The sequence below is a fragment of the Triticum aestivum genome, chromosome 7B, assembly GCF_018294505.1.
Source record: "Triticum aestivum cultivar Chinese Spring chromosome 7B, IWGSC CS RefSeq v2.1, whole genome shotgun sequence".
NCBI classification, from domain to species: domain Eukaryota; kingdom Viridiplantae; phylum Streptophyta; class Magnoliopsida; order Poales; family Poaceae; genus Triticum; species Triticum aestivum.
In genome coordinates this window covers 495,314,013-495,386,101 of record NC_057813.1, presented here as the reverse complement: position 1 = coordinate 495,386,101, position 72,089 = coordinate 495,314,013, and the positions used below count along the sequence as shown (strand labels likewise).

At 46.4% G+C, this 72,089-nt stretch overlaps 2 protein-coding genes across 5 annotated transcripts; one reads left to right on the top strand and one right to left on the bottom strand.

Moving 5' to 3' along the window:
* Positions 1-45,254: 45,254 nt before the first annotated feature.
* LOC123156566 (putative pentatricopeptide repeat-containing protein At2g02150) lies at positions 45,255-53,339 on the top strand. 4 transcript variants are annotated; one of them, XM_044574728.1, is made up of 5 exons: positions 45,255-47,446; positions 47,524-47,703; positions 52,018-52,369; positions 52,458-52,730; positions 52,904-53,339. In XM_044574728.1, exon 1 carries the CDS (start codon positions 45,329-45,331, stop codon positions 47,420-47,422), a length of 2,094 nt encoding a protein of 697 aa, XP_044430663.1. In that variant the 5' UTR covers positions 45,255-45,328; the 3' UTR covers positions 47,423-47,446; positions 47,524-47,703; positions 52,018-52,369; positions 52,458-52,730; positions 52,904-53,339. The 4 variants fall into 4 exon arrangements, with proteins under 4 accessions (XP_044430663.1, XP_044430662.1, XP_044430660.1 ...); XM_044574727.1 differs by having other exon boundaries at positions 47,524-47,698; positions 52,018-52,730; XM_044574725.1 differs by having other exon boundaries at positions 52,018-52,730.
* An 84-nt stretch (positions 53,340-53,423) lies between these two features.
* Positions 53,424-55,582, bottom strand: LOC123156568 (cytochrome P450 711A1-like). The gene has a single exon (XM_044574729.1). It carries the CDS (start codon positions 55,399-55,401, stop codon positions 53,845-53,847), a length of 1,557 nt encoding a protein of 518 aa, XP_044430664.1. The 5' UTR covers positions 55,402-55,582; the 3' UTR covers positions 53,424-53,844.
* Positions 55,583-72,089: the final 16,507 nt, after the last annotated feature.

The following is a 72,089-nucleotide window of genomic DNA, read 5'->3' as shown; positions in this document are numbered from 1 at the left end:
TCGATCGTCGGTATCTAATACCTAGTTCAATCACGTTACCGACAAGTCTCTTTACTCGTTACGTAATACATCATCTCGTAACTAACTCATTAGCTACATTGCTTGCAAGGCTTATAGTGATGTGCATTACCGAGAGGGCCCAGAGATACCTCTCCGACAATCGAAGTCACAAAACCTAATCTCAAAATACGCCAACCCAACATGTACCTTCGGAGACACCTATAGTACTCTTTTATAATCACCCAGTTACGTTGTGACGTTTGGTAGCACCCAAAGTGTTCCTCCGGTAAATGGGAGTTGCATAATCTCATAGTTACAGGAACATGTATAAGTCATGAAGAAAGCAATAGCAACATACTAAACGATCAAGTGCTAAGCTAACGGAATGGGTCAAGTCAATCACATCATTCTCCTAATGATGTGATCCCGTCAATTAAATGACAACTCATGTCTATGGTTAGGAAACATAACCATCTTCGATTAACGAGCTAGTCAAGTAGAGGCATACTAGTGACACTCTGTTTGTCTATGTATTCACACATGTATTATGTTTCCGGTTAATACAATTCTAGCATGAATAATAATCATTTATCATGATATAAGGAAATAAATAATAACTTTATTATTGCCTCTAGGGCATATTTCCTTCAGATTCCCCCTCCGGCAGAGTGCCGGCGAAGGCTCCAAGATGAGATCTCGCGGATACAGAAGGTTACGGCAGTGAAAATTGTGTTTCGTGGTGCTCCTGGATGTTTTCGGGGTACGTAGGTATATATAGGAGGAAGAAGAACGTCGGTGGCCGCCCGAGGGGCCCACGAGACAGGGGGCGCGCCCTATAGGGGGGGCGCGGCCTCCTATCTCGTGGCTGCCTCGTCTGCTTCTTGACTTGCACTCCAAGTCCTCTGGATCACGTTCGTTCCAAAAATCACGCTCCCGGAGGTTTCATTCTGTTTGGACTCCGTTTGATATTCCTTTTCTTCGAAATACTGAAATAGGCAAAAAAATAGCAATATGGGCTGGGCCTCCATTTAGTAGGTTAGTCCCAAAAATGATATAAATGTGTAAAATAAAGCCCATAAACATCCAAAAAGGGGTAATATAATACTCCCTCCGTCCGGAAATACTTGTCATCAAAATGAATAAAAGGAGATGTATCAAGACTTCTTTTAGTTTTAGATACATCCCTTTTTGTCCATTTTGATGACGAGTATTTTCGGACGGAGGGAGTAGCATGGAACAATAAAAAATTATAGATACGTTGGAGACGTATCATAATCCAGCAGCCCGGAGAGTCTGCCCGGCAACTCTAGAACCAGTTTTTGACCAAGAAAAACCAGATTGTTGATTGTCCAGACGCCGAAGCCATAGCCGCCTTCAAGCATAGTATTCGGGATGAATGGCTAGCACGATAGCTCGGCCAGGACAAGCCGAGAACGATGGCATCACTTACTTCCTTGATGACCCGATTCTGTGTTGGAGAGGATAGTTGGCTGGCTCGTAGAAGCACCAACCTAGAAGCCCCCGACACAACTGAAGTCCGGGACGGGAATGGAAAGCCACGGCACAACAAGAACAAGATTCGCCACAATGACGGTGAGGTCGATGAGATGGCAGTGAATGCCGGATTCCGTAATCCGAAGTCCGGACCGCGGAAAAAGCCTTCTAAAGGCAACCAGGACGGACCCCAAATTGGATGCAATCCTGGATATGCCTTGCCAGATTCATGGCACCCCTGAGAAGCCCACCAACCACACCAACCATAACTAATGGGTGATACAACAAGCTGGCAAGCTCACAGCCGAGGACCCTGGCAAAAGCCCTCGGAGCGAGGACGATGAGGAGCCCCGCAGGCCAAGAAATGGAGGCCCAAAACCCTTCCCTCCTGAGGTCAAGACGGTGAACATGATCTACGCCACCCATATACCAAGAAAGGAGAGGAAGCGCGCGCTACGAGATGTTTACGCCGTTGAGCCCGTGGTGCCAAAATTTAACCCGTGGTTGGCTTGCCCAATCACTTTCGACTATAGGGACCATCCAACCAGTATTCATCATGGAGGATCGGCGGCCCTGGTACTCGACCCCATTGTCGATGGGTACCACCTCACAAGAGTCCTTATGGGTGGAAGCAGTAGCCTCAATCTGATCTATGCAGACACAGGGAGGAAAATGGGGATCGATCTGTCAAGGATCAAACCCAATAACACCACCTTGAAGGGGGTTATTCCAGGCGTAGAGGCCCGCTGCTCAGGCATGGTGACTCTGGAATTAGTATTTGGCTCACCAGACAACTTCCGCATCGAAGACTTGATCTTTGATATTGCCCCTTTCCGCAGTGGCAACCATGCCCTCCTTGGTCGAATGACGTTTGCTAAATTCAACGTCGTCCCGCATTATGCATGCCTCAAGCTGAAAATGACTGGCCCTTCGGGCGTCATCATGATCAACGGCAACATGGAGCGCTCACTCCAGACCAAGGAGCATATAGTGGCCTTGGCAGCCGAATACCAAGTCGGCGCCAACGCGCCTAGGTATCAGCCCGCCGTAAAGGCTAGAGACACAAGTAAACGGGTACAAACCCGGTCCCCATCATGGGAGCCTGCCTATGTTCATCGCAAATAGGGACACTGCCCCATGGCACACCCACCATAGTCGCGCTCCACGTGCCTCGTAAGCACAACTTCACGCGCAAGATACCATGAGTGGTCTGTTGGGGAACGTAGTATTCAAAAAAAAATCCTATGCACACGCAAGATCATGGTGATGCATATCAACGAGAGGGGAGAGTGTATCTTCATACCCTTGAAGATCGCTAAGCGGAAGCGTTTATCAACGCGGTTGATGCAGTCGTACACCTTCACGATCCGCCCCGATCAAGTACCAAACATACGACACCTCCGGGTTCAGCACACGTTCAGCTCGATGACGTCCTCGCCTTCTTGATCCAGCAAGACGGGCGAAGTAGTGATGAGTTCCGGCAGCACGACGGTGTGGTGACGGTGTTGGTGAAGAAAAATATCTGCAGGGCTTCGCCTAAAGCACTACAGAAACTATGACAGGGGATAAAGTAGAGGGGACGGGGTTGCCGGCACATGGCTTGGTGTTTCTTGATGTGTCTTTGGTGCTAGCCTGCGCCTCTATTTATATGTTGAGCCTTGGGGTCGAAACTTGGAGTAAAAACCTCCACAAAGTCGGTTTAACCCGAAAGGCGTCCTTCTCGGACTCCAAGGCCACATGCCAGGGTTCCCGGCGTCTGGACCCAGACACTAGGGACCCTGGCGTCTGGCCCCTGGACTCCACAAAACTTTATTTTGCGCTTTCCAAAAACCTTGTGGGCTTTCCCCTTTGGCCCAAATAAAGTGTTCTCGTACCCAAACATTTCGGGAAACATCCGGAACCCCTTCCGGTGAATTCCGGAACCCTTCCAGAGACAAAACACTATTATCCCATATATCAATCTTTATCTCCGGACCATTCCGGAGTTCCTCGTCATGTCTGTGATCATATCCGGGACTCCGAACAACATTCGGTCACCAACATACATAACTCATATAATACTATATCATCAACGAACGTTAAGCGTGCGGACCCTACAGGTTCGAGAACTATGTAGACATGACCGAGACATCTCTCTGGTCAATAACCAATAGCGGAACCTGGATGCCTATATTGGCTCCTACATATTCTATGAAGATCTTTATCGGTCGAACCGCATAACAACATACATTGGTCCCTTTGTCATCGGTATGTTACTTGCCCGAGATTTGATCGTCGGTATCTCAATACCTAGTTCAATCTCGTTACCGGCAAGTCTCTTTACACGTTATGTAATGCATCATCCCGCAACTAACTCATTAGTCACATTGCTTGCAAGGCTTATAGTGATGTGCATTACCGAGAGGGCCTAGAGATACCTCTCCGACAATCGGAGTGACAAATCCTAATCTCAAAATACGTTAACTCAACAAGTACCTTTGGAGACACCTGTAGAGCACCTTTATAATCACCCATTTATGTTGTGATGTTTGGTAGCACACAAAGTGTTCCTATGGTAAGCAGGAGTTACTTAATCTCATCGTCATAGGAACATGTATAAGTCATGAAGAAAGCAATAGCAACATACTAAACGATCAAGTGCTAAGCTAACGGAATGGGTCAAGTCAATCACATCCTTCTCCTAATGATGTGACCCCGTTAATCAAATGACAACTCATGTCTATGGTTAGGAAACTTAATAACCATCTTTGATTAATGAGCTAGTCAAGTAGAGGCATACTAGTGACACTATGTTTGTCTATGTATTCACACATGTACTAAGTTTCCGGTTAATACAATTCTAGCATGAATAATAAACATTTATCATGATATAAGGAAAATATAAATAACAACTTTATTATTGCCTCTAGGGCATATTTCCTTCAGTCTCCCACTTGCACTAGAGTCAATAATCTAGTTCGCATCACCATGTGACTTAACACTAATATTCACATCTGCATGTGATTAACACCCATAGTTCACATCGTCATGTGTCCAACGCCCAAAGGGTTTACTAGTGTCAATAATCTAGTTCACATGGATATGTGATTAGTACCCAAAGAGTACTAAGGTGTGATCATGTTTTGCTCGTGAGAGAAGTTTAGTCAACGGGTCTGTCACATTCAGAGCCGTATGTATTTTGCAAATATTCTATGTCTACAATGCTCTGCACGGAGCTACTCTAGCTAATTGCTCCCACTTTCAATATGTATCCAGATTGAGACTTAGAGTCATCTGGATTGGTGTAAAAGCTTGCACCGATGTAACTCTTTACGATGAACTCTTTTATCACCTTCATAATTGATACGTCTCCAACGTATCTATAGTTTTTGATTGCTCCATGCTACTTTATCTACTCTTTTGGACTATACTGGGCTTTATTTTCCACTTTTATATTACTTTTGGGACTAACCTATTAACCGGAGGCCCAACCCAGAATTGTTCTTTTTTGCCCTTTTTAGTATTTCGAAGAAACAGAATATCAAACGGAGTCCAAACGGAATGAAACCTTCGGGATCGTGATTTTCCAACCGAACGTGATCCAGGAGACTTGGACCCTACTCCAAGCAGTGCCCGAGGAGGTCACGAGGGTGGAGGGCGCCCCCTGGGCGCCCCCCTACCTCGTGGCCCCCTCGGAGCTCCACCGACGTACTCCTTCCTCCTATATATACCTATGTATCCCCGAACGATCAGAACAGGAGCCAAAAACCTAATTCCACCGCCGCAACTTTATGTATCCACGAGATCCCATCTTGGGGCCTGTTCCGGAGCTCCGCCGGAGGGGGCATCCACCACGGAGGGCTTCTACATCAACACCATAGCCCCTCCGATGAAGTGTGAGTAGTTTACTTCAGACCTTCGGGTCCATAGCTAGTAGCTAGATGGCTTCTTCTCTCTTTTTGGATCTCAATACAATGTTCTCCCCCTCTCTCGTGGAGATCTATTCGATGTAATCTTCTTTTTGCGGTGTGTTTGTTGAGACCGATGAATTGTGGGTTTATGATCCAGTATTATCTATGGAAAATATTTGATTCTTCTCTGAATTCTTTTATGTATGATTGAGTTATCTTTGCAAGTCTCTTCGAATTATCCTTTTTGGTTTGGCCAACTAGATTGGTAGTTCTTGCAATGGGAGAAGTGCTTAGCTTTGGGTTCAATCTTGCGGTGTCCTTACTCAGTGACAGAAAGGGTTGCAAGGCACGTATTGTATTGTTGCCATCGAGGATAACAAGATGGGGTTTTTTATCATATTGCATGAATTTATCCCTCTACATCATGTCATCTTGCTTACGACGTTACTCTGTTTTTACTTAATACTCTAGATGCATGTTGGATAGCGGTCGATGAGTGGAGTAATAGTAGTAGATGCAGAATCGTTTCGATCTACTTGTTTTGGACGTGATGCCTATATACATGATCATTGCCTAGATATACTCATAACTATGCTCAATTCTGTCAATTGCTCAACAGTAATTTGTTCACCCACCGTAGAATACTTATGCTCTTGAGAGAAGCCACTAGTGAAACCTATGGCCCCCGGGTCTATTCTCATCATATCAATCTATATCACTTTATTTACTTGCTTTGTTTTTACTTTGCTTTTACTTTTTACTTTGCATCTATCTATAAAAAATACCAAAAATATTATCTCTATCAGATCTCACTCTCGTAAGTGACCATGAAGGTATTGACAACCCCTAAGTGTTGGTTGCGAGTTGCTATCGTTTTGTGTAGGTACGAGGGACTTGTGCGTGGTCTCCTACTGGATTGATACCTTGGTTCTCAAAAACTGAGGGAAATACTTACGCTACTTTGCTGCATCATCCTCTCCTCTTCGGGGAAATCCAACACAGTGCTCAAGAGGTAGCAAGAAGAATTTTTGGCGCCGTTGCCGGGGAGGCTCACGCAAGCAAGTCAACCATACCAAGTACCCATCGCAATCCCTATCTCTCGCATTACAATTATTTGCCATTTGCCTCTCATTTTCCTCTCCCCCACTTCTCCCTTGCCATTTTATTTGCCCTCTCTTTCCCAATCTCCTCCTCTCTTTCCCGTTTGCCTTTTTCCCTTTGCCTTTATGCTTGCTCGTGTGTTAGTTTGCCTATTTGTTGCGATAGCTCTACCTAGATTTGGTGACCTTCACCTTAAAAGGCTGGAGGAGATCGAAAGCAATGTTAGAAAGTTTATGGTTTTGCAATTTGAGCACAATAATTTCTTTAGAAACGAACATAAGGAACAAAAAAGTTTTATGGGCTTTATGAATAAAGAACTCGATGATATGTCTAAAGAATTTGATGGTATAAGGGCCCAAATTGCTCGTCTTGAAAAGATGACCGCTGAAATTTCGGATATGCAAGCTACCTTAGTCAATAAGATGGCCGCTAAACCGAATTCCTATGAAAATCAAGATGAAGATCTAAAAGTTATTGATGTGTCCCCCATTAAATCTTTGTTTTGCAATATGAATCTTGATGAATCTGAAGATTATCTTCCTTTACCTAGAAGGCGTTCTAAGAATTCGGAGTTTCTAGATCTTGATGATGAAATTGATGAAAGTGGATTGAAATAAATAAAAATCGTGATGTTGCTAAACCCACTATTTTGGATCTCAAGGAATTTAATTATGAAAATTGCTCTTTGATTGGTTGTATTTCCTTGTTGCAATCCGTGCTAGATTCTCCTCATGCTTATAGTCAAAATAAGGCCTTTACCGAACATATTGTTGATGCTTTGATGCAATCTTATGAAGAAAAACTTGAGCTGAAAGTTTCTATCCCTAGAAAACTCTATGATGAATGGGAACCTACTATTAAAATTAAAATTAAAGATTTTGAGTTTCATGCTTTATGTGATTTGGGTGCTAGTGTCTCTACTATTCCCAAAACTTTATGTGATTTGCTAGATTTCCGTGATTTTGATGATTGCTCTCTAAACTTGCATCTTGCGGATTCCACTATTAAAAAACCTATGGGAAGAATTAATGATGTTCTTATTGTTGCAAATAGGAATTATGTGCGCATAGATTTTATCGTTCTTGATATAGATTGCAATCCTTCATGTCCTATTATTCTTGGTAGACCTTTTCTTAGAACGATTGGTGCAATTATTGATATGAAGGAAGGGAATATTAGATTCCAATTTCCGTTAAAGAAGGGTATGGAACACTTCCCTAGAAAGAAAATAAAATTACCATATGAATCTATCATGGGAGCCACTTATGGATTGCCTACCAAAGATGGCAATACCTAGATCTATTCTTGCTTTTATGCCTAGTTAGGGGCGTTAAACGATAACGCTTGTTGGGAGGCGTTTTTTTGTTTTTGCTTCTATTTAGGAATAAATAATCCATCTACCTTCTGTTTGGATGTGGTTTTATGTTTTAATTAGTGTTTGTGCCAAGTAGGACCTATAGGATAACCTACGATGATAGTTGATTTGATTCTGCTGAAAAACAGAAACTTTGCGCGCACGAATTTAGTTATGATAAATCACAGGAACGTGCTTTTGCGTTGATTATTTTTGCTTCTGATCAATAAACAAATTGTCCAGGACTTCCTATTTTGGTAGAATTTCTAGAGTTCCAGAAGTTTGCGTTAGTTACAGATTGCTACAGACTATTCTATTTTTGACAGATTCTGTTCTTCGTGTGTTGTTTGCTTATTTTGATGAATCTATGTCTAGTAAATTAGTTTATAAACCATAGAGAAGTTGGAATACAGTAGGTTTAACACCAAAATGAATAAAGAATGAGTTCATTACAGTACCTTGAAGTAGTCTTTTGTTTTCTTTCTCTAACGGAGCTCACGAGATTTCTGTTGAGTTTTGTGTTGTGAAGTTTTCAAGTTTTGGGTGGATTCTTTTGATGGATTATGGAAGAAGGAGTGGCAAGAGCCTAAGCTTGGGGATGCCCATGGCACCCCCAAGATAATCCAAGGACACCAAAAAGTCAAAGCTTGGGGAAGGCATCCCCTCTTTCGTCCACTTCCATCGGTAATTTACTTGGAGCTATATTTTTATTCACCAACATGATATGTGTTTTGCTTGGAGCGTCTTGTATTATTTGTGTCTTTGCTTGTTAGTCTACCACAATCATCCTTGCTGTACACATCTTTTGAGAGAGCCATACATGAATTGGAATTTGTTAGAATACTCTATGTGCTTCACTTATATCTTTTGAGCTTGATAGTTTTGCTCATAGTGCTTCACTTATATCTTTTGAGCGTGATAATTTTTGCTCTAGTACTTCACTTAGATCTTTTAGAGCACGGTGGTGGATTTGTTTTAAAGAAACTATTGATCTCTCATGCTTCACTTAGATTATTTTGAGAGTCTTTAATAGCATGGTAATTTGCTTAATGTTAATATACTTGGTGTTCAAGATATGTGAAACTTTCTTTTGAGTGAATTGAATACTAAGATAAGTTTGATGCTTGATAATTGTTTTGAGATATGGAGGTGATAATATCAAAGTCGTGCTAGTTGGGTGATTATGAATTTGAGAAATACTTGTGTTGAAGTTTGCAAGTCCCGTAGCATGCACGTATGGTTAAAGTTGTGTAACAAATTTGAAACATGAAGTGTACCTGGCTTGTGCATCCTTATGAGTGGCGGTCGGGGACGAGCGATGGTCTTTTCCTACCAATCTATCCCCCTAGGAGCATGCGCGTAGTACTTGAATTTTTGATGACTTCTAAATTTTTGCAATAAGTATATGAGTTCTTTTGACTAATGTTGAGTCCATGGATTATACGCACTCTCACCTTTCCGCCTTTGCTAGCCTCTTCGGTACCGTGCATTGCCCTTTCTCACCTTGAGAGTTGGCGCAAACTTCGCCGGTGCATCCAAACCCCGTGATACGATACGCTCTATCACACATAAACCTCCTTATATCTTCCTCAAAACAGCCACCATACCTACCTATCATGGCATTTCCATAGCCATTCCAAGATATATTGCCATGCAACTTCCACCATCATCATCATGACATACATTACTTTTGGCATATTGCCATTGCATGATCTTGTAGTTGACATCGTATTTGTGGCAAAGCCACCATGCATTATTTTCCATACATGTCACTCTTGATTCATTGCACCATCCCGGTACACCGCCGGAGGCATTCATATAGAGTCATATCTTGTTCTAAGTTTCGAGTTGTAATCCTTGTGTTGTAATCAATAGAAGTGTGATGATCATCATTATTAGAGCATTGCCCAAATAAAAAAAGAAAGGCAAAAAAAGGCCCAAAAAAGAAAAAAAAAGGGCAATGCTACTATCTATTTTTCCACACTTGTGCTTCAAAGTAGCACCTTGTTCTTCATGTAGTGAGTCTCATATATTGTGCTTCAAAGTAGCACCTTGTTCCTCATGTAGTGAGTCTCATAAGTTGTCTTTTTATACTAGTGGGAATTTTTCATTATAGAACTTGGCTTGTATATTCCTACGATGGGCTTCCTCAAATGCCCTAGGTCTTCGTGAGCAAGCGAGTTGGATGCACACCCACTAGTTTTCTTTTGTTGAGCATTCATAGCTCTAGTGCATCCGTTGCATGGCAATCCCTACTCCTCATGTTGACATCAATTGATGGGCATCTCCATAGCCCGTTGATTAGCCTCGTCAATGTGAGACTTTCTCCTTTTTTGTCTTCTCCACACAATCCCCATCATCATATTCTATTCCACCCATAAGTGCTATATCCATGGCTCACGCTCATGTATTGCGTGAAGGTTGAAAAAGTTTGAGATTATTTAAGTATGAAACAATTGCTTGGCTTGTCATCGGGGGTATAGAAGTTGGGAACATCTTTGTGTGACGAAAATGAAGCATAGCCTAACTATATGATTTTGTAGGGATGAACTTTCTTTTGCCATGTTATTTTGAGAAGACATGATTGCTTTGATTAGTATGCTTGAAGTATTATTATTTTTGTGTCAATATGAACTTTTGTCTTGAATCTTTCGGATCTGAATATTCATATCACAATTAAGAAGATTTACATTGAAATTATGCCAAAGTATCACTCCACATCATTTTTTTTATCATTTACCTACTCGAGGACGAGCATGAATTAAGCTTGGGGATGCCTGATACGTCTCCAACGTATCTATATATTTTGATTGCTCCATGCTACTTTATCTACTGTTTTGGACTATATTAGGCTTTATTTTCCACTTTTATATTACTTTTGGGACTAACCTATTAACCGGAGGCCCAGCCCAGAATTGTTGTTTTTTGCCTTCTTTAGTATTTCAAAGAAACAGAATATCAAACAGAGTCCAAACGGAATGAAACCTTCGGGATCGTGATTTTCCAACCGAATGTGATCCAGGAGACTTGGACCCTACTCCAAGCAGTGCCCGAGGAGGTCACGAGGGTGGAGGGCGCGCCCCCCTGGGCGCGCCCCCTACCTCGTGGGCCCCTCGGAGCTCCACCAACGTACTCCTTCCTCCTATATATACCTATGTATCCCCGAACGATCAGAACATGAGCCAAAAACCTTCCACCGCCGCAACCTTCTGTATCCACGAGATCCCATCTTGGGGCCTGTTCCAGAGCTCCGCCGGAGGGGGCATCCACCACGGAGGGCTTCTACATCAACACCATAGCCCCTCCGATGAAGTGTGAGTAGTTTACTTCAGACCTTCGGGTCCATAGCTAGTAGCTAGATGGCTTCTTCTCTCTTTTTGGATCTCAATACAATGTTCTCCCCCTCTCTCGTGGAGATCTATTCGATGTAATCTTCTTTTTGCGGTGTGTTTGTTGAGACCGATGAATTGTGGGTTTATGATCCAGTATTATCTATGGAAAATATTTGATTCTTCTCTGAATTCTTTTATGTATGATTGAGTTATCTTTGCAAGTCTCTTCGAATTATCCTTTTTGGTTTGGCCAACTAGATTGGTAGTTCTTGCAATGGGAGAAGTGCTTAGCTTTGGGTTCAATCTTGCGGTGTCCTTACCCAGTGACAGAAAGGGTTGCAAGGCACGTATTGTATTGTTGCCATCGAGGATAACAAGATGGTTTTTTTATCATATTGCATGAATTTATCCCTCTACATCATGTCATCTTGCTTACGGCGTTACTCTGTTTTTAACTTAATACTCTAGATGCATGCTGGATAGCGGTCGATGAGTGGAGTAATAGTAGTAGATGCAGAATCGTTTCGATCTACTTGTTTTGGACGTGATGCCTATATACATGATCATTGCCTAGATATACTCATAACTATGCTCAATTCTGTCAATTGCTCAACAGTAATTTGTTCACCCACCGTAGAATATCTATGCTCTTGAGAGAAGCCACTAGTGAAACCTATGGCTCCCGGGTCTATTCTCATCATATCAATCTATATCACTTTATTTACTTGCTTTGTTTTTACTTTGCCTTTACTTTTTACTTTGCATCTATCTATCAAAAATACCAAAAATATTATCTCTATCAGATCTCACTCTCGTAAGTGACCGTGAAGGGATTGACAACCCCTAAGCGTTGGTTGCGAGTTGCTATCGTTTTGTGTAGGTACGAGGGACTTGTGCGTGGTCTCCTACTGGATTGATACCTTGGTTCTCAAGAACTGAGGGAAATACTTACGCTACTTTGCTGCATCATCCTCTCCTCTTCGGGGAAATCCAACGCAGTGCTCAAGAGGTAGCAATAATCGAGAAACATTTCCTTAGTCCTTTCTAAGGATATTCTTGACCGCTATCCAGTGATCTACTCCTAGATCAAAATTGTACTCCTTGCCAAATTCAGAGCAAGGTATACAATAGGTCTGGTACATAGCATAGCATACTTTATAGAACCTATGACTATGGCATAGGGAATGACTTTCATTCTCTTTCTATTTTCTGCCGTGGTCGGGCTTTGAGTCTTACTCAACTTCACACCTTGCAACACAGGCAAGAACTCCTTCTTTGACTGTTCCATTTTGAACTACTTCAAAATCTTATCAAGGTATGTACTCATTGAAAAAGTCTTATCAAGCGTCTTGATCTATCTCTATAGATCTTGATGCTCAATGTGTAAGCAGCTTTACCGAGGTCTTTCTTTGAAAAACTCCTTTCAAACACTCCTTTATGCTTTCCAGAAATTCTACGTTATTTTTTATCAACAATATGTCATTCACATATACTTATTAGAAAGGCTGTAGTGCTCCCACTCACTTTCCTGTAAATACAGGCTTCTCGCAAGTCTGTATAAAACTATATGTTTTGATCAACTCATCAAAGCATATATTCCAACTCCGAGATGCTTGCACCAATCCATGGATGGATCACTGGAGCTTGCACACTTTGTTAGCACCTTTAGGATTGACAAAATCTTCTGGTTGCATCATATACAACTCTTCTTTAATAAATCCATTAAGGAATGTAGTTTTGACATCCATTTGCCAGATTTCATAAAATGTGGCAATTGCTAACATGATTCGGACAGACTTTAAGCATCGATACGAGTGAGAAAATCTAATCGTATTCAACACCTTGAACTTGTCGAAAATCCTTTTGCGACAAGTCGAGCTTTGTAGATAGTAACACTACTATCAGCGTCTGTCTTCCTCTTGAAGATCCATTTATACAATATGGCTTGTCGATCATCGGGCAACTCCACCAAAGTCCACACTTTGTTCTCATACATGGATCCCATCTCAGATTTCATGGCCTCAAGCCATTTCGCAGAATCTGGGCTCATCATCGCTTCCTCATAGTTCATAGGTTCATCATGGTCTAGTAACATGACTTCTAGAACAGGATTACTGTACCACTCTGGTGCGGACTGTACTTTGGAAGACCTACGAGGTTCTGTAGTAACTTAATCTGAAGTTTCATGATCATCATCATTACCTTTCTCACTAATTGGTGTAGGAATCACTGGAACTGATTTATGTGATGAACTACTTTCCAATTTGGGAGAAGGTACAATTACCTTATCAAGCTCTACTTTCCTCCCACTCACTTCTTTCGAGAGAAACTCCTTCTATAGAAAGGATCCATCTTAGCAACGAATATCTTGCCTTCGGATTTGTGATAGAAGGTGTACCCAACAGTTTCCTTTGGGTATTCTATGAAGACGCACTTATCCGATCTGGGTTCGAGCTTATAGGTTGAAACTTTTTCACATAAGCATCGCAGCCCCAAACTTTAAAAAATGACAACTTTGGTTTCTTGCCAAACCACAGTTCATAAGGCGTCGTCTCAACGGATTTTGATGGTGCCCTATTTAAAGTGAATACAACTGTCTCTAATGCATAACCCCAAAACGATAGTGGTAAGTCAGTAAGATACATCATAGATCGCACTATATCCAATAAAGTGCGGTTACGACGTTCGGACACACCATTACGTTGTGGTGTTCCATGTGGCGTGAGCTGTGAAACTATTCCACATTGTTTTAAATGAAGGCCAAACTCGTAACTAAAATATTCTCCTCTACGATCAGATTGTAGAAACTTTAATTTCTTGTTACGATGATTCTCCACTTTACTCTAAAATTCTTTGAACTTTTCAAATGTTTCAGACTTGTGCTTCATTAAGTAGATATACTCATATCTGCTCAAATCATTTTTAAAGGTCAGAAAATAACGATATCCGCCACGAGCATCAACACTCATCGGACCGCATACATCGGTATGTATTATTTCCAATAAGTTATTAGCTCGTCCCATTGTTCTGGAGAGCGGAGTTTTAGTCATCTTGCCCATAAGGCACGGTTCGCAAGCATCAAATGATTCATAATCAAGTGATTCCAAAAGTCCATCAGTATGGAGTTTCTTCATGCGCTTTACACCGATATGACCCAAATGGCAGTGCCACTAATAAGTTGCACTATCATTATTAACTTTGCATCTTTTGCCATCAATATTATGAATATGTGTATCACTATGACCAAGATTCAATAAACCATCAACATAGGGTGTATGACCATAGAAGGTTTTTTTCATGTAAACGGAATAACAATTTATTCTCCGTCTTAGATGAATAATCGTATCGCAATAAACATGATCTAATCATATTTATGCTCAACGTAAACACTAAATAACATTTATTTAGGTTCAATAATAATCTCAAAAGTATAGGGAGTGTGCGATGATGATCATATCAATCTTGGAACCACTTCCAACACACATCGTCACTTCACCCTCAACTAGTCTCTGTTTATTCTGTAACTCCTATTTCGAGTTACTAATCTTAGCAACCGAACAAGTATCAAAAACCCAGGGGCTACTATAAACACTAGTAAGGTACACATCAACAACCTGTATATCAAATATACCCTTGTTCACTTTGCCATCCTTCTTATCTACCAAATATTTAGGGCAGTTCCACTTCCAGTGACCATTTCCTTTGAAGTAGAAGCACTTAGTTTTAGGCTTAGGTCCAGCTTTGGGCTTCTTCACGGGAGTGACAACTTTCTTGCCATTCTTCTTGAAGTTTCCTTTCTTTCCCTTTGTCGTTTTCTTGAAACTAGTGGTCTTGTTTAATCATCAACGCTTGATGCTCTTTCTTGATTTCTACCTTCGTTGATTTCAGCATCACGAAGAGCTCGGGAATCATTTTCGTCATCCCTTGCATACTATAGTTCTCACGAAGTTCCAATAACTTGGTGATGGTGACTAGAGAACTCTGTCAATCACTATCTTATCTGGAAGGTTAACTCCCACTTGATTCAAGCGATTGTAGTACCCCAGACATTCTGAGTACATGCTCACTAGCTGAGCAATTCTCCTCCATCTTTTAGGCGAAGTACTTGTCGGAGGTCTCATACCTCTTGACACGGGCATGAGTCTGAAATACCAATTTCGGCTCTTGGAACATCTCATATGCTCCGTGACGTTTCAAAAACGTTTTTCAAGTCCCGATTCTAAGCTGTAAAGCATGGTGCACGAAACTATCAAGTAGTCATCATATTGAGCTAGCCAAACGTTCATAACATCTGCATCTGCTCCTGCAATAGTTTTGTCACCTAGCGGTGCATCAAGGACATAATTCTTCTGTGCAGCAATGAAGGATAAACCTCATATCACGGACCCAGTCCGCATCATTGCTACTATCATCTTTCAACTTAGTTTTCTCTAGGAACATATAAAAAACATAGGGAAGCTATAACGAGAGCTATTGATCTACAACATAATTTGCAAAATACTATCAGGACTAAGTTCATGATAAATTAAAGTTCAATTAATCATATTACTTAAGAACTCCCACTTAGACAGACATCCCTCTAGTCATCTAATTGATCACGTGATCCAAATCAACTAAACCATGTCCAATCATCACGTGAGATGGAGTAGTTTTCAATGGTGAACATCACTATGTTGATCATATCTGCTATATGATTCACGCTCGACCTTTCGGTCTCTAGTGTTCCGAGGCCATATCTGCATATGCTAGGCTCGTTAAGTTTAACCCGAGTATTCTGCATGTGCAAAACTGGCTTGCACCCATTGTATGTGAACGTAGAGCCTATCACACCCGATCATCATGTGGTGTCTCAGCATGAAGAACTGTAGCAACGGTGCATACTCAGGGAGAACACTTATACCTTGAAATTTAGTAAGGGATCATCTTATAATGCTACCGCCGTACTAAGCAAAATAAGATGCATAAAAGATAAACATCACATGCAATCAAAATATGTGACATGATATGACCATCACATCTTGAGCTCATGATCTTCATCACCGAAGCATCGTCATGATCTCCATCGTCACCAGCGCGACACCTTGATCTTCATCGTAGCATCATTGTCGTCTCGCCAACTATTGTTACTACGACTATCGCTACCGCTTAGTGATAAAGTAAAACAATTACATGGCGATTGCATTGCATACAATAAAGCGACAACCATATGGCTCCTGCCAGTTGCCGATAACTTTGTTACAAAACATGATCATCTCATACAACAAATTATATCACGTCATGCTTGACCATATCACATCACAGCAAGCCCTGCAAAAACAAGTTAGACGTCCTCTACTTTATTGTTGCAAGTTTTACGTGGCTGCTACGGGCTTCTAGCAAGAACCGTTCTTACCTATGCATGAAAACCACAACGATTTTTCGTCAAGTGTGTTGTTTTATCCTTCAACAAGGACCGGGCGTAGCCACACTCAATTCAACTAAAGTTGGAGAAACAGACACTCACGAGCCACCTATGTGCAAAGCACGTCGGTAGAACCAGTCTCGCGTAAGTGTACGCGTAATGTCGGACTGAGCCGCTTCATCCAACAATACCGTCGAATCAAAGTATGACATGCTAGTAAGCAGTATGACTATTATCACCCACAACACTTTGTGTTCTACTCGTGCATATAACATCTACGCATAGACCTGGCTCGGATGCCATTGTTGGGAAACATAGTAATTTCAAAAAAATTCCTATGCACACACAAGATCATGGTGATGCATAGCAACGAGAGGGGAGAGTGTATCTTCATACCCTTGAAGATCGCTAAGCGGAAGCGTTTATCAACGCGGTTGATGTAGTCGTACACCTTCACGATCCACCCCGATCAAGTACCGAACGTACATCACCTCCGCGTTCAGCACACGTTCAGCTCAATGACGTCCTCGCCTTCTTGATCCAGCAAGACGGGCAAAGTAGTAGATGAGTTCCGGCAGCACGACGGCGTGGTGACGGTGTTGGTGAAGAACAATCTCCGCAGGGCTTTGCCTAAGCACTATGGAAACTATGACGAGGATAAACTAGAGGGGATGGGGTTGCCGACACACAGCTTGGTGTTTCTTGATGTGTCTTTGGTGCTAGCCCTGCCCCTCTATTTATATGTTGAGCCTTGGGGTCGAAACTTGGAGTAAAAGCCTCCACAAAGTCGGTTTAACCCAAAGGCAAGAGTCCTTCTCGGACTCCAGGGCCAGACGCCAGGGTTCCCGGCGTCTGGCCCCTGGACTCCGTAAAACTTTCTTTTGCGCTTTCCAAAAACCTTGTGGGCTTTCCCCTTTGGCCCAAATAAAGTTTTCTCCTACCCAAACATTTCGGGAAACATCCGGAACCCCTTCCGGTGAATTTCGGAACCCTTCCGGAGACCAAACACTATTATCCCATATATCAATCTTTATCTCCAGACCATTCTGGAGTTCCTCGTCATGTCCGTGATCATATCCGGAACTCCAAACAACATTCGGTCACCAACATACATAACTCATATAATACTATATCGTCAACGAACGTTAAGCGTGCGGACCCTACGGGTTCGAGAACTATGTAGACATGACCGAGACATCTCTTTGGTCAATAACCAATATCGGAACCTGGATGCCCATATTGGCTCCTACATATTCTATGAAGATCTTTATAGGTCGAAATGCATAACAACATACGTTGTTCCCTTTGTCATCGGTATGTTACTTGCCCGAGATTTGATCGTCGGTATCTCAATACCTAGTTCAATCCCGTTACCGGCAAGTCTCTTTACTCGTTATCTAAGTGATGTGCATTACCGAGAGGGCCCAGAGATACCTCTCCGACAATTGGAGTGACAAATCCTAATCTCGAAATACGTCAACTCAACAAGTACCTACGGAGACACCTGTAGAGCACCTTTATAATCACCCAGTTACGTTGTGACGTTTGGTAGCACACAAAGTGTTCCTCTGGTAAGCGGGAGTTACATAATCTCATAGTCATAGGAACATGTATAAGTCATGAAGAAAGCAATAGCAACATACTAAACGATCAAGTGCTAAGCTAACGGAATGGGTCAAGTCAATCACATCATTCTCCTAATGATGTGATTCCTTTAATCAAATGACAACTCATGTCTATGGTTAGGAAAACTTAACCATCTTTGATTAATGAGCTAGTCAAGTAGAGGCATACTAGTGACACTATGTTTGTCTATGTATTCACACATGTACTAAGTTTCCGGTTAATACAATTCTAGCATGAATAATAAACATCTATCATGATATAAGGAAAATATAAATAACAACTTTATTATTGCCTCTAGGGCATATTTCCTTCACGGCCGTGGGACCCATATCAAAAAACACCATATGTTTGGCTTAACCGAACTATGGGATGACCACGTCCTCGGAGGACAATGGGTGCGACTCCAAAGTCGCCCAACATCAAGCAGTTACAGCATGGCTACCTCTCAAGGTTCCTATTCAACACCCCTCCCTTGTTGACATGCGTTTTTCTACACAAGCGTTCCCCCTTAATAGGCAGAAGCAAAGGCGTAGACGTGCAACATGACACAGTTGAGGCTTCGACCAATGCATCAAGGCCCCGTGTAAACCTTTCCTCTGTAAAATTTTCTTTTCTTACTCATAAATAAACGCCTTGGCTGTTCAAATTGTATGAATAGACGTCCCAAGCCTATGGAAAATAAAACACCTTTTACTGTGTTCGAGCATTTGTCTTCCAGTTCTTTGGACAGCTTGGCATGCACACATGTAACAAATACAAATTGGTTAATTGACCAAAGGCTTGATCTCTTCATCAGCTCTACGTACCAAGTCCAGCACAACTTTTCGCTGTGTGTTCGGCGTCTCAGATATTGCACTATATGCATCAGTTTCGAAATATGTCTTAGGTCAATAGTTGGGTTACCCAGCTCCTGTGTTTACCTTCTTACGTTCCACACATTTGGCTAAAAAGGTAAAGGGGGAACCCCTGCGATTGTACTTATGGCTAGCCCAGTCAAGCACCTCAAGAGAAAACGTCGAAAGCTGACCGTCATAGTAGGCATGAACTGGTCGGTGATCTGACGACATGTGTCAAACTCAAAAATCACTGGTGATTTATCTGTGTCATATGCAGGGTTTGTCCTAACACAGACCACGTGATCGCATGAGCACGCCCCGACTTCCCTATATATCACAAAGCACTGGGGGCTAGTCATTAGTTCCCGCTGTCAAGCTCCTATGGCTAAGTGAAAGTCCTAAAGCCGCATAGTCCGATTGCCTAGTCTCTCCCTCGCACTACCACCTTTGGACATTGAGACGTTGGCTAAGGGTAATAGTGTGGATATGAGACACCCCTTGTATTATTCACTTGGGGGCTAAAGCCGACAACTGGTAACTTTCAGAATAATAAACGGCAGCACATGAGTCAAAATAAAACAACCATAGTATCAAACACATAAATGGGCCGCATTACAAAGCAAAAGGTCCAGTTGACAACCTAATACAATCAGTCAATGATTACATCTTTGGAACACTAGCCCTCTATCGCCCGAGCACCGTCCATAACTTGTGTGAAGTACTGTTTGGGGCGGCGATGCTCTTTTCCTGGCGGGGGACCAACGGCCATATCCATTGGCTTGATCTTAGGCCAATCAACCATGGTCTTTACAAAAGCCAACCTAGCTCCCTCGAGGCATGCAAAGCGCTTCACGGCATCAATCCGGGGCGACACGTCTCGCAACTTCTACACCGGGCCAAAGTAGTTGCTTGGAATCGGCTCGGAGGGCCACATCCGGACACAAAGGTCCTTCATGGCCGACCCGGCCATCCGATGCAGCTCCATTAACTGCTTCATCTGGTGCTAAGGAGGGGAGGATGCTCGGGCGCCTGGAACTGCGCCTAGAATAGCCGTTGATCAGCGTCCTCCTCCCACATGGCATAGTGTGTTGTCGCATCCGCCACACTTCTCGGAACCTCGGCGAAAATGCCTGCGGAGCACCAGACCTGCATCAATAGTGTGAATCTGTCGTTTCAAAATACACACTGCAGTAAGTATGGCTTACCATCTGTAATTTGCCTCACTTGGCGGAGCTCCTCTCGGGCACCCCGCACCTCCGTTTTGGTCTCCCAGAGCTCTTTTTCCACTTTGGATAGCTCGGAAGACTGCTCTTTTTGTTTCAGCTCAAGGTCCTCACACTTTGTGACAGCATCCTTGAGCTCCTGTTGCACTTCGGCCACTCGAGCCTCATGATTCTCGCCGGCGGTCATCACCATCTCGAGTTCGGCCACCGCCTTTTCAGCGGTCGCCTTCTTTTTGGCCGCCTCGACCTCGGCCTTCTTCAACGCAGCCTTGAGGCCCTCGACCTTCGCTACGGCAGCTGCAGTCACCAAACACCATGTGCTCAGCATACAACCAAGAATGTAACTGTCCGACGGTGTTAACTATGCATTTTAACACGGGCTTACCTTGCGCCTCATCAAGCCATTTGTTGACAAGGTCAAGCTCTACATCAGAGCGTTTAAGCTTCCAATCCATCTCCTCCAATGCAGCGGCATTAGCAGCTGTGGCCAAGGACGATGCCTGTGATATCAAATCAATCATGATACTTTAATTACTGTACCATGGGCATTTGATCCTCTGTAAAGTTTTTGCAACCTTCACAGAGTCTCGGGGGATGTTATGCACAAGGCCTGCTCAAACTCTAAGCTAAAAGCTAAATCTGTTCTATGGGAAAAAAAGCATTACTTGACTCACCTCGAAGCCTGTTAAAAGGCCCCGGACGACATTGTTCAGTCCAGTGTTGACGGATTGGACACTTTGTAGAACCGCACCCATAAGGGCGCGGTGTTCGGCGGCGACGCTAGAGCTATGCACCAACTCCTCCATCGCATCCGACCAGCCTGCCGTGGGCCCGATTGTTGGTGTTCGACATAGGCGGCGGCACCTCGGCTCCCCCTTCATTGGAAGGCGGGATCGACACCTCCGAGGGCCTTGGGGGCTCAGGTGCAGCCGGCTGGGAGGGCCCAAATGGTCCGGACCCCCCTCCCGTGTTCGCTAGGAGGGACACATCCTCCTGGTCTTTGTTGACCGAGGCATCGGCCTCAACCATTATATCGCCGCCCTCACCCGTGCTTGAACGGGAAGGGGTCCTTCGGGACAACACCTCTCCAGGCTCTCCAGGGACCAGGGGAGGCGCGGAGTGCGACGCGGATCCGCTATCCGCTAACTCGGTGAGCGGAGAAGTCCCCTTTGAGGTTGGCTCGGCAGGGTGGCCGCACGGCGGGCTCTGATATCACACAATCAGTCTCTGTCGATGAGGGATTGGTGAAATGAGGTAAGCAAATGGTGAAATTCATACCTTATGGCGGGGGGAGGGGGGTTGACCCTGAGGTCCTTCTCTGGGACCTCTTCAGATGCCACAGACTCCTCATCGGAGTCTGATTTGTCGGGTAGAACCACCTTGGGACTGCACTGCCTCTTCGAGGCCCGAAGAGGTTGCTCCTCCTCGACATCTTCGGATGCCGCCCTCTTCTTGGAGTGGGAGGAGACACTTTCCTCCTCGTCTTCATCCTCTTCCTTGTCTTGGGATGACGGGGCCGCAACGTCTCCAGCCTTGGTGTTCGGACGACCTCTCAAGCGAAGGTCGTCCCTGGCCTCCGACAGATCTTTCTTCTTCTTTCCCTTCCTCTCTGGCGCCTTGTAAGCCGTCATGACCAGCAGCTCCTCCAATTGAGTTGTCTGAGGCTCCTCGGGTAGTGGAGCCAGACTGCTGATCTTCTTGGCCTTCTCAAGCCAGCCCTATATGGAGGCAACCAAAAGAAACTCAGACCAAACTTTGCACAGTATGAGCATCCGAATATAAATGGGGAAAAAGGTCAATTACCTTCCTCAGGGGATTTGCAGCGTCGAGGCCAATGTCTTCTTTCTCGGCTGGCCACTCCTCCTGGGGCTTGAACATCAACTTCCATACCTTGTCGTGGGTGGTGCCACAAGTACTGCATGGTGGCCGGGTCCTCGGATTTGTAAGGCCACATCGGGGTGGCCCTCTGCTGGCAAGGAAGGAGGTGGCGATGGAGCATCATCTGGACCACATTGGTCAGCTTGGCGCCGGTCTCCATCACGTTGGAAACGCGTTTCTGCAGCACCTTCACCTCGTTGACGGATCCCCAATTAAGGCTTTTCTTGGTCCACGAGGTCAATCTCGCTGGAGGTCCAGATCTAAACTTGGGGGCTGCCGTCCAGGACGTATCTCGTGGCTCTATTATATAGACCTATTCCTTCTGCCATACCTTGACAGTGTAAATGAATGTGCCCTCTGGCATTGAACTTGGGTGAGCTTGCTGATCATTGCTCCACCGCAGTCCGCCTGGACACCGCCGACCACCTTCGGCTTGACGTTGAACACCTTCAGCCACAAGCCGAAATGCGGCTGGACCCGCAGAAGGGCCTCGCAAAACGATTATGAAGGTGAAGATGTGGAGGAGGGAATTGGGGGCTAGATCCTGGAAATCCAGCCCATAAAAGAACATCAATCCCTGCACGAAGGGGTGTAATGGGAATCCCAACCCCTAAATGAAGTGGGGAAGGAAAACCACCCGCTCATCGGGCTTGGGCGTGGGGACGACCTGACCCTCCTCGAGGACCCAGTGGGCGAGGTCGGCCGACAAGTAGCTGACTCGCTTCAGCTCCTCGATGTTGTTGTTCGTGACGATGGAGGTCTCCCACTTGCCATTGGCACCGGATCCGACCATGGCCGAAGCTAGGAAGAGGCTGGGAAGGGACTCGCTACAGAAAGGCAAGGCAGGGCGCTGGAGCTGTGGAGATTGGAAAAGTGTCGACAAGAGATGGAAGAAGGCGTAGGCTGGTAACTGCAGTTGTTCCCCTTTTATGGGCCGTGGAGAGGCCAAGGGTTCCTTTGTCCATGCCGCGGGCCTCTCCACTTCCTGATATACACGCGACGTTATGCATGGATGGGATGATCGAAATCATTGATCATATCCCCTAAAAAACGGGGCACGATCTCTTCCTTGATGAGACACACCAATGGAGACGCAGCCTCGAACCGTGCATCGAGAACTTCCAGCCATTTGGTATTGTGACCAGACGTGACCCTTCACTGAAAAGTTGTCGGGTAAGGGCACTGTTCATACTGGACCATTTTGACCTTTGGGGCTAAGTAAAGCAGATGGGCCAGACTTCGAATACAGCTCGTCTTCGAGCGTGCACAGGACATGATGGAGAACTTGCCTTGCAAGGAGAAGACTGCGGAGGAATGTGGATGTTGATCATAGGCCCTGACAATGGAGGCTAGTTCGGGGCCACTGAGTGAGTCCTGGACTAAGGGGTCCTCGGGCCGCCGGTCCCTTACTAATGGGCCAGACTGATGGGCTGCTATGTGTTGGGGAACGTAGCAATAATTCAAAATTTTCCTACGTATCACCAAGATCCATCTAGGATATTCTAGCAACAAGAGAGAGAGGGAGTGCATCTTCATACCTCTTGAAGATCGCCCAAACGGAAGCGTTACAAGAACGCGGTTGATGGAGTCATACTCGCGGCGATTCAAATCGCTGAAGATCCGATCTAGCGCCGAACGGACGGCGCCTCCGCGTTCAACACACGTACAACCCGGGGACGTCTCCTCCTTCTTGATCCAGCAAGGGGATAGGAGAAGTTGAGGGAGAGCTCCGGCAGCACGACGGCGTGGTGGTGGAGCTTGTGGTATTCCTGCAGGGCTTCGCCAAGCACTACTGAGGAGGAGGAAGAGTTGGAGGAGGGAGGGGCTGCGCCAGGGAAGGGGTGCTGCAGCCCTCCCACCCTCCCTCTATTTATAGGGTGAAGGGGAGAGGGGGGCGGCCCCTCTAGATCCCATCTAGAGGGGGGGCAGGAGGGGAGGCTTGCCCCCCAAGCAAGGTGGAGGCGCCCCCTCCCCTAGGGTTTCCAACCCTAGGCATTTTGGGCCCTTGGGGAGGGGCGCACCAGCCCACTAGGGGCTGGTTCCCTCCCATATTCAGCCCATTAAGTCCCCCGGGGCAGGTGGCCCCACACGGTGGACCTCCGGACACCTTTCGGTGGTCCCGGTACAATACGGATAACCCTCGAAACCATTCCGGCGACTGAAACTGGACTTCCCATATATAAATCTTCACCTCTGGACCATTCCGGAACTCCTTGTGACATCCGAGATCTCATCCAGGACTCCGAACAACCTTCTATAACCACATACAACTTCCCATAACAACTCTAGCATCACCGAACCTTAAGTGTGTAGACCCTACGGGTTCGGAAATTATGCAGACATGACCGAGACAGCTTTCCGGCCAATAACCATCAGCGGGATCTGGATACCCATGTTGACTCCCACATGTTCCACGATGATCTCATCGGATGAACCACGATGTCGGGGATTCAATCAATCCCGTATACAATTCCCTTTGTTAATCGATATGTTACTTGCCCGAGATTCGATCATCGGTATCCCAATACCTCGTTCAATCTCGTTACTGGCAAGTCACTTTACTCGTTCCGTAATGCATGATCTCGTGACTAACTACTTAGTCACATTGAGCTCATTATGATGATGCATTATCGAGTGGGCCCAGAGATACCTCTCCGTCATACAGAGTGACAAATCCCAGTCTCGATTCATGCCAACCCAACAGAAACTTTCGGAGATACCTGTAGTGCACCTTTATAGCCACCCAGTTACGTTGCGACGTTTGGTACACCCAAAGCATTCCTACGGTATCCGGGAGTTGCACGATCTCATGGTCTAAGGAAATGATACTTGACATTAGAAAAGCTCTTGGCAAACAAACTACACGATCTTGTGCTATGCTTAGGATTGGGTCGTGTCCATCACATCATTCTCCTAATGATGTGATCCCGTTGTCAATGACATCCAATGTCCATGGTCAGGAAACCATAACCATCTATTGGTCAACGATCTAGTCAACTAGAGGCTCACTAGGGACATGTTGTGGTCTATGTATTCACACATGTATTACGGTTTCCAGTTAATACAATTATAGCATGAACAATAGACAATTATCATGAACAAGGAAATCAATAATAACCATTTTATTATTGCCTTCAGGGCATATTTCCAATAGTCTCCCGCTTGCACTAGAGCCAATAATCTAGTTCACATCACTATGTGATTGTAATGAATCCAACACCCATGGGGTTTGATCATATCTCGCTTGTGAGAGAGGTTATTAGTCAATGGGTCTGAACCTTTCAGATCTATGTGCGCTTTACAAAACTCTATGTCATCTTGTAGATGCAGCTACCACACGCTACTTGGAGCTATTCCAAATAACTGCTCTACTATACGAATCCAGCTTACTACTCAGAGTCATCCAGATTAGTGTCAAAGTTTGCATCGACGTAACCCTTTATGACGAACTCTTTTACCACCTCCATAATCGAGAAAATTCCTTAGTCCACTAGTTACTAAGGATAAGTTTGACCGTTGTCATGTGATCCATTCCTGGATTACTCTTGTACCCCTTGACTGACTCATGGCAAGGCACACTACAGGTGCGGTACTCAGCATAGCATACTGTAGAGCCTACGTTTAAAGCATAGGGGACGACCTTCGTCCTTTCTCTCTCTTCTGCCGTGGTCAGGTCTTGAGTCTTACTCAATACTCACACCTTATAACACAGCCAAGAACTCCTTCTTTGCTAATCTATTTTGAACTCCTTCAAAATCTTGTCATCGTATGTATTCATTTGAAAGTACTATTAAGCGTTTTGATCTATCCGTATAGATCTTGATGCTCAATGTTCAAGTAGCTTAATCCAGGTTTTCCATTGAAAAACACTTTTCAAACAACCCTATATGCTTTCCAGAAATTCTACATCATTTCTGATCAACAATATGTCAACAACATATACTCATCAGAAATTCTATAGTGCTCCCACTCACTTCTTTGGAAATACAAGTTTCTTGTATAAACCCAAAATCTTTGATCATCTCATCAAAGCGTATATTCCAACTCCGAGATGCTTACTCCAGTCCTTAGAAGGATTGCTGGAGCTTTACATACTTGTTAGCATCTTTCAGGATTGATAAAACCTTCTGGCTGTATCACAGACAACCTTTCCTCAAGAAAATTGTCGAGGAAACAATGGTTTTTGACATCCTATCTGCAAGATTTTCATAAATAATGTAGTAAATGCTAATATAATTCAAACAGACTCTTAGCATCATACGAGTGAGAAAGTCTCATCGTAGTCAACTCCTTGAGCTTGTCAGAAAACATCTTAGCGACAAGTCGAGCTTTCTTATTGGTGACACATACCATCATTGTCTGTCTTCCCTTTTAGAATCCATCTGTACCCAACAGCCTTACGACCATCAAGTAGTTCTTCCAAAGTCTACACTTTGTTTTCATATATGGATCCTCTCTCAGATTTTGTGGCCTTGAGCCATTTGTCAGAATCCGGGCCCACCATCGCTTCTCCATAGCTCGTAGGTTCATTGTTGTCTAGCAACATGACCTCCAAGATAGGATTACGTACCACTCTGAAGTAGTACGCATCCTTGTCGACCTACGAGGTTTGGTAGTGGCTTGATCCGAAGTTTCATGATTACTATCATTAGCTTCCACTTCAATTGGTGTAGGCGCCACATGAACAACTTCTTGTGCCCTGCTACACACTAGTTGAAGCGACGGTTCAATAACGTCATCAAGTCTCCACCATCCTCCCACTCAATTCTTTCGAGAGAAACTTTTCCTCAAGAAAGGACCCGTTTCTAGAAACAATCAGTTTTGCTTTCGGATCTGAAATAGGAGGTATACCCAACTGTTTTGGGTGTCATATGAAGATGCATTTATCCGCTTTGGGTTCCACCTTATCAGGCTAAAACTTTTCCACATAAGCGTCATAGCCCCAAACTTTTAAGAAATGATAGCTTAGGTTTCTCTAAACCATATATAGTTCATACGGTGTCATCTCAATGGAATTACGTGGTGCCCTATTTAAAGTGAATGCGGTTGTCTCTAATGCCTAACCCATAAACGATAGTGGTAATTTGATAAGAGACATCATGGTATGCGCCATATTCAATAGGGCGCAGCTATGATGTTCGGACACACCATCACACGATGGTGTTCTAGGCGGTATTAGTTGTGAAACAATTTACACAATGTATTAATTGTGTACCAAACACATAACTCAAACATTCATCTCTATGATCATATCATAGACATTTTATCCTCTTGTCATGACGATCTTCAACTTCACTCTGAAATTACTTGAACCTTTCAATAATTCAGACTTGTGTTTCATCAAGTAAATATACTTAGAATCTACTCAATCATTTGTGAAGTAAGAGCATAACGATATTCAATGCGTGCCTCAGCACTCATTGGATCGCACACATCAAATGTATTACTTCCAACAAGTTGCTCCGTCGTTCCATCTCACTGAAAACGATGTCTTTCAGTCATCTTGCCCATGTGGTATGATTTGCATGTCTCAAGTGATTCAAAATTGACTGAGTCCAAACGATCCATCTGTATGGAGTTTCTTCATGCATATATACCAATAAACATGCTTCGCATGTCTCAATCTTTTCAAAAACGAGTGAGTCCAAAGATCCATCAACATGGAGCTTCTTCATGCGTTTTATACCAATATGACTCAAATGGCAGTGCCACAAGTATGTGGTACTATCATTACTATCTTATATCTTTGGCATGAACATGTGTATCACTACAATCGAGATTCAATAAACCGTTCATTTTAGGTGCAAGACCATTGAAGGTATTATATTCAAATAAATAGAGTAACCATTATTATCCTTAAATGAATAACCGTATTGCGATAAACATAATCCAATCATGTCTATGCTCAACGCAAACACCAAATAACAATTATTTAGGTTTAACACCAATCCCGGTGGTAGAGGGAGCGTGCGATGTTTGATCACATCAACCTTGGAAACACTTCCAACACATATCATCATCTCACCTTTAGCTAGTCTTCGTTTATTCCGTAGCCTTTTATTTCGAGTTACTAAAACTTAGCAACCGAACCGGTATCTAATACCCTGGTGCTACTAGGAGTACTAGTAAAGTACACATTAATATAATGTATATCCAATATACTTCTGTCGACCTTGCCAGCCTTCTCATCTACCAGGTATCTAGGGTAGTTCTGCTTTAGTGACCGTTCCCCTCATTACAGAAGCACTTAGTCTCGGGTTTGGGTTCAACCTTGGGTTTCTTCACTAGAGCAGCAAGTGATTTGCCGTTTCATGAAGTATCCCTTCTTGCCCTTGCCCTTCTTGAAATTAGCGGTTTTACTAACCATCAACAATTGATGCTCCTGCTTGATTTTTACTTTTGCGGTGTCAAACATCACGAACAGCTCAAGGATCATCATATCTATCCCTGATATGTTATAGTTCATCACGAAGCTCTAGTAGCTTGGTGGCAGTGACTTTGTAGAACTATCACTATCTCATCTGGAAGATTAACTCCCACTCGATTCAAGCGATTGCAGTACTCAGACAGTCTGAGCACATGCTCAACGATTGAGCTTTTCTCCCTTAGTTTGCAGGCTTAAGAAATATGTCAGAGGTCTCATACCTCTTGACGTGGGCACTAGCCTGAAATCCCAATTTCAGTCCTTGGAACATCTCATATGTTCTGTGACATTTCAAAAAGAATGTCTTCGGTGCCTCAATTCTAAACCGTTTAACATTATGCACTGAACTATCACGTAGTCATCAAAACATGTATGTCAGATGTTTGCAACATCCACAGACAATGCTCGAGGTTCAGCACACTGAGCGGTGCATTAAGGACATAATCCTTCTGCGCAGCAATGAGGACAATCCTCAGTTTACGGACCCAGTCCGCATAATTGCTACTGTCAACTCTCAACTAAATTTTCTCTAGGAACGTATCTAAAACAGTAGAGCCAAAGCGTGAGCTACGACATAATCTGCAAAGACCTTTCGACTATGTTCATGATAATTAAGTTCATCTAATTTATTTAATGAACTCCCACTCAGATAGACATCCCTCTAGTCGTCTAAGTTATACATGATCCGAGTCAACTAGGCCGTGTCCGATCATCACGTGAGACGGACTAGTCATCATTGGTGAACATCTCATGTTGATCGTATCTACTATACGACTCATGTTTGACCTTTCGGTCTCTTGTGTTCTGAGGCCATGTCTGTACATGCTAGGCTCATCAAGTCAACCTAAGTGTTTTGCATGTGTAAATCTGGCTTACACCCGTTGTATGCGAATGTTAGAATCTATCACACCCGATCATCACATGGTGCTTCGAAACAACAAACTTTTGCAATGGTGCATAGTTAGGGGGGACACTTTCTTGAAATTTTAGTGAGGGGTCATCTTATTTATGCTACCGTCGTTCTAAGCAAATAAGATGTAAACATGACAAACATCACATGCAAATCATAGAGTGACATGATATGGCCAATGTCATCTTGCGCCTTTGATCTTCATCTTTGAGGTGCGACATGATCACCTTCATCACCGGCATGACACCATGATCTCCATCATCGTGTCTTCATGAAGTTGTCTGGCCAACTATTACTTCTACTACTATGGCTAACGGTTAGCAATAAAGTAAAATAATTACATGGCGTTTACAATGACACGCATGTCATACAATAAATTAAGACAACTCCTATGGCTCCTGCCGGTTGTCATACTCATCGACATGCAAGTCGTGATTCCTATTACAAGAACATGATCAATCTCATACATCACATATATATAATTCATCACATCCTTTTGGCCATATCACATCACATAGCATACCCTGCAAAAACAAGTTAGATGTCCTCTAATTGTTGTTGCATGTTTTACGTGGCTGCTATGGGTTTCTAGCAAGAACGTTTCTTACCTACGCAAAAGCCACAACGGTGATATGCCAATTGCTATTTACCCTTCATAAGGACCCTTTTCATCGAATCTGATCCAACTAAAGTGGGAGAGACTGGCACCCTCTAGCCACCTTATGCAACAAGTGCATGTTAGTCAGTGGAACCTATCTCATGTAAGCGTACGTGTAAGGTCGGTCCGGGCCTCTTCATCCCATGATGCCGCCAAATCAAGATAAGACTAGTAACGGTAAGCACATTGAACAAACCAACGCCCACAACTACTTGTGTTCTACTCGTGCATAGAATCTACGCATAGATCTAGCTCATGATGCCACTTTTGGGGAACGTAGCAATAATTCAAAATTTTCCTATGTATCACCAAGATCCATCTAGGAGATTCTAGCAACGAGAGAGAGAGGGAGTGCATCTTCATACCTCTTGAAGATCGCGCAAACGGAAGCGTTACAAGAACGCTGTTGATGGAGTCGTACTCGCGATGATTCAAATCGCGAAAGATCCGATCTAGCGCCGAATGGACGGCGCCTCCGCGTTCAACACATGTACAACCCAGGGACGTCTCCTCCTTCTTGATCCAGCAAGGGGAGAGGAGAAGTTGAGGGAGATCTCCAGCAGCACGACGGCATGGTGGTGGAGCTTGTGGTATTCCCGCAGGGCTTTGCCAAGCACTGCGGAGGAGGAGGAAGAGTTGGAGGAGGGAGGGGCTGCGCCAGAGAAGGGGTGTTGCAGCCCTCCCACCCTCCCTCTATTTATAGGGTGAAGGGGAGAGGGGGCCGGCCCCTCTAGATCCCATTTAGAGGGGGGGGGCGGCCAGGAGGGGAGGCTTGCCCCCCAAGCAAGGTGGAGGCGGCCCCTCCCCTAGGGTTTCCAACCCTAGGCACCTTGGGCCCTTGGGGAGGGGCGCACTAGCCCACTAGGGGCTGGTTCCCTCCCATATTCATCCCATTAATTCCCCCGGGGTAGGTGGCCCCACCCGGTGGACCTCCGGACACCTTTCGGTGGTCCCGGTACAATACCATTAACCCTCGAAACCATTCCGGCGACTGAAACTGGACTTCCCATATATAAATCTTCACCTACGGACCATTCCGGAACTCCTTGTGATGTCCGGGATCTCATCCGGGACTCCAAACAACCTTCTTTAACCACATACAATTTCCCATAACAACTCTAGCGTCACCGTACCTTAAGTGTGTAGACCCTACGGGTTCGGGAATCATGCAGACATGACCGAGACAGCTTTCCAGCCAATAACCAACAACGCGATCTGGATACCCATGCTGACTCCCACATGTTCCACGATGATCTCATTGGATGAACCACGATGTCGGGGATTCAATCAATCCCGTATACAATTCCCTTTGTCAATCGGTATGTTACTTGCCCGAGATTCGATCGTCGGTATCCCAATACCTCGTTCAATCTCATTACCGGCAAGTCACTTTACTCGTTCTTTAATGCATGATCTTGTGACTAACTACTTAGTCACATTGAGCTCATTATGATGATGCATTACCGAGTGGGCCCAGAGATACCTCTCCGTCATACTTGACATTAGAAAAGCTCTTAGCAAACGAACTACACGATCTTGTGCTATGCTTAGGATTGGGTCTTGTCCTTCACATCATTCTCCTAATGATGTGATCCCGTTATCAATGACATCCAATGTCCATGGTTAGGAAACCATAACCATCTATTGAATAACGAGCTAGTCAACTAGAGGCTCACTAGGGACATGTTGTGGTCTATGTATTCACACATGTATTACAGTTTCCAGTTAATACAATTATAGCATGAATAATAGACAATCATCATGAACAAGGAAATACAATAATAACCATTTTATTATTTCCTCTAGGGCATATTTCCAACACTACGGAGCTGAGCTAGGGCGTGGACCCGTGTCTGGATAGAAGATCTTTGGAGCCGTGGTGTGCCTTCCAAGTCAAGATTTAGCTTGATCTTTCCTTTATTGTAACCAACCGTGTCTATATAAACCGGAGGGCTTTAGTCTTTAGGGTTAGAGCAACATCCAATACCCCGTCAACCTAGGGTTTAGCTCGCCTGATCTCGAGGTAGATCGACTCTGTAACTGTACTATACACATCAATACAATCAAGCAGGACGTAGGGTTTTACCTGCTAGAAAGGGTCCGAACCTGGGTAAACACCGTGTTCTTCGTCCCTTGTTCCCCATCGATCCTAGACCCACAACTCGGGACCCCCTTACCCAAGATCTGCCGGTTTGGACATCGACAACTTTGATACCAATTGAAAGGATTGATAAGGTTGACTAGAGGGGGGTGAATAGGCAACTACCAATTTTTATATTTTCTTAACAAATTAGGGTTAGCAATAAATAGGTTGGCTAGATATGCAACTAGGTGAGCAACCTATATGATGCTAACAACCACAACAACAAGCAAGCAAGGAATACAACACAGGTAAAGCTTGCACTAAGTAAAGGTAAGAGATAACCACAAGTGGAGCTGGAGGTGATGAGGATGTGTTACCTAAGTTCCTTCCCTTTGAGAGGAAGTACGTCTCCGTTGGAGTGGTGTGGAGGCACAATGCTCCCAAAGAAGCCACTACGGCCACCGTATTCTCCTCATGCCTCACACAATGCGAGATGTCGTGATTCCACTAGTGGTGCCCTTGAAGGCGGCAACCGAACCTTTACAAACAAGGTTGGGGCTCTCTCTACAACCGAATTGGAGGTTCCCAATAACACCACGAAGCTTCACCACAATGGAATGTGGCTCCAAGACCTCAACCATCTAGGGTGCTCAAACATCCAAGAGTAACAAGATCTGCAAGAGATTAGTGGGGGAATCAAATTTCTCATGGTGGAAGTGTAGATCTAGGTCTTTTCTCAACCAATCCCTAGAGAATCAACAAGTTTGAATGGCTAGGGAGAGAGATCGGGCGGAAATGACCTTGTGAGCAACAGTGGAGCTTGGGGTAGGAAGAGGTGAGTCAACTCGGGGAAGATGACTCCCTTATATATTGGAGGATGAGATCCAACCATTATGCACCCACAACCCATGCACAAGTGGTAGTACCGCTCAAGTGAGTGGTACTTCTGCTGGCATGGAAGTTCTAGCTGCTGCACACAACTAAGCAAGTCAAGGGGGTGGGAGTTTCGCCGGAGCAGTACTACCGCTCCCACCAGTGGTACTTCTGCTTGGTGTTGGGCAGCAGCTAGAACCCGTGACAGTAGAAGGAGGCAAAGCGGTAGTGCCGCCTAGAGTGGTACTACCGCTAGAAATTGCCTCTCTACTTCCGCTCGAAGGACAGACCAGTCCAGAATGCAGCAAACAAGTGGTACTCCAAGCGGTAGAGGCCAGCGGTAGTTCCACTGAAGCGGTACTACCGCACCAAGGAGTGGTACTTCCGCTTAGCCTGTAAATGCCCAGTAAACCCGCGGTAGTAGAGTAACAGTTAGGCCCACAGTATCGCTGGAGCGGTACTACCGTACCAAACTGCCGCTCTACTACCGCCCATTTACAAACCACACAAAACAGATAGAAGTAGGAACCACACTGCTCTGCGGCAGTACTGCTGGAGCGGTACTACCGCTGCGCGGAGTGATACTACCGCTTAAGCTGTTTTGAAAAGATCCAAGCAAGATAGTGAAAGCACAAGTGCTCCCTAGGTGGTTTTGGTAATTAATGACAACATATCTCTTGTTGGACTAACACTTTTATCTAGTATGTTTCAGATAAGTTCAACAATGGAGTGGCATGGACTAAAGGATGTGGGAACTCCTTCAAGATGCTAAGGACAAAGGATTGGCTCAAGCTTCAAGCTCAGGACTCTTCATTTTACATTTTAGTGATCCAAGATCACATTGAGTCTATAGGAAAATCCAATACTATCAAGAAGGGATGAGGTGTTGCTTAATGAGTTTCTTGCTCCACAGTGCTTAGTGATATGCTCCAAAACCCTCAACTACTTTCCCACTTCCACACATATGACCTAAACCTAAAGTCAAACTCGGCCATATTGATTCTTTCTATCCGGCGCCACCGAGTTCAATGTCATAGCCACTGCCACAAACCCTAGGCAAATCGGTCTCACCGGTAGGGATCTCGGTCTCACCGAGATGGGATTGTAATATCTCTGTGTATGTCCATTACCAAAATCGATCTCACCGAGTTTGAGCAATCGGTACTACCGAGATTACAATGCAAACTCTCTGGTTAACTTATTACCAAAATCGGACCCACCGAGTTTGAGTAATCGGTCCCACCAAGTTTACCTGACCAACTCTCTGGTTAGCTTATTACCAAAATTGGTCTCACCGAGTTTGTGTAATCGGTCTCACCAAGATTACGTTATCCCCTAACCCTAACCATATCGGTCCTACCGAGTTGCATGTCGGTCCCACCGAAAATCCTAACGGTCACTAGATTTACTAAATCGGTCTGACCGAGTTTGTTGATTCGGTCCCACTGAGTTTGGTAAATCGTGTGTAACGGTTAGATTTTGTGTGGAGGCTATATATACCCCTCCACCTCCTATTCATTCATGGAGAGAGCCATCAGAACAAACCTACACTTCCAACTTACCAGTTCTGAGAGAGAATCACCTACTCATGTGTTGAGGCCAAGATATTCCATTCCTACCATATGAATCTTGATCTCTAGCCTTCCCCAAGTTGCTTTCCACTCAAATCTTCTTTCCACCAGATCCAAATCCTATGAGAGAGAGTTGAGTGTTGGGGAGACTATCATTTGAAGCACAAGAGCAAGGAGTTCATCATCAACGCACCATTTGTTACTTCTTGGAGAGTGGTCTCTCCTAGATTGGCTAGGTGTCACTTGGGAGCCTCCGACAAGATTGTGGAGTTGAACCAAGGAGTTTGTAAGGGCAAGGAGATCGCCTACTTCGTGAAGATCTACCGCTAGTGAGGCAAGTCCTTCGTGGGTGATGGCCATGGTGGGATAGACAAGGTTGCTTCTTCGTGGACCCTTCGTGGGTGGAGCCCTCCGTGAACTCGCGCAACCGTTACCCTTCGTGGGTTGAAGTCTCCATCAACGTGGATGTACGATAGCACCACCTATCGGAACCACGACAAAAACATTCGTGTCTCCAATTGTGTTTGAATCCTCCAAAACCCTTCCCTTTACATTCTTGCAAGTTGCATGCTTTACTTTCCGCTGCTCATATACTCTTTGCATGCTTGCTTGTTATGTATTGTGAATGTTAAACTTGTGCCTAAACTCCACTTAAACTTAAAGAAGTTAAAAACTGCAACTTTGATACTTAGTGTCTAATCACCCCCTCTAGACACCTCTTCTCAAGGTCCTACAAGTGGTACCAGAGCATTGGTCTACATTACCTTGGTTTAATCACCATTGGAGGAAGATGGATGAGTCTACTTTGGGGAGTCTTAGACATAGAGTGCCTATACTTGATGGAGAGTATTTTCATGAGTGTAAAAATGAGATGCTTGTAATTCTCAATCAATATCCTTTAAACAAGTACATTGCTAGCCCTTGTGCACCTCATGTGGATCCTATGCATCCTACTCTTGATGAGTCAATTGACATGATTAGGAATCTTAGAACTGTTAATCTTATCACTAGAGGCTTGCCTAGAAATTTGATTAGAAACTTGCCTACTCTTGAGTGTGCCTACACTATATGGAAATTTCTTGAGGAACGCTTTCCAAATTATTCCTTGAAAAATTTAGATGAAATTCTCCATAAGTCCATTGCCTTGAGTAAGATGAATACTAGTGATCCTATGTTTGGTGATCGTCTATTTGAACTTACAAACCTTATGTGTGCCAAAGGAGATGTTGGAATTATTGGTGATATTATTTCCGAAGCTATAAGAATTCATAAGCAAGATCATTGTCAAACTCACTCTAACGAATTACCCTCTCTAGGACTTGATCCACCACATGACGATGTTGAACATGGATACTATGATGAGGATGATGATAGTGACTTTGATCTTGATGATGCAATGAGACATTTTGGTCTTATGGCAAATCTTCGGGGATATATGTCAGGAGGAAATGAATGGGTTCTTGACAGTGGATGTACCGATCACATGACCGGAGATAAAGACATGTTTCGCGAGCTTGCTGAAAATGATAGTCCTCGAAAGTATGTCAATTTCGGTGACAACTCAAAGGGTAAGGTGGTTGGCCTCGGTAAGGTGGCCATCTCACATGATAGCTCCATTCAGAATGTTATGCTAATTGAATCTCTTGGCTACAACTTACTTTCAGTATCTAGACTTGCTGATTTCGGTTTCAATGTCCTATTTATTGAAGTAGATTGCCAAGTGTTTCGTCGAGACAATCATAAAATGGCCTTTACCAGTATACGTAGAGGTGATCTTTCTTTGATGATTTTTCTAAAAAGGCTGAACCTAAAACTTGCTTCATTGCTAAATTCTCAAAAGGTTGGTTATGGCATAGACGACTAGGTCACGTTGGCATGAGAAACCTTGACAAGCTTATTAAAGGGAATCATATCCTTGGTGTTAATGATGTCATATTTGATAAGGATAGACTTTGCGGTGCTTGTCAAGCAGGTAAACAGGTTGGAGGAAGGCATCCCGTGAAGAACATCATGACCACAAGGAGGCCACTCGAGCTACTTCACATGGATGTTTTTGGTCCCAACTCTTACAAGAGTCTCGGTGAAAATTCTTTTGGTCTAGTTATAGTTGATGATTTTTCAAGATTTACGTGGGTGTTCTTTCTCGATGATAAATCGCGGGTCCAAAAGATCTTCAAAAACTTCGCTAGGAAGGCTCAAAATCAGTTTGAAGTGATGATCAAGAAGGTTCACAGCGATAACATAACGCAGTTCAAGAACGCAAATGTGGACACCTTTCTTGACGAAGAAGGGATTTCACACGAGTTCTCGGCTACGTACACACCTCAACAAAATGGAGTTGTTGAGAGGAAGAACCGGACGCTCATCGAAATGGCGAGAATGATGCTTGATGAGTACAAGACGCCGAATCACTTTTGGGCAGAAGCGGTTGAGACAGCTTGTCATGCAACAAATCGCTTGTATCTTCACAAGCTACTCGGCAAGACGGCATACGAGCTCCTCACTGGTAACAAACCCCAAGTTGGATACTTTCGAGTATTCGGCTCAAAGTGCTACATTCTTGATAAGCATCGTCGCTCTAAATTTGCTCCTAAGTCTCATGAAGGTTTCCTACTAGGTTATGGCTCAAACTCTCACACTTACCGTGTCTACAACAATTTCACCCGAAAGGTTGAAGAGACGGTAGATGTGAAGTTTGATGAATCTAATGGCTCGCAAGTAGAGCAATTGCCAATTGATGTAGGAGACAAAGATCCATCGGAAGCAATCCAAGACTTGTCTATTGGCAAGGTCCGTCCAACGGAGGTGAAGGAGAGTACCTCGTCTGTCCAAGTGGAAGCTTCTACTTCACGACAAGGTGAACCAAGAGTTGATACGGAAGCATCCACAAGTGGGACACACCAAGATGAAGAAAACGAGGAAGTGCATCAAGATGAATGTCAACAACCTCCTTCTCCACCACGACAAGAGAACGACAACGCCAACAATGAAGAAGGCCAAGAAGAAGAACAAGATGAAGAAGAAGTTCAACCAAGAACCAAGCAAAAGCTTTCACGAGTTCGAGCAAGAATTGCTAAAGGCCATCCCGTCGAGCAAATCTACAATGATATTCAAACCGGGAGAATCACTCGCTCTAAAACTCGTTTAGCTAACTTTTGTGAAAACTATTCTTTCATCTCTAGCATTGAACCTATAAAGGTCTAAGAAGCATTGGAAGATCCGGAGGATAAATGCTATGCATGAAGATCTACACAACTTTGAGAGGAACCAAGTTTGGACATTGGTTGAGAAGCCCGACAACAACCACAACATCATCGGTACCAAATGGGTGTTTCGCAACAAGCAAGATGAAGATGGACAAGTAGTTCACAACAAAGCATGTCTCGTCGCCCAAGGCTACACACAAGTCGAAGGTATGGACTATGGTGAGACTTACGCTCCCGTTGCTAGACTTGAGTCCATTCGCATCTTACTTGCCTATGCTAATCATCATGATATCACCTTATACCAAATGGACATTAAAAGTGCTTTTCTAAATGGTGAAATAGAGGAGGAAGTTTATGTTAAGCAACCTCCTGGCTTTGTCAATCCTAAGAAACCAAATCATGTTTACAAACTTCACAAAGCCCTTTATGGTCTAAAACAAGCTCCTAGAGCGTGGTATAAATGCTTGACCAAGTTCCTCATTGAAAAAGGCTTTGAAATTGGGAAAATTGATTCCACACTTTTTACTAAAAGGGTTAATGGAGAACTATTTGTGTGCCAAATCTATGTTGATGATATTATATTTGGTTCAACTAACCCTCATTTTAGTGAAAAGTTTGGGAAGCTAATGTCGGAGAAGTTTGAGATGTCTATGATGAGTGAACTCAAATACTTTCTTGGTTTGCAAATCAAGTAAACTAAGGAAGGAACTTTTGTTTCTCAAATGAAGTACACTAAGGACTTATTCAAGAAGTTTAATATGCAAGAGTGCAAAGGTATGTCTACACCCATGCCTACTAGTGGACACCTTGATTTGACCAAAGATGGTGAACCAGTTGATCAAAAGGTTTATCGCTCTATGATTAGTTCATTGTTATATCTATGTGCTTCACGTCTCGATATCATGCTAAGTGTGTGCATGTGTGCACGATATCAAGCTGCTCCTAAAGAATGTCATCTTAAGGCCGTGAAAAGGATAGTGAGATACTTAATCCATACACCAAATTTTGGCATTTGGTATCCTAAGAGGGCCTCTTTCGATCTTGTTGGTTACTCCGACTCGGACTATGCCGGTGACAAGGTTGATAGAAAGTCCACTTCAGGTACTTGTCAATTTCTTGGTAGATCTCTTGTGTCTTGGTCCTCCAAGAAACAAAACTCGGTATCCTTATCTACCGCCGAAGCGGAGTACATTGCCGCTAGTTCATGTTGTGCTCAATTACTTTGGATGACCCAAACTCTTAAAGATTATGGGATATATGTGAAACATGTTCCATTGCTTTGTGACAATGAAAGTGCTATCAAAATTGGTCATAATCCCGTACAACATTCTCGAACTAAGCATATTAAAGTTCGTCATCATTTCATTCGAGATCATGTTGCTAAGGGTGACATTAATCTTAAGCATGTTCGCACCGAAAAGCAATTAGTGGATATATTCACTAAACCTCTTGATGAGAAAGTGTTTTGCAGGTTGAGAGGAGAATTGAACATCATAGATGCTTCAAACTTGGAGTAGAAACTCCATTGGATACATGCAAGACATGAGCTTATGACTAATCCTTGATATTTCTCTTATGATGAAAATCTTATGTCTTGGATATATTTGCATCTTGCATGTTATATTACCCATGTAGGTACTTGGTTGGATCAAATTCCATGAGATTGTAATCTACTCACATCTTGAGCAATCTCTACATCACCAAGTCTCTACACTATGGTGGTTGGAGACAAGGAAGCACAGAACCATTCAAACATATCCTTTGACAAATTCTATGTTGAGCTTCATGATTGTCATTTTGGATACACAAGTGCTCTTCCTTGCAAGAACTAACCCATGTAGGTAGATGGACTCAAATTCCAAGTGGGGCTCCCAACTCTTGATGAGCTACATCAACCTTGAGCAACCCACACAAGTTCAACTACATGGTCAACACCACCAACCAAGGTATGTTATTCCATCTTACAGAAGCTTTACTCCAAGTCATGAGCTAAAGCAACTCGACAAGATGAGAATACATCAAGATGCTTAAACGAAAAATGGCAACCCCATTTTGAGCTTAAACGATGAGTATGACCTATGATCAAGTGATCTCACTTGACTCCTAAGTCAATATACTCTAACATAGGTGACTTTGTTGCCGACCATCTCTAGATGAAGTTCTCTTGTGTTCTTTTCTGTGTTTTTGCATTTGTCTCATGCATATTTGTTTCCCCTTTCAAAAAAAACTTCATCTAGATTTCTTTCTATTTGCTCTGCATTTTCTGCATCCAATTCATTGCATGTCATTCAGTAAATTCCTTGTGAATCTTTGTGAGATCCTACTAGTCTAGTGAGCTCAGGTGACAAGTGTTTTCTCTGCGATGAACTCGATTTCACCGATTTGTTGTTTTCGGTCCAACCGAATCCTTTCGGTACTACCAAAGCATACCACTCGGTGCCACCGTTTTCACAACAGGAAAAACAGTTTGCCACTTATTCTGTGTTTCTTCTGATCCAGCTCCACTCAATGAATCTTGTCCTCTACAAGGATCCCATTTATATAAATGCTTTGTACTGTGACTCAAGGATCAAACCCTTCTTGGAAATTGATGTCAAAGGGGGGGAGAGAGAGATCACATCAAAGCTTATCACTTAGAGAGATCACATCAGAGAGAGAGAGAGAGAGTATCACCTCCTTAGGGGGAGAAAGAGATCTCCAGGGGGAGAGAATACTCAAGTAGAAAGTATTTCTCAAGGATCTCAGATGCTTGGTGTTCAAGAGCAGAGATGCCACATGTCTTCTTGAGGGGAAAGACATGTTCATATGTGCTTATTTGCATTAGCTCTATTCTTTTATATCCTTCAGCTCTGATTTTCTGTTCCCTATCTTCTCCCAATATCCCATGCTAGATTCAGGGGGAGCAAGACATCTAAGGGAAAGAAATCATTTAAATTCATTGCATATCTTTACTCTTGGGGACATGTCTAATCCAATGTGGTACTTAGTACTCACTCCTTACATGTCATCCCAGTCTTGGTATTCTTATGGTTTCTTCTGTTTGCTCTGGCTAGTAGATGTACCTGTGTTATCTAACCTTGTTTACGCAGGTTCATTCCATCCTAAGCCAACTCAAGACTACAAGGTAAGTATATGCATCACAATCATGTGTATGAGGAATTCTTGCTGATATACATACTGTTTGCAAGAAGGACTCATGAGCATGAAGATATTTTCTTTAATATTCTTTGCTCTGATGCATATGGCCAAGATACATGTAACACATTGCCTACTCTATCATGGTTATGCTCTCACATGCTTCTATATTCCATATTCACATGATTGCATACATGTAGGGGGAGCCTATGCTTGTTACATGTCTTTCCAAAGCTTTACTCACTATTCTTTATATCTTTATCTAAAGCTTTGATGTATGTTGTCATCAATTACCAAAAAGGGGGAGATTGAAAGCACAAGTGCTCCCTAGGTGGTTTCGGTAATTAATGACAACATATCTCTTGTTGGACTAACACTTTTATCTAGTATGTTTCAGATAAGTTCAACAATGGAGTGGCATGGACTAAAGGATGTGGGAACTCCTTCAAGATGCTAAGGACAAAGGATTGGCTCAAGCTTCAAGCTCAAGACTCTTCATTTTACATTTTAGTGATCCAAGATCACATTGAGTCTATAGGAAAAGCCAATACTATCAAGAAGGGATGAGGTGTTGCTTAATGAGTTTCTTGCTCCACAGTGCTTAGTGATATGCTCCAAAACCCTCAACTACTTTCCCACTTCCACACATATGACCTAAACCTAAAGTCAAACTCAGCCATACCGATTCTTTCTATCCGGCGCCACCGAGTTCAATGTCATAGCCACTGGCACAAACCCTAGGCAAATCGGTCTCACCGGTAGGGATCTCGGTCTCACCGAGATGGGATTGTAATCTCTCTGTGTATGTCCATTACCAAAATCGGTCTCACCGAGTTTGAGCAATCGGTACTACCGAGATTACAATGCAAACTCTCTGGTTAACTTATTACCAAAATCGGTCCCACCGAGTTTGAGTAATCGGTCCCACCGAGTTTACCTGACCAACTCTCTGGTTAGCTTATTACCAAAATCGCTCTCACCGAGTTTGTGTAATCGGTCTCACCGAGATTACGTTATGCCCTAACCCTAACCATATCGGTCCTACCGAGTTGCATGTCGGTCCCACCGAAAATCCTAACGGTCACTAGATTTACTAAATCGGTCCGACCGAGTTTGGTAAATTGTGTGTAACGGTTAGATTTTGTGTGGAGGCTATATATACCCCTCCACCTCCTCTTCATTCGTGGAGAGAGCCATCAGAACAAACCTACACTTCCAACTTACCAGTTCTGAGAGAGAATCACCTACTCATGTGTTGAGGCCAAGATATTCCATTCCTACCATATGAATCTTGATCTCTAGCCTTCCCCAAGTTGCTTTTCACTCAAATCTTCTTTCCACCAGATCCAAATCCTATGAGAGAGAGTTGAGTGTTGGGGAGACTATCATTTGAAGCATAAGAGCAAGGAGTTCATCATCAATGCACCATTTGTTACTTCTTGGAGAGTGGTGTCTCCTAGATTGGCTAGGTGTCACTCGGGAGCCTCCGACAATATTGTGGAGTTGAACCAAGGAGTTTTTAAGGGCAATGAGATCGCCTACTTCATGAAGATCTACCGCTAGTGAGGCAAGTCCTTCATGGGCGACGACCATGGTGGGATAGACAAGGTTGCTTCTTCGTGGACCCTTCGTGGGTGGAGCCCTCCGTGGACTCGCGCAACCGTTACCCTTCGTGGGTTGAAGTCTCCATCAACGTGGATGTACGATAGCACCACCTATCAGAACCACGACAAAAACATCCGTGTCTCCAATTGCGTTTGAATCCTCCAAAACCCTTCCCTTTACATTCTTGCAAGTTGCATGCTTTACTTTCCGCTGCTCATATACTCTTTGCATGCTTGCTTGTTATGTATTGTGAATGTTAAACTTGTGCCTAAACTCCACTTAAACTTAAAGAAGTTAAAAAATGCAACTTTGATACTTAGTGTCTAATCACCCCCCCTCTAGACACCTCTTCTCAAGGTCCTACAGATAGGAAGGACAAGCTCAAGAGCCGGGGAAGGAAAGAGGGTACAAGGAGATAATGTATGTGATGATTCCACCTAAACCTTTCTGAAGCGGACCCCTTCTTAATAGTACGGTGATCCTACGACTCAAGTCCACCAAAAATGAAATGCAAGAAAAACATCATCTTCGTGATAGCTCCGAGGGGTTCCAATCGTCTTGTGCCAAATGATGGTTTATCTGAAATGCTTGATGCACATGATTAGTTTGCACATGCATTGTCATCAATGACCAAAACCACTAAGGGAGAGATATGCCCTAACAATCGGCATAACAATCTGTGGGGTTGCTGATGCATGAGAGTTGGAATACATATGGTGCATGTTACTAGTATCATAAGAAGTTGAAGCATGAAATTACTTGGAATTGGCCCTTGAACGTAATTAGAAGCATTATTGAAAAACCTAGGGATGGCCGATCGAGTATACCCACTGAACAATCTAGTGACACCATATGAATTATTTGCATCTACAAAAGGGAATTGGGTATTCATATTACCTTTGTAGATTGGAAACCCTAGATGACGATCTCTTCGTATCAAGAATGGGCGGGAGACCGTTCAAAGCTTCTTCCCCAGTGGAGTTGCCAAAAAGTGTGTTCACACATGAACACGTCACTCGTGTACCCTCGACGCCGAGTGCGATGAACGGCAGCACACACCGAAGGAGGCTCATTGGAAGTGCGATACGCGAGACAATTCGACAGGCGCTTTTGTAGACACGAAGCCCCGCTTGCCCGAGAGGGACCCCGTCAGGATGGTGCAGTGGCTATGGGCTGCCCTCGAAGTCGAGGAACAACAACGAGCGGTCGCGCCTTATATGCTCCCCATAAACCTAATCACTCCTTCTCCTGGTGTAGGATCAGAAGGGCGAGGTTCCGGAGGCCTGCTCTCCGTACAATCATGCACGCAGTCGATAGGATGAGGTTGTCGGAAACATTAGTAGTCAGAGAGGAACACAAATGGGTTGTGCGCGAAGAGGTAGAGCAAATGCGATTTGATTGTGACGACGACTATGGTTGCCGTAGCCTCCAATATATACGCGTTCGGGTAGGGGACGTGGAGTTGGGGCCCACTTCTGAGTCGACAACAACCCATAATCTGACGTCTCGGATTCGTAGCCATAAATGTAAGGAGATGAATGGTGTTTATGAGGATGTGGATGATGGTGAAGATTGATGCCTATGTCTTCTTGACCGAGATGATGGCGCAGAGGTGCCCCTCCTGTCGATTTCCCCTCCGGATCCATTCTGGACCCTTCTGGAAGTAGTTGACCAGGAGGAGGCGGCCCATCGATATGAGGTGGTACAGTCGTACCACACACCGTCTTCTCTCCTGGATAGCTCTGCGCAACCGGTTTTCCCCCAGTTGATTGCCGATTCGTATGGTAGGTTATTAACTCGCCAATTGACGTGATTTTTACCCATAAAAGGGTGTTTTCCACCAATTCTCCAATATCCTTGTCCTTTAGGATCCAGGTGAAATCAGGCGGAAAAGGTTCGTGAAAGTGCTGAAACTATGAAGATCCTATAACTACAATTTGCAAAAACAAAAGGAAAAAGTGATGCAAAAAGGACTCACCAAGGGTTTTGCCGGTTTTTGATTTTTCACCGTCGATAATCTGTCGCAAACAGAGAAACCTTGTTTGCTTACTTGTTGTGTAGGTTTATTCACCTTTGGAAGGAATTAAAACCATATTGACCCGATTGAGGAGGAGATGGGTAACTTTCCTATCGAAAGGAATTTCATCAAGCGCATCCAGAAGAGAATACTATACCCGTCCACACTCGTCCTGCTGCTCGTACTAGCTGCCACCAACTTTCCTCTTGTCGATACAAGTCACTTTCTTGTTGGCGACCCGAGGAGATAATAACGAATATAACACCCTCAAACCGCAAAAAAACAGAGGACGGGAGATCCGAAGGAGAAGGACTTCACTTAGATCCATCCCGACCCATTGACAACACCATCCTAGAGAGAGATTTCAACTTGTAATGTTAGGGTTTGTTAACTTTATCCGTACCTGATCTGTTTAAAATGTCCTAATTTATTTTGTTTTTACAATTGTTTGAAGTCGGATCGAGATGCTTCCCATTTCAGCACATATGGAAATGGTATTTGTATCCATGTTTCCCTAGTTGGTTCCGGTTCTTGTTTGAATTGGATCTGAACCGGCGAAATCCAGCGCACAGCACTCCACAAAGTAAAGCGAATGGCCCCAAAATGAAGCGCAACTCAAAACCTCCTAAACCCTACTACGATACCTCCCCGGCCCCCTCCCCTCCATGGCCTGATTCTTTCTGCCTCACCGCCGCCGGAGGCGGTCAAACGATGCTACCCCTCCCCCTGCGCCGCCACCTCCTCTTCATCTACTCTCGCCGGAACCCTAGCTTCATCCCCTTCTCTATCGCCGCCACCGCCATCTCCACCCTCCCAACCGACTCCGCCGCCACCGCCGCCGCCGCCACTCCCATCTCCGACCGCCTCCGCCTCCTCCACTCGCTCCAAGCCGTCCCCGCCAACCTCCTCCTCTCCCACCCCCTCCCCTCCTCCGCCCACCTCTGCATCGCGGCTCACCTCCTCGCCCGCGCCCGCCTCTTCCCCCATTCCCGCAGCCTCCTCTCCCGCCTCCTCGCCCCCGGTCACCGGCCCCACCTCGCCGCCTCCCTCGTCGACCTCCTCCATCGCGCGGCTCTCGCACTAGGGCCTCGCCGCAGCGCCCTGCCCTCCGTCGTCGACACCCTCCTCTCCCTCCTCGCCGACCGCGGTTTCCTCGACGACGCCGTTCTCGCCCTTGGCCGTGTGCGCGAGCTGCGGGTGCCCCCTAACACCCGCACCTGCAACCACATCCTCCTCCGCCTAGCGCGAGAGCGCCGCGGTGCGCTCGTCCGGCGGCTATTTGAGCAGGTGCCCGCCCCCAACGTGTTCACGTTCAACATCGTGATCGATTTCCTGTGCAAGGAGGGGGAGCTAGCGGAGGCAAGAGCATTGTTCTCGAGGATGAAGGCAATAGGTTGCCCACCAGATGTTGTCACATACAATTCTCTCATTGATGGGTGTGGAAAATGCGGGGAGTTGGAAGAGGTGGAGCAGCTCGTCGGGGAGATGAGGGGGTGTGGATGCACACCAGATGTTGTGACATATAATGCATTAGTCAACTGCTTTTGCAAGTTTGGGAGGATGGAAAGGGCATACAGCTACTTTGCTGAGATGAAGAGGGAAGGAGTGATAGCTAATATAAGGACTTATAGCACCTTTGTTGATGCGTTCTGCAAGAAGGGGATGGTAAGGGAGGCTATGAAGCTGTTTGCGCAAATGAGGATCAGGGGGATGACACCGAATGAGGTGACATATACATGTTTGGTTGATGGGACCTTTAAGGCAGGTAGGCTTGATGATGCCTTTGTTTTGATTGATGAAATGGTACAGCAAGGTGTACCATTGAATGTGGTCACATATACTGTCCAAGTTGATGGCCTTTGCAAAGAGGGGAAGATTGCGGAAGCGGAGGATGTTTTTAGGCTGATGGAGAAAGCTGGTGACAAAGCCAACGAGTTGTTGTACACTACACTAATTCATGGGCATTTTATGAATAAAAATAGTGAGAAAGCACTCGATTTGTTGAATGAGATGAAGGATAAAGGGATGGAGCTTGATGTTTCGCTTTATGGTGCCCTCATTTGTGGACTCTGTAATCTTCAGAAGGTGGATGAGGCTAAGAGTTTGCTAAATAAAATGGATGAATGTGGTCTGAAACCCAATAATATCATCTACACGAATATAATGGATGCTTGCTTTAAAGAAGGAAAAGAGTCAGAGGCCATTGCCCTGCTCCACAAGATGCAGGACTCTGGGTTCCAGCTTAATGTTGTGACATATTGTGCATTGGTTGATGGTTTGTGCAAAGCAGGATCAGTTGACGAGGCAGTCTCACATTTTAACAAAATGAGAGACTTAGGATTGGAGCCTAATGTACATATTTACACTGCTTTAATTGATGGTTTATGCAAGAATGGGTGCTTAACCAAGGCTGTGGCTTTGTTGGATGAAATGGCTGACAAGGGTTTGTCTCTGGATAAAGTTGTGTATACATCTCTTATGGATGGGTACCTGAAGCAGGGAAATCTTCAGGATGCCTTTGCACTCAAGGCCAAGATGATCAATAGTGGTTTGCAACTTGATCTCTATGGGTACACTTGTTTTGTATGGGGATTTTGTAATTTAAATATGATGCAAGAAGCTAGAGAAGTTCTTTCAGAAATGATTGGAAATGGTATTACTCCTGATACGGTAATTTACAACTGTCTGATAAGCAAATACCAGAAATTGGGGCATATTGAGGAGGCAGCCAGTCTTCAGAATGAAATGGAAAGTGTGTTACCCTCTTGTACAATTGGTGGTACTGCTCCTGGTTCTGATGGTTAAACCTGAGGATCTGCTTGTAAACAGGTAGGAGTAAAATAAATAAAACGCATCACTTCTGGACTTAACTATAAGATGTTTCTGACTTGTTACTTTCCATACAGGATAGCAGCAAAAGCCACTGAACTAAAACACTTATCTGCTGGTTTTTTGGCTGGTTCAGACTAGTCACGAAACCGCATTTGATGCCAAATTTGAGAAACCATGTGGAAATTTCTGATTATTTAGAAACAGGTCCCAACAGACATAAGGACTCCCAAAATTTGAAATGCTCCATAGGTAAGGTAAGCTCCAAACATATTGCTTCCTTTCTGGTATATTATGTGCACATTACTTTGCTGTGTGCATTTTTCCTTAGCCTTTCCATCTAGAAAGGATGATAATCTTGTTTCTACCAATATATGCTAGACCCTATTTGATAAGATTTGTGTTCGGGTAATAGACTAAGAAGAACAGATACGGGGACGGAGATACGACGATACGCATACGGGGATACGGGATACAACATTTTCCAAAAACAGCCATTTGGGGATACGGCAGGGTATATAAGTATTTAGAAAAAAATTGAAATAAAGATTTAATGATAATTTTTAGATGAGAATTTGTTTTAGTACTGGATATATGTTGTCTCCTTTCTATTCATGAAATATTTGAGCAGTCCACTCGTAGCCCATGTAGCTCTCTGTCCACTTAGAGCCCAGGTAAGGCCCAATTCCAGAAAACCCTAGTTAGTAGCGCTCTAGTCGTTCCCAACCTCCCATTCTCGTACTCCCTTTTCTCCAGCCGCCGCCAAATCGGCAGCAAGAGAGGAGAAGAAACGACAGCGACGCAAAATCAGCAGCTTCCAGCACCCATTCTCCCTGCCCAATTCTTCTTCCTCGCTGGCCGTCGCAATCCCCATCTTTCTCCGTGCCCGGAGCTTCTTCCTTGTCGGCGGCCGCCTTGCCATCTTTCTCTACCAAGATTTCCTTCCTGCTAGCGACCATCGAGCTTACTTGCTCGACCATGGTTGCTATTGGGAGGAGAACTGGGCAGTAGCGTGGTCACTGGAGGCTGGCTGTCGAGTCCCTACCGTGTCCTCGCCGTATCTAGGCCGTATCTCGATTTTATTTCTTTTTTTTTTCGAAAAAGATTGTATACTGTGGGATACGCGTATCCAGTCGTATCCCCGTGCCCCCCGTATCAGGACGGCAAATCGGCAGTTCTGGCCGTGTCAGTGCTTCTTAGTTAACATATACCGTTTGCCATGCTTCCACTAATGTTGATGCCAATAACAGATCAACGAGTGTGTAAAGCAAAACTCCGCCTGTGTTGTCTCAACATAGCCGGTCCCAAGCCCGGGTAAAGGAGGAGGATTGATTGGCTTGGTGAGCCAACGTCAAAACTCAGCCACTCTTGTGGAGATGAAACCCCAAAGAACATTGTCGGGGCGTAACCCGCTTAGCGACACGTCATATCAGAACCCAGGTGTGGTGTCAAATGAGTAGACTTCAAGAGGCGTGGGGACCGCATTATCTTGGTCAAACTGGTAGTCGGGGACTTAGTTCTCAATGTTATCAACACGTTGCCTCGTGAGTAGGCCACAGGAAAACACCAAGAGGGAGTTCTTGGAAGGCCTAGAAGACATGGTTAGGAGTGTACCTATTGGTGAGAAGCTCTTCATAGGAGGAGACCTTAATGGCCACGTGGGTACATCTAACACAGGTTTTGAAGGTATGCATGTGGGCTTTGTCTATGGCATCAAGAATAAAAAAGGAGAAGTATTAAACTTTGCTCTAGCCTATGACATGATCGTAGCTAACGCCCTCTTTAGAAAGAGAGAATCACATCTAGTGACTTTTAGTAGTGGTCAACACTAGCCAGATTGATTTCGTCCTCTCAAGAAGAGAAGACAAGTGTGCTTGCCTAGATTGTAAGGTGATACCTGGAGAGAGTGTTGTACCTTAGCATAAGCTTGTGGTGGTTGACTTCCGCTTCCGGATTTGTGTCCAGCGAGATAAGCATGCCAAAGTCGCTAGAACGAGGTGGTGGAAGCTCAAGTGGGAGGCAACTCAGGCTTTCAAGGAGAGGGTCATTAAGGAGGGCTCTTGCGAGGAAGGAGGTGATGCAGACAATATGTGGATGAAGATGGCGACTTGCGTTCGTAAGGTGGCTTCAGAGGAGTTTGGAGTGTCCAGGGGAAGTAGAAGCGAAGCTTGGAATGATGATGTTCAGAAGGCTATTAAGGAGTAGAAAGATTGTTTCAGACGCCTACACCTGGATAGGAGTGCAGTGTAGACAACATAGAGAAGTACAAGGTGGCAAAGAAGACCGCAAAGCAAGCTGTGAGTGAAGCAAGGGGTTGGGCACCTCTACCAGTGCTTAGACACGAAGGAAGGCAAAAGGGACATTTATAAAGATGGCCAAGATCTGGGAGATGAAGACAACGGATGTCGACCAAGTCAAATGCATCAAGGACGGAGCAGATCAACTCCCGATGAAGGACGAGGAGATTAAGCATAGATGGCGGGAGTACTTCGACAAGCTGTTCAATGGAGAGAATGAGCACTCTATCGTTGAACTGGACGACTCCTTCGATGATATCAACGGGCGTTTTGTGCGGCGAGTCCAGGAGCCTGAGGTCAAGGAGGCTTTGAAAAGGATGAAAGGAGGCAAGGCGATGGGCCCGGATTGTATTCCCATTGAGGTGTGGAGAGGCCTCGGAGGCTAACTAAGCTTTTCAATCTCATTTTTCTGGCAAACAAGATGCCAGAAGAATGGAGGAGGGGTATATTAGTACCAATCTTCAAGAACTAGGGGGATGTTCAAAGTTGTACTAATTATCGTGGAATTAAGCTGATGAGCACAATGAAGCTATGGGAGAGTCATTGAGCACCGCTTAAGGAGAATGACAAGCGTGACCAAAAATTAGTTTGATTTCATGCCTTGGAGGTCGACCATGGAAGCCATTTTCTTGTTACGGCAACTTATGGAGAGATACAGGGAGCAAAAGAAGGACCTGCATATGGTGTTCATTGAATGGAGAAGGCCTACAATAAGATACCGCGGAATGTCATGTGGTGGGCCCTGGAGAAACACAAAGTACATTACCCTCATCAAAGACATGTATGATAATGTTGTGACAAGTGTTCGAACAAGTGATGGTGACACTGATGACTTCTCGACTAAAATAGGACTGCACTAAGGGTCAGCTTTGAGCCCTTATCTTTTTTGCTTTGGTGATGGATGAGGTCACAAGGGATATACAAGGAGATATCCCATGGTATATGCTCTTTGAGGATGATGTGGTGCTAGTCGATGATAGTCTGGCAGGGATTAATAGAAAGCTACGGAGACAAACCTTGGAATCGAAAGGTTTTAGGCTTAGTAGAACTAAAACCGAGTACATGAGGTGCGGTTTCAGTACTACTAGGCATGAGGAGGTTAGCCTTGATGGCCAAGTGGTACCTCAGAAGGACACCTTTCGATATTTGGGGTCAACGCTTCAGAAAGATGGTGATATCAATGAAGATGTGAGCCACCGAATCAAAGCCGGATGGATGAAGTGGCGCCAAGCTTCTGGCGTTCTCCGCGACGGGTGAGTGCCACAAAAGCTAAAAGGTAGGTTCTATAGGACGACGATTCGACCCGCAATGTTGTATGTCGCTGAGTGTTGGCCTGACTAAAAGGCGACATGTTCAACAATTAGGTGTAGCGGAGATGCGCATGTTGAGATGGATGTGTGGCCACAGAGGGAAGTATTGGGTCCAGAATGATGATATACGAGATAGAGTTGGGGTAGCATCGATTGAAGAGAAGCTTGTCCAACATCGTCTGAGATGGTTTGGGCATATTCAGTGCAGGCCTCTTAAAGCCCTAGTGCATAGCAAATGGCTAAAGCGTGCTGATAATGTCAAGAGAGGTTGGGGTAGACCAAACTTGACATGAGAGGAATCCGTAAAGAGAGATCTGAAGGACTAGAATATCACCAAAGAACTAGCCATGGGCAGGGGTGCATGGAAGCTAGCTATCCATGTGTCAGAACCATGAGTTGGTTGCGAGATCTTATGAGTTTCAGCTCTAGCCTATCCATGTGTCAGAACCATGAGTTGTCGTTGTTGCATGCATTTCCTCTTGATTGAGTTTAATTATTTACAAGTTATTGGTCATTAGTTGCTGCTTAGTTATTAGTTTGGTATGTTCACTATGAAACAGTTGGTTCTTTATTGGTATTAGAAAACATAAGTATCTTTTGCTATTGTGCTAGTAATGGAGCAAGCAAGCAAATGCCACTCCTACCACTTGTTTCTTTTTTCTTGCATGTTTCTTATACTCCACGTCCTTGCATTGAACAACCATGTTGTTACCTTTGCGACTAATTCTTCTAGAGATTAGTACGTTGGTAACAGGATAGTGCAAATGTATTGACATCACTTAGTTTTCAATATTCCATCTTAGTGGAAAACACATCAATGATTTAACAGCCACTGAAAATCTGTCACATTCTAAGCTGTTATCTGATTCGAGTCTCCTCATTGTTCTCTTATTGAAAACCACTAACAGTACTTTTTAACCAAGCAATCTATGATACTGGCATAACTGTTTGGTTCCTAATTCAGGTTTCACGTGTCCATGAAGAACTCGTCGTCATTTTTCCCAAACAACAGATGTCAGAGATTCATGAAGAACGACACATGGTATTTACCTCATGTTGCTGAAGAAGCTTTTGCATAAACCCAAGAGCAGTAGATGTTGCACCTCTTTTATCTCGTGCCATCTGCCTTCTTTAGCAGTGGGACCTGTTAGTCGTAGTCGAACAATGGACAAAGAGGTGAAGACAACACTGTATTCTTCTAGACATTGACCTGCTGAATATTGTGGGAGCACACATTCATGTCCATCAGCGGATCGTATCACACAGTAGTCAGGTCAAATTCGTGCTCCAAGCACCTCTGTGTTTACCTTCATGAGGTGATAAAGTTTTCTTTGTGGTCTATGCTGAAGCAGTGTTGACGTTGGTAAGATTTGCAAAGAGAAGACTGATTTTGAAGTATGGCAGGATGCTTCACACTCACTTGTTTCTGGTGGTAATACGACACATGAGAAGCATCGCAGATCATAACTCTCTGGTTTGAAACCAAGATTTGCCACTTATACCTACTGCGATCCTTCAAAGTTCAGTATCTCAGGGATGCATTGATCAACATGGTGTAGAAATCTACCGGGAAAACATCATAAGAGAACTGCACTAACAGGTTCATCTTGATGCCGGGCTTGTGCATAAAATGGGCCTGCTTAACTGGTCCAGTCCTTACTTCCTGCGAACCATCAGGTGAGAAATCTATCAGTGGATGCTGGGTGTGTATCCAATTGTTGCCTGTCTCTAGCATAACGCTGGAGTTTTGATTGGTCCCCTGTTGTCTAGGTATAATAAATTGAGTTGCAATGCTGTTTTATGTTATGGTCCATTGTACACCTTATGGTTACAATCTTCTGCTTGGCCAGGTTACTGCTAGTTATGCAAAGACGTGGTACTTACGGTGAAAAGTGATGGAGTATCTTGGTGATAGATAGTGATCAAAGAACTGGAGAATGGTACTGATGTCTGTTGGTTTTGTGAAGAAGAATAAGATGGTCGGGAATTTCCTGGCCCCCATAGGAATGATTCTTTTGGTGGAGGCATGACGTATCGGAGTCCTGCAAGCTGCAGAATATGCTGGAACTGTTATTTTCCTAGTCTAGCATCTCGTCTCAGATCCAAGTCAATTGGATATATTGAATAGCCAGCCATAAACTCTACATGAACCGCCCAAACAAAGTTTAAAATGAATAGGTCTAGTTTTTCTCCTTTGCACAGTTTTTTTCCTCTTCAAACAGTGTTATCTAACTATTGATTATTTTTCCCAAGTGATCTTGCAATCTGGGTATTTCATTTGTTTCATTGGTTATTTGTCGGCCCATTCACGATGTGTGGACAGTATCATCAATGATTTTGCCTTATTTACTTGGAATGTAACACTGATTATTGATGCCTGAAATCAGCCCCCAAATCATGATTTTGCTTTATTTACTTGGAATATACACGATGCATGGTGTCGCCGTGCTGACATATTTTGCCTCAAGGGATTCTTTGCGTCGGATAACATAAATATTGAAGCACTGATGCTATTTCTAAGTGTGTTATCTTTAATGCTCGACCTGTTATAATTTCTAAGTACAGTACTACAGTCAAGTTGCAGGGTGATCGAATTTCTAACTGCCGCCACACCGTCCTCAGTGGTTCCAGGACCAGCAGCGCTTTTCTTGGTGCATATTCGAGCAGCAAGCTGGTGCTCACTGCTCGGTAGAACAAAGCTGGGGCAATGCTGCCCCCTGGTATACGGTGACTACTTCCGAGGAGCAAAGCTCGCAGAAGTTGCTGTGAAGATCATCTTTCATGTCGAGGCCTAGGCGGGGCTGCGCCGCTCGATGGCCCTGAGCTTGACGCCGTGCTTGAAGCCCAGCACGATCCCGAAGTGGAACTCCGGCGGCGACTCCATCCGCGGCGACCGGCGGAACACGTAGCGGCGGTACAGGTGGACCATGGCCAGCTTCACCTCCTGCAGCGCGAACCGCTGCCCGACGCACGCCCGCGGGCCCAGCCCGAACGGCACGTGCGCGTACGGGTGCCGCCGCCGCTCCTCCTCGCACCCGGCCTCGAACCGCTCCGGCCGGAACTCGCCGGGCTCCGGGAACTGCGCCGCGTCCCTCGCCAGCACCCCCGGCGCCAGCCACAGCCACGTGCCCTTCGGGAGCGCGTGGCCCCCGACCTCCACCCGCCGCGACGTCTCCCTCGCGATCAGCGGCGACACCGTGTAGAACCGCGTCGCCTCCTTTATCACCTGGTCGAGGTAGGGGAAGTTTCGCTGGAGATCGTCGGCCGTCGGCGGTGCGGCGCCGGACCGGTCGACCTCGGCCAGCAGCTTGGCCTCGACCTCCGGGTGGCCGGCGACGAGGTACACGGCGGAGGCTAGCGTGAAGGACGTGGTGGCCGACCCGGCGAGGAGGTGCTCGTAGGTGAGCGCGCCCACGTACTCCGGCGTCAGCAGCACCCTCATCTTGTCGCCCCCGCTGTCCCGGGCGTTGAGCAGCGCCGACAGGAAGTCCCTCTGCCCTCTTCTCTTGTCCAGGTCGCGCTCCCTGCTCGCCACGATCCCCTCCACCCTCGCCCGCAGCCGGTCGTTCGTCCGCGCAATCCTCCGGTCCGCCGTCCCGGGGAGTCGCCGGAGAAGCCCCCGCGCCGGCCCCTGCAGCGCCGGCGCGACGAGGCCCAGCACGATGGAGAGGGACGCCGACAGGTCCATCTTGAGCGAGGTGGTGGAGTGAACGTGCTCGGCGATGAACTCTGCGGCCTCGCGTCCGCCATGCTCGCGCGGCGCCGAGAGCGCGAAGTCGACGCCGAACGCCGCCTGGCCGATGACGTCGGTGGCCAGCTTGAGGGCGAGGTCGGAGAAGTCGATGTCGACGTCGGCGTTGCCGTTCAACTGTATGGTGTCGGCGGCGCGCTCGATGCAGCGCTGCATGGTGGGGATGAGGCCGGCGAGGTGCGACGGCTGGTAGAGCGAGATGATGGTGTTCCGCATGGCCGACCACCTCTCGTCCCTCGTGAAGAAGAGGCCCTTCCGGTGGAGACCGGAGCCGGCGATCGGCGACGGCAGGCTCCGGTTGGGGACGCTCTTGAACTGCCGCACCCCGACCTCCTTGCACAGCTCCGGGTCAGCCACGACCACCAGAGGCTGCCTCCCGAGATGGAACCTGAAGATGGGGCCGTATTTCCTGGCGAGGGCGCCGAAGACGTCGGGGCCGTGGAGGGCGAGCAGCGGCAGGTGGCCGACGACCGGCAGCGCCGGAGGGCCCGGCACGCCCCGGACTCCCCAGTAGGGCGCGTAGAAGTAGAGCGCGAAGCCGAGGAGGCAGGACGCCAGCGTGGAGACGTACGGCAGCCATTCCCCTGCTTCCGCCATTGCTCTTGGATCCCAGCTGGGTGCTTGTGTGCTAGAGCTTGCTCACTTGAGAAGTGATGAATGCTGTGGATGATTAATTGTAGCCGTCGGTGGTGCTGTGTGAGGTCGGAGGCAAAAGAGATGGGATGGGTGGAACCTGTTGATGGGTGGAACTGACTGACGGCCATTGTCGCGCATGCTCCACATTCCTGTTTCTGCAAGTGGGGAGGAGGGTAGCAGAGGCTGAATCTTTTTAGTATCTTTTTGAGTTGAGGCTGAATCATCCTTGCCATGATATAGATCGATGAAAATGTCACGAGCCATTCAAAGGGAAGAATCGTGGAATCCAGTCAACTACTGCCTTTTTGACAGTTGTGTTCAACACACAGTAGTTTTTAGTTAAAAAAGGAGCAGTTATAGTATCGTGTAGATTGACAATACTGTTTATGACCAAAAAATATGGTGTGTTTAGGGCTCATCTAGATGTGACATACTTATGTTATATCTGTTTGTAGCCTCGTTTACCTTTTGTCCGTTGTTGAGTTTATTTTTGTGTTTTGCGTTTATCTTTTGTCCGCTGTTGTGTTTATTTTTGTGTTTTGCTTATCCAGGCCACTAGAGCGGGTGCGTCTATGTATTTTTCTTGAACAATCACATGCGAGTATACAAGAGTGCGGCGTGCAAGTAAAGGTATTGGCGCCAATTACAAGGAAGAGGTTACAAATCTCTGGGGGAGGAAGATAACTACGGAAGGAAGGGGAATTAGGTTACAAGCCGCCGTCGTCCAGTCTGATCCCAGCCAGGATGTCTCATCACTACTCGCTTCCTCTGATTATATCAGTCAATGAGGTGTTCCCCTGGGCCGAACATGTAGGAGACCCACTGAGGCCCGGTAAACTTGTGGCACGGTCTTCTCTCCCTCTTGGGCCGGCTTGGTACAACTTTGCCCTTCCTCTGCTCTTCTGTAGGAGGGACGCTAACACCCCCCTTTCTTCAGACACGACTTGTCCCCAAGTCGTAGCAGTTGGAAAGCGTCGTCGAAGATCTTCAATGTCCTCCCAGGTGTCCGGTGTGGCCTTGGGGTCTTGCCAGCGTACTAGTCCTTGCTCACGCATCTTGTTCGAGCCACGACACCATCCTTGTCCAGGATCTCCACCGGAACATTAACCATGTCAGTAAGGGATGGAAGGGAAGATGAGGTACTCGCACCTGGGATCAACGCCTTGCGCAGTTGGGAGACATGGAAAACTGGGAAGATCGAGGACCCCTCCGACAGTTGTAGCTTGTATGTGACATCATTCACTCGGTGGATTACCGGATATGGCCCAAAGAATTTGAAGCTCGGTTTGTGGTTGGCTCTGCGTGCTACGGACGTCTGAATGTATGGCTGCAACTTGAGAGAAACCTAGTCGCCAACCTGAAACTCGCGGTGGGTTCGCTTCTGATCTGCCTGCTGCTTCATGATTTGCTTTGCCCGCAGTAAATGTTGCCTCAAGATGTCTTGCATTTGCTGGCGCTCTTCCAGCCATTCATTAAGCGCTGGAATTGGCGTTGCTTGCTCAGGTACCGGCCCAAGATGTTGCGGTTCTTGACCATAAACTACTGCGAACGATGTCTTGTTGAGCGTGGAGTGATACGTTGAATTGTACCAGAACTCAGCCAACGCCAACCATCTGCTCCAGTTGTTGGGAGAGCTGTGGACGAAACAACACAAGTAGGTTTCGAGACACTGATCGACCCGTTCGGTCTGTCCGTCGGTCTGAGGATGGTGAGATGAACTCATTTTCAGCTCCACCCCTTGCATCTTGAAGATTTCTTGCCACACTTTGCTGGTAAAGATGGCATCTCTGTCAGAGCTAATGGCTTCTGGCATGCCGTGTAGTCTGTACACTTGGTCGATGTATAGCTGGGCGATTAATTGCGCCGTATAGGGGTGCTTGGCTGGAAGGAAGTGACCAAACTTGGAGAAAGTATCCACTACCACCAGGATGCAGTTGTACTGTCGAGAGGGGGGCAACCCTCCAATGAAATCCATGGAGACCAAGTCCCAACAATGCTTGGCGACCGGCAACGGATGAAGCAGCCCTGGGTATTGTGCTTGATCCGGCTTGGCTTGCTGACAAACTTGACAGGACTGGACATGATCCTTAATGTGTTGCTTCATTCCTGGCCATGCAAACAAGTGTTTGATCCTCCTGTAGGTAGCTGGGAACCCTGAGTGGCCACCAACAGCCGCTATCATGCAAGGCACACATGATCTGCTGCTGTAGATGTGTGTTGTTGCCGAGCCAGACACGCCCCTTGAAGCGAACAATGCCCTTGTTGAGTCTAAAGTTGCCGCCCTCCACGGGTGCTATTGCCAATTGCGTGATCAGCTGCTGTGTTTTGGGATCGGCAACATAGCCTCTGACTATTTCTTGCAACCAGGCTGGTTGGCAAACTGAGATGGCCTGAATTTGTTCAGTATCAGGCACCGACCGCCTAGAGAGCGCACCTGCAGCGCCGTTTTCTGACCCCCTGCGATACCAGATGCGGTACTGCAGCCCCAAGAGCTTGGTGAAGGATTTCTGTTGCCAGGGGGTGTGGAGGCGCTGTTCTTCTAAGTGCACTAGGCTACGCTGGTCAGTTTTAATCACAAATTCCCCAAACTGCAGGTACGGTCGCCACTGCTCGACTGCCAGAACAATTGCCAAGTATTCCTTTTCATATGTAGACAGACCCTTGGTTCGCGGCCCCAACGCCTTGCTCAGGTAAGCAATTGGGTGTCCTTCCTGCTGGAACACCGCGCCAACGCCATATTCACAAGCATCCGTCTCGATCACCAAGGGTTTGGTGAAATCAGGTAGGGGCAGTGTAGGAGCTGAGGTCAGGGCAGTTTTGAGGGCCTCAAACGCAAATTGTGTTGCTGCTGTCCACTGGAACTATGTATGTTTGCGCAGAAGGTTTGTCAGGGGGCATGCGTGCATGCCAAACTGCTGAACAAAACGCCTATAGTATCCTGCCAGACCGAGGAAGGCGCGGACGTCCTTGACACAAGCCGGTACTGGCCACTCGACTACCTGTTTGATCTTAGTGTGATCGGTTGCCACTCCCTTGCTAGAGATAGTGTGCCCAAGGTAATTGACTTCTTGTTGTGCAAACACACACTTGGACCTCTTCACATACCATTGGTCTTTTCAGAGAAGTGACAGGACTTGACGCAAGTGCTGGATGTGGAGTGCAAATGTGCGACTGAAGATGATGATATCGTCAAAGAATGACATGGCACACACGCGATGAACTGGCTTCAAGGTGATATTCAATCCTCCCAAGAATGTTGCAGGTGCTCCTCCGAGGCAAAATGAAACCACCTTGTACTCAAAATGACCGAAATGGGTTTGGAAAGCAGTCTTGAACTCTTCGCCCTCAGCTAGACAAATTTGATGGTACCCTGATCTCAAATCCAGTGTAGAGAACCAGCGAGCTCCTGCTAGTTCATCCAGGATGTCCTCTATCACCGGCACTGGATATTTACTTATGATGGTCATTGCATTTAGCCGTCGGTAATCAACACAAATTCGCCAGGTTCCATCTTTTTTCTTCACAAGGATGATGGGGGAACAAAAAGGGCTGCTGCTTTTTTGAATAATGCCCGCCTTAAGCATTTCTGCAATCTGACGCTCCACCTCTATTTTGAGTTCGGGTTTAAGACGATATGCCCGGATGTTAACAGGTTGAGCACCCTGCATCAGTGGTATCTTGTGGTCGCAGGCACGCTTGGGTGGCAGTCCATTAGGCTCCATGAACACATCTTCATATTCCAATAGCACGTTGGCGACTTCCGGTGGCAGTTCTATGTAAGATATGTCAGTGACGTCCTCTGAATCCTGGGCATAACACAGATGGACTGCATAAGCGACCGCTGACTGCTTCTCCATTCTAGCGATCTGGATGCTGTTCAAGGTGTCACACTTGCTGACTGAAGAAGTTACCCCTTGTAGAATCATAGTACACCCTTCATGCTGAATCTGCATGCAACGCCTTGGACAATCAATCAGCATGGGGCTATGATATTCAAGCCAGTCCATGCCCAAAATGACATCGTAACAACCCGATGGCAACAATATGAAGTTTGTTGTGAACATGTGGCCTTGGGAGTACCAAGAACATCCTGGCACCTCTTATTTGCACCACAATTCTGACCCATTGGCTACAGCAACTTTGACAGACTTGGGCATAGATTGTACCCCCTGTAGATGAGATGCTAAGTGTTGAGACACGAACGGGGCTGAACTACCTGAGTCCACCAGCATAAGGACTTCGCGCCCTAGGAGCCAGCCATGGAATTGTAAGCAACTGGGTGCTTCAGTTCCAGACACGGTGTTGATAGACAGCTGCCACACTTCCTCCCCTGTATCTGTCTGCCCCTGCTGCTGTGCATTGGCCGCTGTCTCTTCTTCTTGAGCGTCCAAACTGAACAGGTTAAGCATTTCCTCGATCACGTGCAGTTTAACTGTCGGCGGGCATACGTGGTCATGACCCCATCTCTCTCCACACTTGAAACACAGCCTTTGGCTCGAGGAAAGTTGCGTAGGACCGTGAATTTGGATTGATCACTCCCCGCACGGGCGGCTTTAGTGTTGCGGCGATCATCTGCTGCTGGGGAGATAGCCGGCGCCCGTGCTGGAGTAGGGGGCAACGGTAGAGGACCCGTTGAGCAAGTCCTCCCCAGATAGGGCGCCCCTTCATGGTTGCTGTACCAGGGTCCCTTTTGTCCCTCTACGACTTCCTCTTGTAGAATCGCCAGGGCACAAGCGGTGTCCAGATCCTTGGGTCACTGCACCGTCACCACCGCATGGATGTCGGTGCGCAGGCCCTCAATAAACCTCGTCAAGAAATACAATTGGTGTACAACATCAGAATGAGAAATAAGATGGTTCATAAGGTTCTCAAATTGCTCAATGTAGTCAGATACATAGCTAGTTTGGCGAAGGGAGTAAAATTGGCGGATAAGTAGCTGATGCTTATCGCGACCGAATCGTGCACATAGCAAATTACAGAAAGCCTCCCAATCTAGCGTGCTTAGTTTCCCCTGGATCGACTGCAGCCAGATGGCCGCCGGACCCGTGAAGTGTAATGTGGACATGGGGACGAAGTAGGACTCTGGAATTTGAAACATAGAGAAATATTGTTCACACATGGTTCTCTAGATTTTGGGGTTTTCACACGAAAATTGGGGAAACGCGAGAGGTGGGGAATTTGGACCCAACCCAGTGTGAATATGTGCCGCAGACGAGCCCGACACAAGGGAGTTGTCTAAAACCAGCTGTGGAGGAGTGTGAAAATTCAGCGTACCATTGGCCGGAGAGTCTGTCGACGGGACACCGCCCGTCGATAACCCACCCCGTAACTGGTGCGACTCGCCGTGGCCAACGAGCCCGTGGATCACGCCGTGGAGTGTCGGATCGGGGAGATCCGACCTTCTCGATCCACCATATGTTGCGGCTAACGTGGGAGGCCGCCCGCTCTGGAGCATGCCCACCGTCTCCTCGAGCTTGGAGAGGCGGGATTTGAGATCGGGCTTCCAGGCCGTAAGCGCGTCCACCTGCGCGGACTGGAAGTTGATCCATGCAGAGAGGTCCTTGATGTCAGTGCGGGTGTCATCGTTGGCCTTGGTCAGGGTCTCTGTGAGCTCTTTGAGGTATGACTTGAGGGCGGGATCCATGGTCGCGAGCAACTGATGGCGCTCGCTCGTCTGCCGCCGCGTCTCCAGGGCGTTGTCACACCCCTAGCTTCTGGCAATGCACTAGGCTAGCTTCATGTGTGCATCATGTTTAAATTTTGCCTAAACATGAAATGGGGATGTTCAAACCCTAGCACCAAATGAAATCCAACTAGGATCACAATGAAATATTTTCAATGAACCCAAAATGCCCTTTGGAAATGTTCATCACCTCTGATAAAGGTAAAAACCTCTGCCAAAAATGATGAACATATTTTTAGGTCATTTCTGGATTTTTGAATTAACTCATATTGTATTTGAATTGGGGCATTTAAATCCTATAAATATTTTAAATGCTCTAATAATTCTAAAACTAGTTGAGGACTGTTGGGAATAATTTCAATAGTGCCCACAAATATTTTTAGGATTTTTGAAAATGCTCTGTCATTTTTAATAAAGCCAAAACAATTGCAAAAAATAGAAAACAGAAATAAGAGAGAGAGAGAGACTCACCTGGTCATTTACCTGGCTTTCTAGCCCACCTGTCGGCCCATCTAAGCTGGCCGGGCTGGCAGCCCAGCCCATCTCCTTGCGCGTCGTCTTCCCCGTGCCTTCTGGCATTGTGCGTGGCACGCGCACAGCCGAGCCGCGCCAGCTCCTCCCTGCATGCCTGCCTCCTCCCCGACTCCTCCAGACGCGCCACGGAGACGCCCAGCACCCCCTGCACCCCTCTCCTCTTTCCCTGGACCTCTCTCCCTCCTCTGCTCTCTCCCTACAACGCCACCGAACACGCCCATCACCGTGGTTCGCTGTTGCCGCGACCACCGCCGTCCCGACGATGCCCCAAGCTGTTCCCGAGCTCTTGCACCTCGTCGCCAACCTCCTCACCGAGCCACGTGACTGGAAGACCCCCGAAGCACCGCCTTCGACGTCTTCTTCCTCCTCGGGTCTCTGAGATCACCGGCGGCCGCGCGTTGATTCACTGGAACCAGGACCTCCACAAGCCCGGCAAGCCGTTCTTCGAGATCGTTGTGAGCTCCTCTTCCTTTCCCCTCATGTTCCATGGTGGTTTTCGTTCGTTAGCTCAATTCCCGCCATCGTCGAGAGCTCCCGCCACTGTGTCGCATCGCCGCCATGGCCTGAGCTCGACTTGCTCCTGTCCGAGCATGCGGTAGTGCTCCAGGAGCTCCCATGGTGCTCATGCGCTACTCACCTGCTCGCTAGCAAGCTGCAATCCCGCGCACGATCGAACCCGACCCGCTGCCGCCGCCAAACCTCGTCGCCGGTTACTCTTCCGGCGACTCCAACACCAACCGTCACCACCCCTAGATGCGCCGCACTGCCAGCTTTCCAACGGGACCGCCCGCAGCCCAACCGGCCTCCTGTAGGTGAACCCCGAGCCACTCCGGTGCGCACCGCCGTAGATTTGGTCACCGACATTAAGACAACGACGATGATGATGTGGCCGCTTAATTAGGCACTGATTACCTCTAGTTAGCCCCTAACAGACACTGACAGTGGGCCCTAGCCGTAGTCAAACCTCAGTCAACGCTAGTTTTGACCGAGATTAGTTCCTGAGTCACTGACATGCGGGACCCACCGGTCAGGTTTGACCTGCTCAGCCGCAGTTGACCTACTGACGTCACAGTGACGCAATGCTGACGCAGTTAACCATTTTGTGGATTTAAAATAATTGAGGAAATTCCAAAAAATGCCCAAAACTTCTAAAATTCATAGAAAATTATCTATAACTCCAAATAAGATAAATTATATATGAAAAATGATCAGAAAAATCCAATCTACCCACGTGTACCATTTTCAGGCATGTTATAACAACTTATGGCTGCTATTTAGGACAAATCAATTAAAGGGCATTTAATCCATCACACATGGAGTTTGATTTTGAACCTTGGGTTCAAACCAACTTCATTAAAATTGTTGCTAGTTGCATTAGCTCAAAACACAACATATTGACATGTCATGATCATGCATCATATTGTTGCATTGCATTGATTGTGTTCCTTCTCTGTTGCCGGTAATTGTCCCGTCGCGGTAGACGTGGTTCCGACGATGAGTTCGATGACACCGATGAAGAGCTATACTATCTTCAGAAGTGCCAGGCAAGAAAAACCCCTTGTTCATTCTGATACAATCCCACTCTCTCGCTCCTGCTCTCTTTTACTGCATTAGGACAACAACGCATATTTGTTACTTGCCGCGGTAGCTGAACCCCTTTCCTCTGCATGACCTGTCATTGCCACAATAAATAGATGAAACCCACTAGCATGAGTAGGAGTTGTTTGAGCCCTGATGTGCCTAATCATTCATGCTTGTTTGTCATGCCTGCTATTGCTTAGAGTTGTGTCAGTTCTGATTCATCGGGAATGAAGTGGGAAGTTGTGAACATGTCCTATTGTTGAGAGCTAAGTGTGTGAACATGATTTGGTAAAGGTAGCGGTGAGAGGCCATGTAGGAGTACATGGTGGGTTGTATCATTGAAGCCGTCCTCAAGAACTGAGTTCTGTGTTTGTGATCCATGAACAATTACTACCACACATTGGGCTCCGGGCACTCCAAGCTCTCTCGACTTATTAATCAACTCGATCCCTGTCCAGGAGTTGCAACTAGTTTCTGGTGTTTGTAGGTTGTGTTAGTAGTCTACCAAGTGGCACCGGGTATAGGTGGGCTTGCGTCAGACTAGGCACCGTGGCCGGGTATGCCAAGTGTCGCCCGTTTGGTGGGCTTGGAACTCTGTACACATCATTTGGGGCCGTGAGCGATACCCCGGCCGGATCTCCTTGCGGATGAAACCCGAATAGGCGATAAACCTGGACTAGAGACTTGTGTGGTTAGTCACGTCATGGCCGACACCCTCGCCATGCTTCCGCTTGAAGGTTGCCGAGATACATGACGTGTACATGGCGGTAAGTGGCGAGAGCGTGTGTGAAGAAGTACACCCCTACAGGGTTAATATGATCTATTTGAATAGCCGCGTCCACGGTAAAGGACCCATGGGTTGCCTATACAGTTCATAGACAAGTGAAAGTGGATACTCTAAAATGCGCAAGATAAGTGTGAGTGCTATGGATGGCGTTCTCGTAGGGAGACGGGAGCGGATCCATGGTGGTGTATTGATATGGTGAATGTGTGGACTCGTGTGCTCCACCTCAAAGAGTTACTTGCAGTCGTAGTTCAGGATAGCCACCGAGTCAAAGCTGGCTTGCTGCAGTTAAACCCCACCATCCCCTTGATTGATAATGACGCATATGTAGTTAGTTCTAATGTAAGTCTTGCCGGGTACATTTGTACTCACGTTTGCTTAATTTATGTTTTGTAGAGAGACTTCAGTCTCGCTAGTAGTTCCGCGTGGACTTCGACGTTTAGCTTGTTACCTCAGTTACGATCTTGTGCCCTCGGCAGGATCTGGTAGATAGTCAGGCTTCTCAGCCTTTTTCATTTATTGTTGTCTGTACTCAGACATGTTAAGTTTCCGCATGTGCTTTGACTTGTATGCTCTGAATGCTGGGTCGAGAGACCCATGTTTATAATATCTCACTCCTCGAAGCCTATTGAATTAAATACTTGAGTTGTAGAGTCATGTTGTGATGCCATGTTGTATTTGCACATATCGAGCATATTGTGGGTATGTTGTCAAAATGCTTGGTATGTGTGGGATCTGACTATCTACTTGTTTATCTTTGGTAGTCTCTCTTACTGGGAAATGTCTCCTAGTGCTTCCACTGAGCCTTGGTAGCTTGCTACTGCTCCGGAACACTTAGGCTGGCCGGCATGTGTCCTTCGTCGTTCCTGTGTCTGTCCCTTTGGGGAAATGTCACGCGGTGTCTACCGGAGTCTTGTTAGCCTGCTATAGCCCGGTTTACCGGAGTCTTGCTAGCCCAGTTGCTACAGCCCGGATTCACTCGCTGATGACCGACACGTTCGTTGCTAGGTCATGTATGCCTATCCCTGTAATTTAGTGCCACTTTGGGTTCACGACTAGCCATGTCAGCCCGGGCTCCTTGTCATATGGATGCTAGCGACACTATCATATACGTGTGCCAAAAGACACAAACGGTCCCGGGCCTGATAAGGCGACACCTGTGGGAATACCGTGCGTGAGGCCGCAAAGTGATATGAGGTGTTATATGCTAGATCGGTGTGACATTGAGTCGGGGTCCTGACGACTTTGGTATCAGAGCCTAACTGCCTGTAGGATTACCAAGCCAAACTAGTTGAAGTTGAGTCTAGGAATTCTTTAGTTATATAAGGGAATTGATTGTGGATGGGAACATAAGGCTCTTTTGCTCCTTTAACTTATGCCCTTCTGATTCGAGTAATCTTATCTCTCCTACAGGGTTAAGGAACTAGGCTTTCTCTCCTTTCTATTAGGATCACGTGTTTCTAATCCGTAGACTTATAAGATTGGTGAATTCAACCTCAGTTCAGTTCCTACTACTTTTGCGTGTTCATAGCTGGCTTCAGAACCTTGATTTTGTGATGATCAAGTGGTTATGCCACTATCGGTGTCAAAACCGGGGGATCTCGGGTAGGGGGTCCCGAACTGTGCGTCTAGGCGGATGGTAACAGGAGACAAGGGACACGATGTTTTACCCAGGTTCGGGTCCTCTTGATGTTGGTAAAACCCTACGTCCTGCTTGATTAATATTGATGATGTGCGTTACAAGAGTGGATCTACCACGAGATCAAGGAGGCTAAACCCTAGAAGCTAGCCTATGGTATGATTGTTCTTCGTCCTATGGACTAAAGCCATCCGGTTTATATAGACACCGGAGAGGGCTAGGGTTACACAGACTCTGTTACAATGGTAGGAGATCTACATATCCGTATCGTCAAGCTTGCCTTCCACGCCAAGGAAAGTCCCATTCGGACACGGGATGAAGTCTTCAATCTTGTATCTTCATAGTCTTGGAGTCCGGCCGATCATGGTAGTTCGGCTATCAGGGACACCCCCTAGTCCGGAACTCCCTTAGTAGCCCCTGAACCAGGCTTCAATGACGACGAGTCCGGCGCGCATGTTGTCTTCGGCATTGCAAGGCGGGTTCTTCCTCCGAATAATCTATAGAAGATTGTGAACACCAGGATAGTGTCCGGCTCTGCAAAAATAAATTCCACGTACCACCGTATAGAGAATAATATTACACAAGTTCAATCTGCTGACGTATTCTGTGGCGTGACGTCACACCACTACCAAGCCTTTACTCGAATTGTTTTTATTGTCCCGCCTCAGCGCGTTTAGCGAAGCGGTTTCCTTGGCAGGTCTTGTCGAAGCAGAGATCGTGTTCCCCTTATTCCGGGATTCCCATCAATACGGATGTGGGTAACCCAACCGCGCCCGTTGCCACGCCCCCTCCATCGAAGGCGGGTTCCAAACGGTCACGGGGACGGCTCTTGGTATTCTTCCTCTTTATAATGAGACCAAGGCCCGTTCTTTTCCTTCAATCCTCTATCGAATCCGCCCCTCGCCCCGAGCTCCAACACCCAGGGCTCCAGATTCGGGTACCTTCAATCTTCGACAATGTCCGGCCCTGACCTACGAGGCCGGTGGATGCCCTCCTCCGTCACGGAAGAGGACGTGCTAAAGCTGAGAGATGCCAGGTACTTAACCTACGAGATTTCGCATAGGCTGCCTGCCCGAGGGCAAGTTATTCTGACTCCCGAGCTTGGCGAGAGCGTCGTGTTCATGTCTCACCTCCGTCGGGGTTTAGGCTTCCCGACGGATCCCTTCGTGAGGGGGCTCATGTTTTACTATGGGCTGGAATTCCATGACTTGGCTCCGGAGTCCATCCTCCACATCTCATCATTCATTGTCGTCTGCGAAGCCTTCCTCCGCACTACCCCTCACTTCGGCTTGTGGCTCAAAACCTTCAACGTGGAGCCGAAGATGATTGAGGGGCATCAGGCAGAGTGCGGCGGGGCGGCTATAAGCAAGAGGGCCGATGCTCCATGGCCCGAGGGCTCTTTTTAGGAGGAGCTCGGCTTGTGGCAATAGGAGTGGTTCTATATCACCGCTCCCAGGGGCAGCAGGCAGAGGCCGCCGCCTGTCTTCCGCTCGGGCCCTCCACAACAGCTGACGTCATGGGTCAACAAGGGGCGTGATTGGGGGCCGTCCAAAGACGTACCCCTGTTGCAGGACCGGATTCGAGGACTCCAAGAAAGGGAGATCAATCTGGTCGCAGTGGTACAAGTTATGTTGATCCGGCGCCTACTACCCTGCAAAAGTCGCCCCCTCCGCCTGTGGGAATTTAATCCGGAGGGTCCACGAGCTCTTCAACACTTCATGGGTTTGACACCCGCGGAGATGTACAAACTGTTCTTCGGACCGCAAGAGATGCGTCCGGAATTGACCGAGGATGCTGGCCTAAGCTGCAATCGCCCGGATACCCAAGTAAGTAGCCCCGTATCCGGACACATCGTCCATTTATTTATCGTGGGTTTGCCTTTTAACCAGCTATCCCTTGCACAGGAGTGGATAGCGCAAGCAAAACTGATACGGTGTCAGACTCCCCTCCCTGAGACCATGCAGGATCCCGTGTTAAGCAAAATGTTGGAGGTTGCACCTTCCGAGGAGGGTGAAGGGGGGCACAGGGGAACTACCACCTCCGCCAAGGAGGCTTTCAGTAAGGGAGGAATCGAGGGTCCCTCCTTCCAGGGGGAGAAGAGGATCGCTTCCAAAGACCCGGAGGCCAAGGCCTCAAAGCGGGGAAAGAAATCTGTACCGGAAGGTCCTGTGCCGGGAAGAGCCCCGGCCGTACTGTCTCCTAGGAGGAATCAGCCCTCTAGCGAGCCGTAAGTAAAAAAGGGGGGATTTTGTAATAGTGGACACCCCTGCTTAATTTTTAAGGGTAACCGAAGTTTTCACCTTGTAGTTCGGATCTCAGCCCATCTCAGCACAGCTCATCTTCGGGAGACCTTCGTCCGGAGATGATGGAGAGCGAAACGCCTCCATCTGCCGCCCCGTCGTGTGGGGTGGGCGACCCTGAGGTGTCGTCACGGAGGTTCTCCCCGAGTCCGGCGGGGCCGGAGAGTTCAGCGCCCATTGGAGTACGGCCGGTGGAGCTGCAGGATTTGCTCGAGAGGGCGTCTATCTCAGAAGATCACCGCACATTAATGAGTAGGGTGATTGAGAGGATCTCATCCGCTGAAAGCGGGTTGCCTGAGGCCGTCGGAAGTTTACTGACGGGGTTTGAGGTACGCAAAAAATGACATACCTTTTGACAGTTTTGCACATGAAGTGCGCCCTGTATAGATAGTAGCCCCTGAGACTTGGTATGCTGTCGAAAGCGACAGCGTGCCGAGGATCATAATCTGAGTTATAGATTGTCGCCTTTCCTATGCAGGTGGCGGAACATTCAGTGGCCAGCCGGACTGATGGATTTGCCGAGCTGAAAAGGCAACTCGATGTTGCGGATGCGGACATCTCGCTGGTCAATAAACGACTTGATGAGTCACAAGGTATGTGGTTGCTCTGCGGTCGCCTAGTAAGGGAGCTGACGCCCATTCCTTACAATTTGTATGCTTGATGCAGATGATGCTGCTGCTGTGGAAGGCCTTCGAGCAGAACTTGCTCGGGCCAAGGAACAAGCCAGAAAAAGCGAGGTGGCTGCCTCGAAGGCAGCGAAAGAGCTAGAAGCCGAGAAGGCTTCTCACTGCCGAAGCAGGAAGGGGATGGCCGGAATGGCCGCAGAATTAAAAGTTGCTACCGACCGCCAGGAGGTTCTTGAAAGAGAACGCCGAGCGGAGCAAGAGGACCTGAAGAAGGCCGTCGCCGAAGCCAAGGATGCCCGTAGTGCGATGCAGGCTATGAAGGAGGAACTGCGTCAGGTCGGAGACATTGTGGCTGGAAAGCCCTTTATGCTGCGTAGGAAGTTCACGGATCCGAAGTATGCTCAGCTGGGTCGATTGTACGGTGCGGAGGATCCTTATCTGGACTTGGCAGCGAGTGCGGCGGACGCAGTCGTGCACTTCCGAAGCCAGAAGGATCACGAAATGGAAGAGCTTTTCTGGTCTCAATTCCATAGTCCAGAGCTTCCACTTCCGTTGAGTGATCAGCTGGTTGAGTGGGCTGAGCTGAATAGATTGTCCGGACTTGCCATGACGGATGTGGTCACTCATCTGTGGCCGGAAAGGCCCAAGCCAAAGAGTTATTTTGGCTTGTTGCAGCAATTCCTTGGGGCGGTGCCGCGGTATTGGGGCGATGAAGCGGTCGGCGTGCATAGAAGGTGCACGGATGGCTCTCGCCCGTGGTAAGACATACTGGGCGGAGATGGATGCCACCGCTGTTGCAGCCCGGGGTTCGGACAAAAGCCGATTCCCCACCGAGCATTATTTTGAGGAAGTCCTGCAGGGCGCTCGTTTAATAGAGTCGCAGTGCTCGAAAGATGTTATGTTTGAATGACATGTATGATTTCTGAGATCATGTTTATAATGCAATAGCTTTTTATACTTGTGTGTTCAAGTATTGAACTATCTCCTGTGCGGCCGTATATGTATGTATAATCTGAAAGATGGCAGTCTTTGGCTTCAGCCCCCACGCACATGGTGCGGGGGTATTTGCAAAAAAGAAAAGCGCCTTTTCACACTTAATCCAACGTCTTGGTCCTTTTAAGGAGGTGATAGCGTAGCAAACTAGGCAACCGGACTATAATGCTTTATCACTTTCACTTAGCCATAGGAGCTCGAATGTGGGGCTACTATATAGCCCCTGGCGGCACCGCTCTTTTCCGAACTCGGGGCGCGTATGTGCCTGACCGGGAAGCGGTCCTTCGTCAAAGCGGAGGAATTCTAAACATTCCAATGGTCGATCGAGTGGTTGACCAGTCTCTCGCTATATCATGACAGTCAATTTTCGGCTTTCTCTATTGAGGTGCTCGCTTGGCCGAACCGGGGCACAATCTCAGTAGTTCTCCTGGTGCCGCGTTAGCCGATGATACGAAACGTAAGGCAGCAAAACACAGGAGCCGGGCAAACCCAACATTTGACCAAAGACATGATTCAGAGCTGATGCATATAAGGCCTAACTCGAGACGCCGAACACTCCCTGAGGTGTTCAGTCTTTATGATACCGGGCAGAACAATGCCCTAAGCCCCTAGTGTCCAGGTACATGCGTGAACTTCTGACGCGGCCGATGCCAAAACGCCAGCCTCCTCCTCGGCTATGGTAGGAAACCGGGGGATGTGTATCAACAAGAGACAGTGAGAAAGGTTTACGCAGGGTCTTAATCTGAAAAGAATCCTTGCAACGGGTCCCTGCTGCACGTCTGTGCCTGTGTCTCCGTTGTGCTGTATCCTGGACGGGTGTAGCACATGCTTCATCTGTAAAAGAGAAGGACTTAGTTTCTAAGAAATATCGTGCAAAAGTTGTATTAAAATAAAGTATAATTTGGAAGATGAAGAGAGTTGAGCGTTATTGGCTCTCATCATTTATACGCGCGGCCCCTTATAAAGGGGGTATGCGGCTGGGAAGCCCCTTGTTCATTTACGCAGGACTCGCCTAACCGTGTCCGGGGTCTGAATGACCTGTTTTTAGGGGCCTTGACCTGCAAGGTCGGAGTGGCTGTCGAGGCAGCCCCACGCTCTCCGTGGTCGAGGAACACTCGGGGTTACTCTTTAATGAGATTATGCCGCGTGGACCGGGCATTGTAAGTATAAGAGACGTGTAATGTGGTATTGCGTTAGAGCGGGCGAAAGCTTTGCGTCCCAGTAGTGCTCGATGGCCACTGTAAAATGGGGCGATATGGAGAGTGAGCTTTTTGCGACGGAGGTTGTCGGATGAACCGGACACAATCTCTAGTGGTACAGAGCCCGTATGATCGGCTTGAAGGCCTGGCATCACTCCTTTGAAGGAAGTGCTATTATGGCGAATTTTGGTAGGGTCTATCCCCATTCTGCGGACGGTGTCCTGGTATGGCAGGTGCCGCGCTGTGTGTTATCACATGAAGTGAGTTCACTGTTTTGACTTTTAGTGGGAAAGTCTTTTGTTTTCCGGAGTGCTGCTTTTGGGGTTCGTCACTTTCGCTTGGTGTGTCGAGCCCCTTGTGTTCGGCGTTAAGTTGGCCGGACTGCTTGAAGACCCAACAATCTCTGTGGGTATGGTTTGCAGGCTTCCCGGAGGTACCATGTATTTGACATGGCCTATCCAGAATCTTGTTTAGGTTGGATAGCTCGTCACTATTGTCCTTGAGGGGCAGTGTTTTGTTGTTCGGCCGAGAGCTTTTGAATCCGGCGTTGACCGCCGTACTATTTGGGCCATTTTCCTTATTCCGGCGCTGATCTTGTCTGTGTCGTGATTTCCCATTTCCATCCCTGACTTCGGATGTACTCGGGTCGCTGGTGCTGCATCTAGCCAGCCAGCTGTCTTCCCCCGCGCAAAAGCGGGTCATGAGGCTTGTTAGTGCGGCCATTGTTCTTGGTTTTTCCTGGCCGAGGTGTCTGGCGAGCCATTCGTCTCGGACGTTGTGTCTAAAAGCTGCTAAGGCTTCTGCGTCCGGACAGTCGACTATTTGGTTCTTTTTAGTGAGGAACCTGTTCCAGAATTTGCATGCTGACTCTCCGGGTTGTTGAGTTATGTGACTTAAATCGTCTGCATCCGGAGGGCGGACATAAGTCCCCTGAAAATTTGCTCGAAACGCATCCTCAAGCTCTTCCCAACTTCCAATGGTGTTTTCTGGGAGGATTTTAAGCCAATGCCGAGCTGGCCCTTTGAGCTTGAGGGGTAGGTATTTTATGGCATGGAGATCGTCTCCTCTGGCCATATGTATGTGTAGGATGTAATCCTCAATCCAGACTCCGGGGTCTGTTGTTCCGTCATATGCCTCTATGTTTACGGGTTTGAATCCCGCTGGAAATCCATGATCTAGTACCTCGTCGGTGAAACATAGTGGGTGTGCGGCGCCCCTGTATTTGGGTGTGCCGTTGTCTTCAAATGCTTGGCGGGTTATGTTGCTTCTTGGAGTCTTCTTTTTTGGCCCATAGATAGACCTGGCTGGGT

What these genes read in the sequence shown, in the direction of transcription:
- LOC123156566 (XM_044574727.1), top strand. Translation starts at nt 45,329, where the DNA reads ATGCTACCCCTCCCCCTGCGCCGCCACCTCCTCTTCATCTACTCTCGC.
- LOC123156568 (XM_044574729.1), bottom strand. Translation starts at nt 55,401, where the DNA reads ATGGCGGAAGCAGGGGAATGGCTGCCGTACGTCTCCACGCTGGCGTCC.